A 60948-nucleotide genomic window follows, 5' to 3' on the forward strand; every position below is an offset into this window, starting at 1 on the left:
TGTAACTTTACATTTTGCCTCATGCTCTTCTTCAAGATATTTAGGATGTTGCCACTAGACAAATTTTGACCACAGACTCAAATCAAACCAGCATGTTTCCCCAGGTCTTCACAGCTTTTAACACCTGTAAGGTTCATTTAGCATGGTTTCTTTCCATTTTGACACAGCTCTCTAGGAATTACATTTAAGCATGCTCTTTAGCAAGATGATGTTAAAATTATAAAGTTTCAGAAGGGTAAGTCCACCACATTCTCTAGGGAACTGTCTGTCACTTAAACAGTGCATCTTTTTTTAGACTAATTTTTCCTATTGCATTGTGTTATCACAAAGAAGGCTGAAAACTCCCCCTACCAGAGCATCTTGTATTCATATACAGTTATCTGTATATATTACAACAACTTTCAGAACCGACAGAGAGAGATAGAATACATCAAATGTATTCAACTTCATTTCCCAGTAAGGATCATTTTATGCCCTTCTCTGAAGTTCTGTGAATGTTGCCATGTTTGTCTTGGAGTAGAAAGCCCAAAGCTGGACATGGGAATGTAGCAACCTCACCAGTGTTGTATGCAGAGGCAAGACTATGTCTGTATGTTTACCTGCTATTCCCCTTTTCAGAGTCCCAGCGTTCACAGCAGAAACTTTTTGTACATCACTTTAGTAAAAACCAGTATCAAGATAGTTACTTTAATAATTCCTGCTCCAATTTATTTCTTTTCAGGAGTTTCTTGGAAAGTTTGTTTAGATATGCCAGTATTCTCTACTCCTATGCATACTACATTATATTCATTTGTAGAAAACATTCCAACTGTGACAATTCAGATAACTCAGACTACTCTGTAACAATGCAATAGTATAATCACAATATTATTTGCTAGTAAATAATTAAAATAACATTCCAGAACAGGACCAAAATGCTGAATAATCTGAAAACACATTCCTGAGGCACCTTGTCAGAAACAGATAGCATGCTTTCCTCCCAAACGCAATATTTTTAGATCTGCCACGAAGCCAGATTTTTATTCATCTAATATATAACCTCTTACAGCCAAGTTTCATTGGTTCTCCCCCCACCCCACCCCCCACTAACATGCTAGAGTGATAAGACAAATGCCTTTGACAAATTCAAGTACACTATATTCATTCTGCTCTCTTTATCAGCCAGATTTGTGGTCTTGTCAAGTGATGACAGTTTTGTTTGACAGGGCACATTTCCATAAAACCATCTTGACTGACAATAATATGCTCTTCGTCTCTAACCTTTTGTTGATGGCTTCCAAACTGTTCCACTTTGCTGCCAAGACTTATGCAAAAGTAGCTCTTCTCTTGGGTGTTGGATAGTCCCTTACAACACTTTTAAGTATTAGTATTATGATGGCACTCCTGCGCTGTTACAGAGCTTCCCCGTTCTCCAGCACTCTTTGATATTGAATTAATTGCTCGGAGATTTCAATTGCTATATTATTTTTTTATCAAGATTTTAGAACTGCTGGTCATAAAAATACTTACTTCTAGCTGGTGCCCCCCTCATTCCCCTTTGTCTAGAATGAATAAATTTATACTATCCATAACATCATAGGCGGGTTAAAAAACAGAGCAGAAATAGCTGCTGAACATTTCTATCTGTTCTACATCACTATTTATAATTTTACTTTCAGTTTAGCAACAGATAACTCAATCGACCCAATTTACATTACTCAACTGAAGAGGTTTTGTTCCTAATATACCTTAAAAATGCCACCTTACTATTTTTAGTCCTAATACTTTTTGGCATTTACTTTTCCTCCCCATGGCCTGCTTTAACATAGGGACAGAGTATAAATTAAGTTAGACAAAAAGGTATCTATGTCAGCTTTATCCTGAAAGCACAGAGAAAAAATGATACAATAAGATTGTCTAAGCAACAATGCACATGGAAGAAATCATGCTTCACTGAAAAAAAACCCAAATTAAACTGCAAGCAAAATGTAGAGAACTGCTACTTCAACATTTTTCACTTGACTCATGCTTTGTTGGGTTTTACTTTTTATTATTTTTATAAGATACAGGCAAATACATAAACCTAGAAGTTTCTCAATTATTTTACAATGTAAAAATAGAACAGTTGCCGGTGCAAAACAGCCAAAAGAAACCACTTCTGAAAGAATCAGAAAATACTTCATCTTAGATACCAACATCCCTGACACAGACACTCCATTTCCTCATTTTGAAGTGGCATACAGGGACTTAAGAGACAGAAAACTCTGCAGCCCTAACCCTTTCCAACACAAACTGTAATCAAAGGCAGATTCTGAGCTGTAGTTCATTAAAAAGGACATCGGTGACCAGCAGAGCTGGACAGACACAGGTGTTCTGACCCTGTCTCTTGATTAGAACCTTGCCTAAGGGTTGGTGAATTTCTGCTACAGCTTTTTATGCAGCAAAAGTTTGTTCCACTCCGTTTCTCTGAGGAGTGGGAGGAGATGGAGGAGAGGCATCCATACCTCTCCCAATATGTTCGGTGCTGTTGTGCTTAGCTGTGCATATGCCAGGGACATGAAGCATATGGCCCGGGGGCTGGCAGTGCCCCGTTTAGCAGATGTCTTCAATACATTCTGCCATGAAAAGTCTTCTTGGGGGCTGGTTAACTGCCTTTTATCAGACAATTCTTTGTCTCTGGTTGATAGAGAGCTCTTCACCTTAAATGAAATCCCACTAAGTACCTTAACTGAAATCCCACTAAGTACCTTTATAGAACTTTCACAGCTTTTCTCGTCCAGGAACTAGAAAATAAAACTTTACAGCTGTCTCAAATTAAGACTGCAACTAGCAGATAGATTGACTGCAAACTGACTACTAAGTGCCACAAGAAGTCATGAATCTTCCTAAAGTAATTGTGCTGCTTTGGTTTTTTTTGGACCAAGAAGTCAGAGACAGGAAACACAGGCAATCTTCAACAGCAAGCGCTCTTCCCTGTGTGGCATTACTCCAAGCAGCCAGGGATGAACACACCAAATAACACATTTGTGCAGGGCTGGCATGCCAACAGGTAAAGAGGAAGGCCCACACAGCTTACAGAAAAGCAAGAGAGCAAGTAACTATCTGGAAATGCACTGTAAATTAATCTTGCATCTTGGCATTGTAAAGACTCATCGAGTTATTCAAATAGTGAACACTTAATTCTCTAGGCTGTTTACAAACGCCTTTACCTGAACTGTTTTCTGGCCAGTTAATTCCCACATCGTATTTGTGCATTTGACAATTTTTTCCGCATAGGGCTTCCAGTATTTGGGCACATCCATAGAGATGATGGACAAAATAATCCTGCTAGAAAGCATTCCTTTTTGCCCTTGCAGAGGACAGATCAAACAGTAGAGTAATGGCTGGATGGGATAAGAAAATGCCGTTGCACATTGCATAGTGCCCTACACCAAACCACATGTCAAAAACTGGAAAGCCAAAGCATCAAAAGTGATTAGCCTTTAGTCGGTGACCTTAAAGGCAGAAAAACACACAAAAATGACATTATTTCTGTTTATTATTTATTTCTTGTTACACAGGCTGGACACTTTCACCAACTATCATGATCCAGTTTGTTTCAGATCTTAAGCTCCGCATCTGTATCACCCTAAAACTTTTACAACCTCACTTACAAATTAGAAGGGAAAGCCCAGAACACTTTTTGATCCCTCGTGAAAATACTTTAACAGAACAAGACCCAAGAGAACCCAGAAGAACTGCTCTTCAAACACCTCAAATTTGGAAACTAGTATTTCACTATGAGCATTTTCTTCCCCCTCAGCCAGCTGTAGAGCATTCCCATTCCCAAGCTGGTGATATAAACATGACAGGTTTCTCCCAGGTAGTGTTTCTGATAATCATGCAAACACTTCACAAAAGCGATCTCATTTATTGATTTCCTTCTCAATGTGGTTGAACACCCTGACTGAAAAGGAAATTAAATTACCTCAACAAAGTCCAGTCTTCAGCGAGCAGGGTCTGCTCCCCTTGCCTTAAAAGAAGAATGGGAAGGCTTTTTTAATTATCTCACCAAAATAAACAGAATCTTTTCGATCAAATTAAAGAAAATCTGGATTGTTTCCTCCCACCCCTTGTGCCAGGTTCAGCATTACTTCCTTGTGTATGAATTACAGAATAATCCACGTATCCTCCTAGAGAAATCAACTGCTTAATTTCTCAAACTTTCTCTACAGTGTTACCATTCAGATGCAACACAAAATATAAAAGTATAATAAGCAAATATGAAAATATTAAAATTAATAGGACTACTTTTATTGCTGCTTAATCCTTAGAAATATTTTCCATTGGCCCTGAACCACCAAAGTGCTTACAAACACATTTTCCCCCAACTATATGCCAAAGTCCCACTGAAATAAATCACACTTTACATTTTGCATTCAAGTCAATACATAGACAGGACTAGTACATGTAATGGACACACTGACCTACTTCAAATTACCCTTAGCCCTATTCTGGCCAAACCACTCAGATATCTGCTGCTGAATAGACTGAGTAGATTACTTGAATAACTGATTACATATTTGTAATCACCTATTCAAATTTAGGAGCGTAACCATCCATCTAGTCATTGCTATCTACATAAATCCTTACTCCCCTCCAGACCACGATCGCTGTGGGTCTGCTGGGTCTATGATCACAACCTTTGTACAGCCCTTGTCTTCTGGCTGTTCAACTGTTCATCTTCACCAAACCACGAAAACCCCATGGTTTGACAATGGTAGTGCAGAGTGACCGCTTCAGGAGACCTTAACAATATCACACTTATATTTTCAGAAATTAGAAGCTACTTTAAACATTTCCACATACAGTCTCAAGATTAGCCTCTGAATTTTCCTTATCAGACAAAAAACAAAAACAAAATAAACTCCTGCCATGACTGGAATTACTAAAGAAAAAAAAAAAGAGGAGAGAAAAGTAATTTTCTTGATGCAACTCTTCAAAGAAAGGCTGCAACTGACATTTTTCAATTCTACTAAAAAAAACGTATGACCACTGCAGTGTGTGGGTACCTCAAATCAAACTAAGAGAAGGAAAGGGAAAGACAAAGAATGTCAAGTACTGCCCATCCATATATTTTTCAAGGAGAGAAAGATGCATGCTGGTGGTAAACTTAATAGCATGTGAATGGAAGTGAGATGGTGGCACAGTGCCAGGCTGTTTTGTTTTATTTGAGAAAGCACTGAACACTGATATATGAGATCACTTACTAGAGGAGCAGGGAGAACAATTCACAGTAAACAATTTAGTCTCCAAATGTAGCTCGTTCACTATTCAAACTGTCCGCAAATACCATGCCATTTTTATAGATGTTTGCTGTTTGTAATTATCCAGACAAGTATTTCCTTCTAGTCCACATCAGTTCAAGTGCTGGCTTAAGTATTCACAGTTCACAGCGACAGCACTGTAACTGCTCAGGCAAGTCCGCTGGCAGTGTTTCTACTGCTTCTGCTCAGCTGCCTAAGCCTAACTCCTTTATGCAGAACTACAGACTTCGGGAAGTTCTGTCTTGGCATCTACAGGCCCGGGAGTATTTCTCCCTGAACCTTAGCATAAACCACCCTGCTTTTCCTGTACGCTTCACAACTGATGTGAAGAACATGTCGCCACAGGATTTTACTGTAAGGTTAGTTAACAATATTTTACTCATTTCTTCAGCCTTCCTTTAAAGCACACGGGGAGAAAAGGAATTTTGTAGACACTCTGAGAGACAAGACAGGTGGAATCAGTCCTTTCTGTCATATCTGATTCATCCCTTTCCCCCACCTTTTGAAATTCAATTTCTTGTTTGCTGAGATAGCATCTCATAAAAGCTTACCCAGAATCCACATAAAACATTTCTTCTCAAAATCTGAGATTTATCTTTTCAGAAGGCAGGTGTAAGTGCAAAAGAACCATACAGCTACTCTTCTAAGTGCAATTTGATTTAAGACCTCATACAGCTCCCAGAATTATGGCATGGTGACATCACGTATCAGGAAGGTAATTCGATGTTCATTCATTGTAGTTCACATGCATACTCTGTTTATTCATGTTAAGCTGCAGCTGTGAAAGTACTTATGTTTCAAAAAATAAAACCATTGGGGGTTATGCCCTGGGATTGTAGGAAACTGATGGAAAAGAAATGGAGAAAAGATATTATTTTTCTGTTCCCAGTCATGTGAGGTCAGGTCCATTGATTCTTAACGAAGCCAGCGAGTCATGAAAGAGCTTAGCATTTTCCTCTGCAACCTCAAAGACTCTACGGAATCAACACCATTGCCTTTTCCAGAAGCAGACTGCTAAATTTCTGGAAGCAATGTAGACTTGTTTGTTTCCCAAAGGCACACTAGCCTAAGTAGGGAGAGGAGAATCATGTGAAACAACAGAAAACTGAGAGAAACTGAAAATAAATTTGCTAAGACTTGTTCCAAGCCTGCAGATCAAACTAGAACCTAGAATTTTTCACTGCAGTGAGTTTCACTGCTGAAAAGAGTGGGCAGTTATGTGTTTTTGAAGTGATGAACAAAATAATTCATGTTTGCTTTAACGCTTGTATTTGTGCTAAAGCACCAGGTGCACTTGGAGCTCAGCAAAGACCAGCTTAATCTGTCAGGAAGCAGCAGACCCTTACCCACATTAGGCTCCATGCTGCCGCGCTAGAATAACCACTGTACTGCAGCTGGCTTGTTCGGGAGCTCTATCCTAGGCAGCAGACATACTTTGGCCTTCATTAATTCAAATAAGTGAGTTCATACTACTGCTGTTGGTATGGCTTAAGGCACTTTTCTGTCTGATTGAGAAGTAAAAGCAGAAGCACTGCATAGGTGATACAAAGGGATTTGGACATTCTTTTCAATAAGATGAATGTTGCAATTCTGCAGAATATTGTAGAACCTACAAAGAGATTCTTGGAAACTGCTCCATCTGACAATTTTGTGCGTGTAATTTTCTCATCTGACAGATGAAAAAAAGAAACCACTTTCTGCATCCTATTTTGTGGGAAAATGGGGATGATTTCTTATTTTGGCAGGGAGGAGGGGGGACCAGAATCCCGTATTATAGTTGCAGGAAAAACGCAGAAAGGGAGAGGACATCTGTTTGTACAATTACGTTTTGCAACCATGCCACAAAGCACTCACACATACCAACATACTGACAATTAATGTGTCCTCCTAAACTTTCAGTTCATGTTAAAAGATTCTATTTTGTACTACTACGTTTTATATTATACTTATGTATGATATGATATGATATATGATGGAAAAACTGCTAATAGGGAGTGACTCAAACAACCACACAAAGCAGATTCTGTTTAGCCATATTTCTAGATCACAGCTACCTGAATCCAGAAGTAACACTGAGTCATGATTCTAGTAAGCATCCTTAAATTCAGACCCAGTACAGGCCACAGCACATATATAAGCCACTAGAGGGCTAGATGCAGATATGCAAAACCAGTAACATGCAAGCCATACTTGTGACTTGATACAAAAAATCATGCAAATCACAGAGTGCACTAGGAGTTTTTTTCCCCTAGAATGAGTCCCAATAGAAATACATCCCTTTTCCATTGATATTGTGATAATAGAATTCTGCATGTAGTAAAAACTAGCGTTAGATACGATGTTCCTTAATAAAAGCGGGTATTATCTGCAAATTAGCATGCTTCATAATGCCATACTTCTCTGCTTTCTGTAAGACACATAAAACTAAAGATACAAAGTAGAAAAGAAGGTCTAAGCATTGTTCAAATCCTAGATGCTGAAACAGGAAAGAAGGTTTGCTGTAATTTGGCACTGGAGAACAGACAAGATAAAAGGACCATAGAGCAGTAGAACATTAAAAGAAGACATCTGGAAGACTTCAAGAAGGATTGTGCTATCTCAGAATTAGAAGTTTATCAGTTATCAGACACAATGGATCACCTGAACACGGGTGGGGCTTGGAAATCAGAGAACACTGTACTCTGTACTTGCTTCTGATCTAATAAAGATTTTATGGACTTCTTGTCATAAAATCTGACCCAGTAAAGCATTCACCACACTTTTATGTACAAGTGATGCCATGCATTTCTACAGGACTGTTCACCTGCCATAAGAGTTCATAGAGTTCAAAGTTTGCTTCAGAAGATCAAAATAAAACTCCCTGCGTTAATCCAGTGTTAATGATACCAGCTATCTGAATAAGGAGGCTATAAATTTCCATTAAATGTTCAGTCCTCCTCTACTCTGCAATCAGCTAGAAAGATGTTTTTCATATTAACATTTTTAGAGAAGAAAATTATTGTTGGTAATGTATACAGAGTTAAGGAAAACAACAAAACTGTTGTTGCAGATAATTAAAAATACAGTTACACTGACCTAAGACTTCTTTTGCATAGGCCTCTAAACCAAGTTATACCAAATGACTGTTATCTTGAGCTGGATTCAAACCAGTGAGCTCTCATTAAAAGGTACTATATCCCATTACTGAACTTCCAGGCACATGCTTTCATTGACACAATGCTAATCACCACAGTGCTTTCTAACTTGATGCTTTTTGTGCTGGAAAACGTCTTGTCAATTTCATCTCAAATAAGATTTTTAGCAGCCCTAACAGAAATTAATCTGTTACTTGTAATTCACATAAACAAGCTTCTATTTTGCAAAGTCAGATGTCTGTTGTTTTGGTTTTTCTTGGCCAAAAGTACAAATAAACACATCAGCATGAGGGGAAAAAAACTGACAAGATCAGCTACTTTTCTATATCTATAAGGACATTTTGAATGCATGAGAGGATTTATAATAATTATATTTCCATGAGATCATTCAAAGATCACAAGTTTCTTTCAAATGTATTCATCTTAAACTAATTAATATTTCTACTTTACAGATGGTGAGACTGACATAACCAGTAATTTCAAATTACATGTCCTATAGTCAGACGACTATATTCACATTGGGAACGGAAGGTACTCAGGATCCTTGAATGTCAAGACAGTTTTTTAGGAACCTATCCATTGGCTTGGTTAAGAATTACAGGAGCCCACTTCTGGAAATTGTGGCCCATATGACTTGAGTATCATAGGAACCCGTGTGGCCAAATACCTTATTCTACCCACCACCACTGCTAATCTTGGACTAAATATCTGTTGTGGTTTTATGTATCTATATTTATACACCCACAAGAGAAGAATGGAACAAACAAGTAATTTTGCCATTTCTCTGAACTATATCAACTAGGCAGGAATACTAGGTTTATGACACCCTGATTGTGTACCCCTTAACACAACGCTTCTGCTACGCATGCAGCTCTGCCCTTGCTTTAAACTACTTGTAAGTAGTAATGGCATTCTACTCATCTGGAAGGCTTTAGGAAGAAATGGGTATTTTTTCAGTAGCTTGACCAGTCTCTGATTATGAAGCTAACAGCTTCTTGGTCTGCAAGTCAGACTGAAAGGGAAGCTAGAGGCTTCTGATTGAAAGAGGTTACCCATGAACCCCTAATACCAGGCCTTGGAACACAGCTGTTAGGCATACAGGTTAGCTAGTCAGACCATCAAACAAAAGCCACACTCGATTCAAGCATGAAGTCAAGGTTCAGCTAATTAACTTCATACAAACTTAAAAACAAAACCTGGAGCCAAACTGTTTCTCCACAAACTTCAGGGAAATTTGAGTGTAAAGCAGGGAATCAACAGATAATACTATTTTTCAGTCACAAACTCTCAGCATGGTAGAGAAAACAAACTCAAGTGGCTCTAGTCCATTAGATCCAGAAAACCGTAGGACATGTTTGTAAAGCAGCAGTTGCAGCCATTTAATTAGACAGCCCTAAATATTTAGGGCTGTTTCCAATCCCATCTCGCTTTTTTTAAAATGTATTATTGTAATACTCATGCCCAAAGAAACTCTTAATTTTTGAAGTGCTCCTCCTCCTGAGACATTTAATATAAAGAGAAGGTATCAACCGGTATCTCTAACTTATTACTCCACAAAACCCCCTAGAAAATACACATAAATAACAGTGCTATCTTGAGATTAGACTTTATTTATTGCCTTTAAAGACACAGTATCTTCTGCTAACCTTCTCTTTCTCTTTAGAGAATGAGTAAAAAATAACATAAAATATCCACATGATGCACATTATATAGAAAGCCTCTATAAAACTGTAACATTTTGTTGCCTTACTCTCACCCTGTTTGTACCATTTTACTATGCAGAAATGTTGCATTCTAAGTAATAAAGAATTACATAGTTACACATGCTAATCAATTGCGTATGTTCCATTGCTCATCCATCCATTTACTGGTGCAAGAAACACAGAAACAATCCTTCCCCATGGCAGGGGCAACTGATCACCTAAATTAAGTAGGGATTTCTTTCCCTCCTCAATCCTTCCTCTAAAATACCTGTCAGCAAAATCTCAGTAATCCAAAATTCCACTCCAAGTATGACACGCAAGCTGAAATGGACACTGCTGCCACAGGTGTAGAATCAGTTCTTTGCAGCATCTGAACTGAACACATGCTAGAGGTGTATGGAAAAAAACAGCCAAAAAGTGTTTATGCAGTTCACTTAACGTGAAGCTCCATACCGTTTTCCATGTGCAAAAGAACAACACATGCAGGCCTTTCAGTGCAGATAGCTTCTTTTACAGAAAAAAAACCCAGCAAATTTTCTTCAGCAGGTACAGTATATGTTACGTCCTGATCCAGCTCTGCCCTCACAATAAGCAAAAAAACCCAATAAGCAAAATAAACAACCAGGAACAAAGAAATAAAATTTGAGGTAAAAACTAACACTAATAATTGTGAAACTGAAATTGGATGAACTATTAACACCAAGCTTCAGCTACGTCTTCAGCAATCCTGAAAGACCCGTTTGAAATTAGACAACAAGCCTTAGCAACAGTTAGTCTGGAATATGTTATATAAAGATCACACGTGCATCTGTTTTTCAGTCCCAAGTCAGAAAAGCACGCTTTTTTCAAAATAAAATTGTTTTGAGATACTAGTTGCTCAGAATTCAAAAGTGAAAACAAAGTTACCAAAGGAAGTCGGTCCCATCTGTATTAAAAAAAAAAAAAAAGGCAACGTAAAGAAAAAGTGTGGAACCTCAAAAGCATAAACCGTTCCTCATGTCCTTGGTACAAGTACTTACCAGTCCCAGAGGCGAGATAAAGCCACTTCCAACAGGTTTTGGGATTGAAATGTCTCTCTGCACGACGCCTGCCATCCCCACGCAGCCGCCAGCTTTTGTTCCAACCTGACCAGGCAGATCCGCCCCACGGCACTGACTGCAGGCACTTTTGCCCTGCATTTGCTTTCTTCGTGGTGTTCACCTATAGAGATTTACGTTGCATTATTGTTATTAAAACACCAGACTATAGCTCGGCGGGTGAGCTCTGGGTCAGTCAGGGGGTGCGCGGCCAGTGCCGCCTCACAGCCAAGGAGCACGGGCCTGAGGAGATGGCGGCCGTGCCACAGGCGGCCCAGGTTCCCGCACGGCAGCACCGCAGCCCCCAGCAGCGGTGCCGCGCAAGGCGACACCCTAAGTGCGACGGACGGCGGCATCCCCTCAAAGAACGCTTCAATGTTCAGAATTTTAGGCGAGGTTAACTGCAGGACCTTTCCTCTCAGCCCAGCAGTCTCCTGGTGCCATTAACCGTGCGTGAAAGCCGCGTCACGACCCCCGTACTACGACAGACACCGCGACGCCACGCGACAGACGGCGGGAAGCTGCGGACCACTCGGCGCCACGCGGCAGCCGCCCGCCGCCCCGCGCGCCCAGCCCGCGGCTCACGCCGGCGCCGCGGCGCCATCTGGTGGCTGGCGGCCGCCTCCCGCCGCTCCCGGCACGGCCCGCGCCCTCAGGCCTCCCGGGCGGGCCGGGGCCGGGGGGTCGGAGCAGGGGCCGGCGCCTGGCAGGGTCGAGGGGCTGGCGCCGAACGTGAGGGAAAGCCCCCGCAGCTCTGATTTGCGGTGCCCGGCTTTCACAGCTTTCATCAGCTCGCTGGTGTCAGAGATCGGCTATTTTAAGTCGGTACCTGCCAGGAGGCTGAAGCGAGAACTCTGGGGAGGCCCCTCCCATGATCCAGGACAAACCCAATTTACACCCCGAGCGACTTTCTTGAAATTGTTAAGATTTTACCTCAGTTTTACACAACAGGCACTGCTGAGGAAGATGCCCAGTTACTAATCCTGAAGTGACACGTATGGCGAGCAGAAGCGGTGAAGACAGCTTTCTGCTGAAGTGAAAATTGTTCTTAAACCTAAACAGCAGCACTCCTCCTGCACAACAAATGGACGGTTGGATCTCTAACCCAGTCAGTTTATAGCTGAGCGTGCCGGAGTTTGTAAGGGGAGCGCTGAGCTCCACCGACACTGTTTCTGTGCCTTAGGAGAGAGAAACCCAGCCCACAACAGTGCAGCTGTCCCCAGGGAACGGCACCGGCTCAGGAAAGACGGATACACCGAACATTTAAACTTCACAATCACATCAGAGAGAACAAAAAATAAATCTGAAGTGCAGTTTGTACTCCTTCGCGCTGTGAGAATCAGTGTCCATGGCATGAGCTGATAGATGCTCGGCCCGCTGCATCTGTACGCAAGCTCAGACTCCTGCAGCAGGAGATGAATAACCTGTCTTCAGTCATCTCTGACCGACAATGCCTTCACCTGAGCACCGTAACTCTACAGCTATTTGTAACACCCGTGTATCCTTTAACAAAGCTCAAATTTTTACAAGGTGGCACACAGCAACAAGCAAAATGAATTCAAATTTATTTCCCCGCTGTCTCTTACAGACATAGCATCTAACTGGTTTTGAAAAACAAAAACATGAGCCACTTAGGAGCCAAAAGCTCTGTAACCATATGAGAATGATCTCAATAAAGGCCATGCTTACGAAGCCAAACACAGTGTTATAACAGTACCCTTATACGTCTTCCAGACCTCAGTTGGCTTTAATTTGTCTCCTTAGAACATGCCGAATACTCAAATGGAGCCTGATTCACTGGCACAATTCTCTGTCTTGCTCAAAAGTAACTGGGTTGTTACAGGAAATACAGCCCATCAAAATGGACTAGAAGCATGTACACATTGCTGTTGTCACTCATGTGCTTGGTAGGAGATACAGTTGTGATTCTCCACTAGGCAAAAGCATCTACATATTGCTTACCTCATTCAGGCACCAATGGAAGTCCATTAAATGAAAAAAAAAAAAAAAAGAATGTTTCCCTACTTTATTCCAGAGATACTGAATTTCTCTGCTGAGGCATGAATTTGTAAATTCTCCAGATTATGTGGGGTGGCAGACAGGGCATTTAGCCTTAATGAGCTAACACATAGCTTAGAATTATCTGCTCTGTGCCTAATAAGACTTTTTTTACACCAAAACACAGGAAGACCTACATTATAGAGTATATTACATTAAGAAAAAAAATCCTTGCAGAATGCAGGGGAAATCAAGAGCACAGGAGATCCTTCTAAACTTAATCAGGCAATTGGCACTTGCAAGAACTGTTACTGATAAATGAGGAAAATTGATTCCACTTCCTCCAATTAAATATGCTTTGCCAGTTAAGGTCAGATATACCTTCTATGAGAATATGCAGGGTATCATTACTCCCCAGTATTAGCAATGTGGCAATTTCTGTTGCCTTCACTAGCATAAAAATATAAATAGTATCAGAAACATGAGCCAGAGAATTTGGCTCAAACTTTCATTTACCTTTTTCACCAGAAGTTCAGATTCAGGATTCCAGCTCATTCCTAAATATCAGAATCTGATGAGATTAATTATGTATCATAAATCTCCAGTTGCTGGACACCTCTGACATTAGCATCCTGAATTTATTTTAATTTTCTTCAAGTTTCTAACCACAGCAGCAAAAGCCTGAAAACATTATGAATCGTTCCACAGGGCCAAAAAGCAAGTAGAGGTGATACCACAACTACGTTTTTAAAGTGTCATTACTTTCAAGCTATAGTCATGCATTTTTTTTGCAGCTTGTCTCACCAAAAACCAGTTCGAGTTCCATACAGAATCTGACACACACTCTGAGAAAAAAAAAAAAAACAAAACAACAAAACAACAAACAACCAAACCAGCAAAAACAAAGAAAAAAAAACCCAACAAACAAACCCAAACCCCAACTCTTAAGCCTGTCTATACTCTAATGAATCCAAACCCAAAAGCATACATATCCAGCTTTGTTTCTGCTTGGCATCCATGTTATGAAAACATTACCTGCTGCAATAATCTGAAATAGAAGCTTTGCACCTATCGCATGACCCACAGCACAGATTAGTAGCCACTACTTTATTCCACTACTGAGTTACTCTTCCAGCTTTTCAGCTTCTGTTGTTCAGGAGGTAGTTACAATGCTGATCCCAGCAACCATTTGCAGAGTGACTGAAGTGCTCCATGGGCACACCATCATCACCCTCAAGAAATTTGAGAGTCATAATTCAAAGTCATTAAGGCCATTATTTGCTGAGAAATACGGTTATTAGAGCTCTGACGATAAACAAACAGGGATTACTGAAGACCTTCATCCTCTTTTTTTTATGTTTATTATTATCATATTAGGTTTATGGTACTTAAATTATCTTTCAGACAGTTTATACCCTACCCGTGACTACTTTCAGTCCCCCCATCCCCCAGGCCCAAACTGAACCTTCTGTTTCACCATGACATTTTGTGGGTTAAACCCTTGCTTTTAAGGACAGCATAGAAATAGTGGTGTGTGAAAATACCCCAAAATACTGACACATTTTAGTGGCAAAATCATCCATATAGCCAACAACAAACTTATTTTTTACTTAAAACACACTCACAGTATCCAAGGAAACTGTATGATAGGATGGAATAAATACATAAAATAATTATCAGAGCCCAAATTTCTTTCATTTAATATGCCTATTTCCCTGTTTCTACTGCTACGATTAATTGCCATATTATCCTGAAGGCTTGCGAGTTGGATAATTCTACTCAATCAACTACAGAAAGTTCACTTTGTAGCCAGCTGAAATTATGGCAAGCCTCTTGTCCCTTGTCTTTTTATAACAGGCTTTAACTGCGTCTTTGCTGCATGTTCTCAGTTGAACTCGCTAATGTGTTTTCAGCCTCTGATGTACTGCTACCTCTTGGATCCCTTGAAAAAAAAACTAATAACAATTAAAAAAATTTAAGCTAAGGATAGAAACCATGAGCAGGCTTTACTTCCCAATTCGGCATCTTGGATCCCACACGTCACTGTTTATGTTGACCTATTTGTCCAACTTTACGTGCACATGGCTCTACAGCATTAGAATTTTGACCTGTCAAGGAGAATCATCTGGAACAGACTAACACACCAAGAATATATGAATACACCAAGAACCACATTGTGCAAGCTCAGCTGTTTGCGGAGGTCAATAACTTGTCTTCAGCACTGGCTTGCACAAAATGCCTAAGGAACAAAGTTACCAGTAAGAGAGCTTCTCTTCACCATTTTGAGCTTTCTATGACCAGAGAAGTGTGTACTATCCATGGTGAAGAGCAGATCCAGGTCATCAAGTCTAATCACCAACAATAGACTTGCTCTTTACAACCTTCCTCATACTTTTGTCACAAGAACTTATGGGGAAAAAAAAAAATTTCCACTAACCGTCATTCCACACTGGGTAAAAAAAAAACCTCTCTCCTGCTCATTATTCCTTTGGGTACCTGCTGAACCTCCTGTGTTAGACATGGTGAGTAAACATTCTCTACATATCTTCCCCATACTACTTCTAATTTCATAAACCTTTAAAAATGTTTTTCAGCTGCCTCTTTCCCAAGACAAAAAGTTCCAGTCCATGTAGTTTCCTCTATATCCTTTTTAAGATATGGTGAACAGAACTATGTAAAGATTTACACATGCATTCCCTTTTATATTCTATTCTTTTCCTAGGAAATTGGAATATTCAATCTGCCTTATTTTTGCTGAACGCAAAATTGACATATTGAGAGAACTATCAAAGAAAATTCAAAGATTGTTGTAGGGCTACAGCCAAGCCATGCGACACAGGAGTTTGTGGCACGCTTGCTGACACCAAGCAGTGGAAAGCTGAAGCTTCTGTAAATCCTCCCTACCTTCCCTCCACACCCCCACACTCCCCCTGGGCAGTCTCTCCTATAAGAATTTTACAGCTATCTGCCCCCACATTATTCCAGCTCTTGCAATCATTCCCCAACCACATTCTTCTCCCAAATACTTTTATTATTGCTGTCAATGCCCTTGCTGTTTCCTTTATTCATTTTCCTGTTCAATTACTGATTTCTCTTTTGTCCTTGAGCCTTCTACTTCCCTCCCATGAGACTTTTTTAGTTAAGAACTATGTAAAGTTGTCTCTTGAGCCTATGAGCATCATGCAGTGAAAATGAAGCTACTCAGCCCTTTATTAGACTATATGAATCCATGGACGTCAAATTCAGTATAAACTCAATCATATTTCACTCTCACTCTGCATGTGAGACCCTCTCACTTTGCAGCTTACACTTGTAACTACAGGTAAAACATGGACAGAAGCAGCTAAACCATTAGAGAAAACAGCATTTTCACCAAAGCAAGTATGTTTAAAATGAAATAGGTTGTATACTCTTCCATTAACCTCTCACTAGATATCTGATCACCAAACTATTTCCCCCCGAGGACAACAGGCCAGCCTTCCTTCAAGTCTCGGATGTTTCATCAGAGAAATGCCTTTTTAATGGCTTTTAGTATACTGAACATTTGATTTTCACAGCCAGAACAAAGGTAAAAAAGCACAACACTCTGCTTGATTTTACTCCCCTGCTCCCTACCATGTGTTTACCACCAGAAACATGTCTGAACACAGTAAAGAGGCCTGTTCGTTAGTACATCGGGGCCTGACATGAGAGGGAAAGGCAAAGAAACTGATGGCAGAAGAGACTTTGTGCGAATCGATGTGACGATATCAGTTGGTGGCAAGGTAAGACTGGTGCAGGCTTTGCTGAAAGCTATAAAATACAACTGCACACCTGCCACTAACCAATGACTTTCTTCTTGCCTTCTTCAAAGTCCAGTGGCCCATTCTGCCCAATGGCCACACAACTAGTCACACCACCTCACTCGTGGCAGCTACAGAACCCAGACATGACAACAGGCTAATCCTGCACTGGGGAAGTCCTCAAAACCCTTCTGAATATCCCTTGGAAAAATCTGTGCTGCTATTCCATCCCTGAGGGGCAGAGCCCAACCTCAGAGCAAGCTGGTTCTCAGCCTCCTACTAGTCCCAGTTTTTACACCCTGCGTTATTTCTCTGATGATGGGCTTCAAACAATCCTGGGTGGGCTGACATCTGTCCCACATATTGACCTCTTACTCTATCAAGTCTTAGGTTCTTTTAGGTGCAAGTTATATCTACATACGAGTTTCTAAACATATACAGCTGCTAAGTTTTTACCATTTCCTGTCCCCAAATCACCTCAGAAAACAGTGACTCCCCCAAGCATGTTCATTATTTGCAAGTGTTTGTTGAATCATTTTCCTAAATAAATTACACCCTGCATGAGTGGTAAGATTGTTTATTTATGATTAATAGTTTAAACCTTGTGATTGTTTTCTGTTCTTCCAGTTGAATGACTCAAATTTTCTAAGCAAAGTACCATGAATAGTAAAGATACTTACGAGCTAAGTCTGAAAAAGCAGCGTAAATTACAGTTGCCACGATGTAAACACAAATTAGATACCCAAGAGTTCACAGAAAGCTAAGGGACAGCCAAAATGGCAAAACACCATGTTCTCAGAGATGTACTCGCCTTCGTCTGGCTTTGCACTCCTCCCAGAATTACAGTTCTGGGGATGTTTCCCAGTTAATACCCAACCCTGTTCCCCTAATGAACATCCTGCATACATCTTTGCCCGCCCACCTGATCATGGACCAGAGCTCTTGCTTTGGTCCTGGGGCTGCAGTCAGCACAGAATGTTTCAAGAACCAGGGCTCACAAGCTGGAAAGTCAAACATCGCATCCAGGTTACTTACCCCTGAACTCTCCATGCTGTACTAGTTATCTTGTTCTATTTTACCTTGAAGGCTTTCAGTCCCTTTGAGCTTTTCTTACTTTAAAGTAATTCAAGTTATTCTAGAAATTGCCATTAATATAACTGACACCACTACATCCATAAGTGCAAGTGCCACATATATGAAATTTTTAGGCTGCAGAAAGCATTAGTTTTAATTTCCTTCCACATCTGCACTGCAACTCAGGAAATCATGTCCAAGACATTCTAATATACCTAAATTCACATGCATGTGCAGCAGTACAGAAAGGGAACAGACTAGCTCTTGTGATTTCCAATTATAGACCCTTAAATCTTAGATTATGATTTTTCTATAACAAAACTATTTTCCTCTTTTTGCCCAGCTTCTGAAATTCAGGGGTTAGAACAGAATTCTACTGATTTTATGCAGCATTACTTCAATAATTAAAATGTTTTTAAAAATTATAAATACTATTTTTTCACTATACTTGTACACAGATCAGCCTGACATCACTACAGTTTACCTCTAGATAAGCTGTAACACACTGCAAATTCATTGTGTTTGCTACTCATTTTCATCTAAAGACAGGACCTTGAGCACACCGCCTGCCGGATAACATTATTTTTAGTGCAAGCACACCAACTGCCCTTGCTGAAATGTTTCAACACTAGGCAGAGAGCTGAAGCTCTTAGCACAATTCAGACCTAAGAAATCTATACAAGCAAGTAACTCACGCCCCTGGGAATGTAACATTACAACTCTGGTAAGCTTGTAATACTCAGGTTTCATTAAATCCTGTAGGAAATCTCACTGAAGATAACTGGAGTTTTTCCCTTGAGAAAATGAGCAGTAAAAAAAAGCAAGTGATAGCAGTAACTCAATGGCAGAGGTAAAACCAGAACCAATACAAAAAGCAGCACGATTCCACCACCTTAAACAAACAAGGGTATTAGTCCCTATGCCACAGTAAGACTATGTGGAGTGTAAGAGCATCTATCTAGTTAAGGACTATTCAGTGTAATAGAAATAACAAGGAACAAGGAAAGTGATAAAGCAATAAAGCAAACAGACACACAAATGCTAATGAGCAGGTTATAAGGCAGACAAAGACCAGAACTCTAACTCTTCAGTCAGATTGAGGGGCTGTTAAAAGGAACTACTCAGGCATAATCTGGGTAGGGGGAGATGAAGATTTTTGTGAGCGTGATGGGATAGTTGAAGGAGTTTGTGGGAGTGTACCAAAACCATGGAATATTAGAAAGAACTTGTGGCGTTATGTAAAAACGATGGGATCTTTATGTGACAAAGGCAAGGAAAGTAAGGGATAAGGATGGATAGCACAGGAACAAACATGGGACATTTGTCTGAGACCTAAGCCTGATCAACAGAGTGTATCTGATCTTATTAAATCCTATTATTGACTTTGCCTTTGTAATCTCACTCTATCCTATGCAAGTGCCGCAATGTCCAATTGCCAGCAGCTGGAGAACGGACGACGGGTCACCAGGCCTGTGGATATGGCTGCCAGCAACAGAGAGACCAGAACACAACAGAGATGTGGGTGCCAGCAGCTGGGGCAGGGATCATGCACCACTGGGAGTGGGGTGTGTGCTGCTGGTGTCCAAGTGCCAGCAACTGGGGCAGGGACTGTGGCTCACAGGGCCCATAAGTCAGCAGTTAAAGAAAACAGGCTGTTTATATTTCCCTAGGGAATTGAATTGTGTGCACACAGACACATACTTTGCTAGCCTTAAACCTTAAGCTGCACTAGCCAGGAAAGACTCCAGGATTGAGTCAGTAACCAGGTAGCACAAGGTCCATGCATGGACATGAGATCACCACCTGGTGAGCTAATATTTGAGGGATGCATGAGAGCAGTGCATGTGTGTGCATCTGTTTCACTACCGAACATCAAGTCAAACTACCTGGTAAGCAGGGGAGGCACTGCATACTGGGTAAAGGGCAAGGGCCTCGGCAGGGATATTGGAGCCCACACTGGTACTGGAAAGATCTGTGTATTTGGGAAGCTAGAGAGCAAGAGCTGATGTTTGCACTAATGAGCTTCAACCCCTACCAGCTAGAGAGGAGAAACAGGACTGGGCTATCTGCATTTGCTTTAGGTCACTGCTGGTAGTTCATGATGTTGGCTAATTAACCTCTACAATTTGTAACTGGTCTTGACTGGCTGACAGGTCTTAAAGCTACATCCTTCTGGTTCCTCCTGACTAAATTTCTCATGAAAGCCATGCCAACAACTTATTTTCTAACATAAAACAGAAGAATATTCTTTCCTCTCTCCCTCGTTCCCTGTGATTGGGCACCTAATTGTCACCGATCAGGTGATATTAAGCTTGGTAATTTTCACCTGTGCTCCCTCAGGTTACTTAATTAACATTTCTGCTAAGTCTCTTACTTTGCATGTGGGCCTTGCTAGAATTATAACCCTCCTTCAGCCACAAACACTGGAGATTTAGGAATATTAATCACCTTCTAATTGTTTTCTCAGAAATAAGTGTCCAGAAACACATACTAAAACAAAGTAAAAAAAATTATTAGAAAGCTATGAAAAGTAGCCTGTCTAAAACTGTATATTTTGCACTCATAAAATAAAAGTACATGTCCTTTCTGTCAAAAAAAATATCTGTCAGAAAGCCAGTGTTATTTTGGGACAGAAGTCTTCCCCCAGAAGTGGTTGAAGCCTGTCCCTTTTTTTTTTTTTAAAAGCAAGCCAAAAAAATTTTGAGAATATTCTGCAAGGATGATTCTTGGGAAATTGCTCCTCAGAATGTACCAAGCTTCATACCTCTCTGGTTCTGCAGTTTTACATTAAAAAAAAAAGTCAGGCAAGAACATTTCCACAATCAAAGTAAAAAGCAGTCCTGCTCTAAAGCAGAAAGTTACATGATCAAACTATTGAGACAGAAGACAAGCAAGAGTATGAGAAATACTCAGAAAATTATGCATATCGCTGAACTACTCAAAACTTACACATTTCCATTCTCCTACCTTGGGAATGACTAATGATGCCATACAAGTATTTAAACAAGTCCAATTCAAAAACCTCTTGAAAATTCAGGTAACACTTTCAGTAACTAAATCTAAGTGTACCTAAAACACAAAGAATGCAGTCTGAGTCCTTACTATTTGTCTGCTCACTTGGACTGGTGCATCAAAGGCCACTACATTCTGGCATAGAGGAGGAACACAGCAAAGCCACCTTGGCCTCTGTCTAAAGCTTCATAGGAGAAAATGCGAAACTGATTAAGGAAAGCAATAGGAATTTTATGGCCACTGCACACTAACAGAAAGGCAGCAATAAATTTATCGCACTCTTAAGAAGTACAGTGTACATCAAATTAACTGCAACAAACTCAGTCTGCAATATTATCTAGGGTTTTTTTATTTGGAAGGTGATTAATTAAATTCACAAAGGCTGGCGGTACGGCTCTGGCTTAGCCCGGCTCTGTACTGCCGAACCTGTGGCGAGGAGACACCGTCCCAGTCCCCACCCCGAGCAGAGGGCCTGGGGCCACCGCCCGCCAGCCCGGGCCTCCCCTCCCCGGCTCCCCGCGGCACGCAACAGCCGCGTTTCGGGGGATGACGCCCCCACCACCCCTCACTACTGCCCCCCACTTCCAACCGCTACAAGCGGCCACCGATAGGCCGCCCGCCCCTCGGTGGCAGCGGCACGGGCCCCACCGCAGGGAACCGGCACCCCGCTCCACAGCCGGCCTCAACGCTTCCGACAGGAAGGCTGGCGCTGCAGCCAGGCCCCAGCGCCCAGCTCGGGGCCGAGCGCAGAGCTCCGACCAGCCCCGGCCCCTCACGGCCCGGCCTGCGGGCGGAACGGCACTGAACGGAACGGCCACTACCGGCACGGCCCAAGGGCTTGTGGGTGATGTAGGCCCTGCCCCGCCCCGGCTCCCAGCGAGGCCTGTGCGCCGGCGCTTCCCGCAAGGCACTGTGGGTGCTGTAGGAACGGCCCCATCAGCCAATAGGAGGCGTCGTTTCGGAAGGGCGTGTCCGCGTCGCCGGCTGTTCGCTGAAGGCCATTGGCCAACACGAGGGCGTGACGGATGCGCCATACCCCCCTCGGCGGGCCAATCGGAGCGGGCCATGTAGAACTAGTCGTTCTCTGGGGGGCTGCGTGCGCCGCCGCCAGCAGTCGGTCGTTGGCTGGCAGCGCGGCCCAGCGGATTGGTGGCGGCGGCGCGGGGGGCGGGGCGAGGCAGCCGGAGTCGGGGCCCCTCGGCGGCGGTGGCGGCGGCCCCTGAGGAGCCCGGCGGGATGGGGCGGCGGGCGCGCCTGGGGCTGGTGCTGTGCCTGGCGGCGCTCTGGGCCGGAGGGCTGACGGCGGCCGGTTAGTACCGGGGCTGCCCCTCCCCCGCGCCTCGCTGGGCCTGGGCTCTGCGGCGGCCTCGCCCCCTCCCCCCCTTCTGTGGCCTGCTGCGGGGGAGGGGGTGCGGGCCGCTGCCGCCGGGGGTCCGCACCGGGGCGCGGAGGCGGCGGCGGGGGAGGGCAGCCTGTGGCCTTGCTGGGGCTTCGGGGGGCTGGGAGCAGCGCCGGGCCGGCGGCGGGAGGGGGCAGCTGGGCGCCTGTCAGCTGCGTGGCGGCGGGGCCGGGGGCGGCGGGGCCGTTGCTCTCCCTGCCCGCCGGCCCTGCCGCACCGGGGGCTGCTCGGTAGGCCCGGTGGGGGCCAACGCATTTTTCCATCTGGCTCCTGCCTCCGAGCAGCTGGTTGGAGCCTGCTCGGTAACGCTTGCTCTGCTCAGAACCCCGGTGAGGTATTTCCCCCTCCCTATTACGCGTCTTCTTGCCGGGGAGCCGGTGGCGCTGATGTTAGCGTTGCTAGGACGGTTTTCTCACACAAATATACATAGAGCATTTCTAGGGATTGCATTATGGCCCTACTAAATAGTTTTTTCTCTTTTTTTTTCGGTTTTTTTTCCCCCCTGCTTCTTCTTAAGCAGCTTGGGGCTAGTGTGCTTCTCATGTGTTGTCATCTACTTCCTTTCCAGGGGTTTCTACCTCCCACACGCTTCTTCGCACCGCGGGTGGGAGGGGGGGATGTGCACTGCATTTATTTATATAGTGTTTCTAAAGCCAGCGAGCGCTCCTTTAATAGTCAGCAGCCCTCTCCAGTGCTACTGGGGATGTGCTTTTAGGCTGGCAGTGATATTTCAGGAAGGTAACTTTACATTTTCTCTAGAGGTGAGTTCTGTGGTTTGAGGTTCATTTTCATGTACGCAGTAGGAAGTTGAAATTTCAAGATGTTACTGGAGTTCAGATGAGATACCAGGCACAGTTATATGCACTTTGTAGGTGGTGGTATAAGCCAGCAGGGCACTTCCCAAGGTGTAGAGAAGATAGAAGTTTTGCGGATCCAGAGAGATGTACCCAGACTTTGAATAGTATGTTCTCGCTGACAGTGTATGTAGAGCAAAAAGCTAAGGTGTGATGAGACTGTTCATGTCAGATGAACTATCTGTTGTTCATGTGGAAGTTGGGTGACAACATTAAGAGCTGTTCCAGCACACATCTATGGCTGTGCTAGCGTGCAGCTCTGACGCCCTGACTGCTTGTCCACTGTCACGGTTGTGTTTGTGACTGTGAAGTTCTGATAGCCTAATTCAGCCTTTGAAAACTGTATGTTTAGAGTCAGTTGAACTGATACACATAGTAGACCCAAGAAAGCACATGGTGCAGTACATGAAGGATTAGGAGCTGTTGGCAAACTTTATATTGCTACTGTGAGGTAAAACTCTTCGTTAATACCCAGAACTAATTAGGAGAGGGTATTTGGAGACCAGGTTTTGGCAGCAGATTATAATAAGAAGACCTACCTTGCTCCAATTTTTGTCAAGAATCACTCTGAAATAAAATAAGCTGTCATCACTTCATTGATGTTTTGATTTCCTACAGTAGCAGTAGGACTCATTAGAGTCTGGTGCAAGCCTAGAGACTGCATGTAAAATGCTTCCTTGAATATTTGTTCATTCCTAATGTCTGATCTGGAAACAGTCATCTGGAATGTGAGTACATTGAAGGGAGGGGTTTTAAGAAGGATGAGTAAAAATGGTGCAAGCATTACATTTCATGACTTCAGAAGATGTTTTTAATGCGGATATATATTTTTTTTAGTAATGAGTCTTTTAACTATAGCTTTAAACCCTAACTCTGTAGTCATAAACTTTGCTTGAATCAATTTATTGAAAAGTTGAGGTGAATGCAAGAAAACACAGGCCTAAAGAAATGGTTGCTATTTTTTTAAAGGTATAATATTAATACAGATTATTAAGAAGTTGAACACTGGGGGCTGGGGAAGGAATATTATGGAGTCCATGGGTATTTGGCTAAAGCAGCTAAGAAATGGTAACTCTGTGTGTGTGCCAGCCAAAGCTGCCTGTTTCTGCTTATCACAGCAGCAGTGGCCCTCTGCTTCTTTTGATCATTCATTAAGAACACTGGAAAATATCTTCTGCTTTTTTTTTTTTTTTTTTTTTTTTTGACTGCCAGTGTTATTTGATTCCTGCGATTTTTTTATTCCCTACTTTGCAGACTAAAAGGTAGAAATTCGGTCATTCTGCCCGAAGAGAGGAAGTGATTCTTCCTCTATCCTGCACCTTCTGTGGCAAACTTCAGTGACAGGCACAGATTTCCATACTGTCTCATCAACTGGTAGGACCAGTGAGCACAGTGATATACTTACAGGAAACTTACGTCCCTGTTCTCTCAAAAGTGAGCTTAATTGCTTTCCCTGACCCTTCTGATTTTATTTACCTAACTGAAAAACATTCCCCAAACTTGTTGCCTGATAGGGATTCTCAATTCCTACAGAGGAACTGTGGGAGAGTAAGTTTTGTAAATAGTTAGCAATTGCAAGGAGACTGGAAAAATGATTTGTATTCGGGGCAAGGGCTGACCTATATCTTAGACTTGTAGTTGTGCTAAAATGAGTGTGCTGCACAGATCATAGCTGGGAGCGATTTGCTTGCTGCCAAGGATACTTTGAAACTAGTCTTGCTGTATAGGTGCAACTTTGTGGATTTTGTGTAACTCACTGCAGGTTTTAGAGGTTCATGTAAATAGGAATAGAATCTGTGCTATGGAGTCTGGTTTTGTGCCAAATTTAACAGTTGAAAACTTGATGAGAAGCAATCTGAGATGATTTTTTTTTTTCTTAAGATTTCCTTTTTTCCTGCAAGAACAGGATAAACAGGGTTTGCATTCTCTTTCAAAGTCTAAGCAGTCACTTGTGCAAAAAGAATATTGAAAGGAATAACTAAAGGTACCACGGAAAATCTCAGATGCTTGCTTTAAAGCAGTCATTGGCAAACCTCTTCAGTTCATGCATCCCCTCAGTAAAAAAAAAAAAAATTGAGCATGCATCTTCAATGTTTAACTTGTAAAAAATATACATTCTGTACCACTGTACTAACATGTTACGTACATCATAAAATGTGTACAAAAACAGAAATGAAAAAAAGAATGAGATAAAGATGAAATAAACCCTGTATTAAGAAGAGTTTTACTTATTAACGGTACAAAAAGTATTTTTTTCCTGCACCCCCAGTGGGTTTGCCAGCATGCCCCCTGGGATGTACGCACCGCACTTCAGAGATCACCGCTCTGGAGCGTGCAAACTCTTACTAGTTGCTTTGCTGTGATAGTGTTTGAAGCTTGAAGGGCTTGGCAAAAACTGGAAGGAAACTGACTACTGTGATCAGATAGGTCATTCATCAGAGCTTTGGGAGATTGCCAACTGCTTGCACATACTGAATTTTTGGCTATTTCCCGAAGGTGAGTGACCGTTCTAACTTTGAAACTAATAGTATTTCTTGTCTGGTAGTAACAGTATTTAGCTTTATAGGCTGTCAGTTGATTTGTTCTAATACAGAAAAACTTCGGAAGTGTTTGCTGACATTGTTCTCGCTGAATCACACCACATAGCTCTTCCAATTTCTGCCCCTCTCTCCAGAGTGCTCTCTTGAAAATGGGAATTCTTACAAAATGGTAGGTTCTTTATCCAGCATACGGTAGGATCTTTTTGTCTAGCATAGGCTGTCAGCGTACTTTTGCTATATTTAAATAGACTGATTGAAAAATGGTCTTTCTAATTGAGGAAAAATGAATGTGTTTTGAAGCAGATTTTAATTATATATGAACTGGTGGATGGTTGAAACAAGTATTTAGCTCTGTGAAGTGCTGTAGAGTCTTAGCTGGGCACGAGAGCACCCAGCAGTGTCTGCAGCTCAGCACTGTTTGTAAGTGAAGCATTCTGTACAGCAGTGCCTGTTTCAGCCACAAGTATTTTTGCCTGCTTCTTCCTTTTAATATATCATTGCATCTTCCTAATTTGTTTAACAAATGGTGGGATTAATTTCCAGTTGTCAGTTTCAGAAGAGGTTTACAGAATTAGGCAGCCTTGGTAACAGACCCAAATTGGAAAAAAAAAAAGTCAGTAACTTTTTTTAATTTAACAGTGGAAAAACAAACTAAACTATCAGCTTTAATCTCTCAAGCAGGTGCACAAACATAACATCTGTGACTTTGTTCAGTAGTTGAGCCTTGACTAATAAGTCATTCTTGGGTCATACTGTGACCTTCCATCGGTCTTTCATTAACACTTTCAGAATAGTTTTATTAACTGTTTCTTAGAGGTAGACACACTTCTGCAAGTAGCGGGGGCATATTAGTCAGCAGTTCTCTGAAATAACAAGGCTGTAAATGATCCCTCCTCTGATCACGTTATCAGTCATCACTGCAACCTCAGCTGACTAATTTAGAAGGAAGTCCCACAACTGAGAACATTTAAGCTAGTATTTTGTTGTTGCATTAGTCCTATTTTGGAACCACTGTTTTGAAAGCTATTCTTCAAGTACAACTTCTTAGTAACAAAGCTGGTTCCTTCAGAGAGAATTTACATGATGCAATAGAAATGAAATAGATTTATTTACTTACAAGGAAGAAAAGCAAACGCTTTAATCAGCTCTACCTTACCTTGCTGGGACATCTCTTGACTTTCAATTTAGTAAACCTTTTGCATATGAAGTTACAATAAAATTGTTCTTTCATAAGTGTGCATAGATAGTATACCCTATTTACATTTGACCTTGTGTGGTCTTTTATTGTGAAGTCAACTTTTCACAAATTGAAATCAGTTACTCGGGCCTTTACCAAAAAGCTAGAATGGTCTGGTGCTGTCAGGCATATAGGCTGGTTTTGAGCAGACACCCTAGCTGGTATAGCTGTTAAAAATAACTTTGTTTGTTACTACAGTAACAGGTACTCTGTAAGTGCTTTGTACATATTCATAGCAGCATATAAGCTGCTGGGTAGGTTAACCCTGTCTTGGTTTTCCCTCACCCCAGAAGCATGTCTGAATCTGCTCTGGAGTTTGAAGTTGTAGGGGTGGCATTCGGTTTTAGATCAAAATTATTTACGATAGTAGAATGTAATTTGTGGGAAATAGGGTACATTCACATTTGTCTCATAGTTTCAAAATAGAAATGACTAGCAAGTATCCTAAATACATATGTACTTTTACTGTATTTAAAAGCCAACTGTTACATGGTGATCTGAAGTGTTGAAGTTCAGTGGTAGAACTTCTTACGACAGGAGAATTAGCCTTATCTGTTAGATTTCTCAAGCTGATAAGCACGGTAGTCTCTACCAAAAATGCAGCTAGCCTTGTTTTTTCCTTATGCCTCTTTCAGTGTTTTTTTCCAAATTGGTGCTTGTTCTTATGCTCTCTTGTTTGCTGCTTGCAGAGTCTTTTTCATCTGGAGTGTTCTTTGCTGTTGCCACTAGTTTTTTCTGAAGGGCGCTACATGCTTTCATTTTTGGACCTGCAGGGTACAGCTGCTTACCCGTGTCAACTGTTCCAGATCCTCTTTAAGCCTGTTTCTGCTGGCAGTCACATTTTTTGAGCTTTACATCCTCTTCAGTATCTCAACAGACTATCATCTATTTGTCTCACCCGCACTGTCAAACTTCTTGTCACCTTAGTTTTGCAGCTTCACTTATAAGTCTTAGCATTTTTTAATGATTTTTTTTAAAAAAATATTATGCTGTTACAGCTTAGAAGTTGAGCCTCATCCTTTTACTTGTTCTAATCAAAGGTTATACTTCAAATAACAACATGAAATCGCTTTCTGGAATCTGGCTTCCAAGATTAGCCCTTTCATTGCAAATAGCCGCAGTTGCTCTGTTATAATAATAGTCTTCAAAACATGAACTAATAAAGTGTCGTATTTGTAGTTTGACACTTCAGAGATTATTTATCTCTGGTCAGACACTTCTACTTGAGTGGGGGTGAAAATTATGCCAGTTTTGTTTGTGGCCAAACACTTACTGAAAGTCAGTGGAGTTCTGTAAAGTTTTGGAGAGCTCTGTTGGCGTTCAGTAGTTGTGCAGGTAGCCTTTAATAGCTAACCACAACACACTGAATGGTGTATCTCATGTACAGGGCGCTCACTTCTAGCACTTCAGGTACCTTTTCTAGTCACAGTGCAGGTCTCCAGCCTGCCAACACCTTACCACTGCAATAGGGCATTACACACCACAGAGTGTCAGAAGGGGTGGGGAGATTTCTAAAACGTAGGAGTTAGTGGCAGCTTTGCTTAGTCATCTGTTTACGTTTTGAGCTTTTATTTCCGTTTAAGTGAATTGTGTACTGGAGAGGCGGAGGCCTGTAGCATCTTCTTACAAATGGGGCTCGGAGTGTTTGCCTAAATGAGGTGGTATCAGATACTGATGACTGAGAACAGTCACATTTTGGCTGCGATAATTTTAGAGGCTTTCAGCTGAGGTGACAGTACAAACCAAGTTGTTTGAAGCACAGTGAGCAGCTCATTTAAGTTACAGGAACAAAGAAAATAAGAGACACAATTCTGCAAAACAATGGTAAAACTGTAATGAATAAGCTTTTTTACTATCTTCTCCCTCCTTTTCACTTCTATTTCTTTAGCTTTCTGCCTAATAGCCTTTGTTCTTTACCATTTCTTCTCTTTCCAGTCTTTCTAATCAAATATAGCCCATTTGGATAAGAAAGGTGGCAGTTAAACAAGGCTTGAAGCTCTTGAACAGTATCTTAAAGACAAACCAGTTTCTCATGGTTCCAAAGAGACCTTTATATCAAGGTTTCAATATGCTGTTCAGGCAGAATGAATTGGCAATCTATAAAGAACATTTAATTGTGAGTGGAGTGGTGTTAATGTCATTTTCTGATTGCTACTGAAGCTGTTTATATTAAAGCTGATGTGGTGATGAAAAACCTTAGTTTCCGTAGGCCCTTTTCACTTGAGCAGTGTAGTTGGACTGGAACGCTTTCAGACTGTGTAGTAATCTAGAGGATTGATTTAGCTTTTAAAAAAAAAAAATCCACACTTTTTTCCACTATTGGGCTCACAGTTGTGTTGGCATAATTTAAGGAAGAGGAAGATCATCTCTGAAACGTTTGATTCTTCCTGTCAGGAAGGTCTTTCTGAAATGCATTAGTCAACTTAGTACACTGGAATATTTCAGAACCATGGTACAATATTGTAGCTGAACTTATTTTTAGTTTTGGGAAAATTACTCATGGAGAAGCTTTTTACTGACTTAAAATATCTCTTCTAGATGAAGAGGGAAATCAAGATGAATCACTGGAGTCAAAGGTAAGGAAATAAGTTTTTAGTCATTCTGGTTTTCTTGTGGAGTGAGAACAAAGGTCTGAAATTCAGAACTATGATTTGATTCCTGTTTTAAACTGTTCTGTAGCTCTTGCTGTCTCATTGATTTCTTCTGTACATCAGAAGAATTAATGTTGTATCTTTGAAGTACAGTTTTAAAGAACTGAAAGGGATAGAGTCAGTGAGAGCTGGTAGAGGTAGCTCAGCTTACTTTTGATGCTACTGTTGAAACTGTGTGGTAAGTCATTATGTCTTTAAAAGTAACATGGGGTTTGGCAGCTGCTGCTGTTCAGTTTCTAATCTTCTAAATTATGTGGCTGCTTTCCTTCAGACTTTATCTGCAGAGGACCAGGTAAAGGACCATTCCACAGGAACTCGAGTGGTAGCAGGTCAGATCTTCCTTGAATCAGGGAAATCTGACTCTCAGTCAGAGAATGAAGAGAACTTTCACGGTCAAGAGGAGGAAAAAGGGAATTCGCTGGAAGAGTTGAACTCTCTAGAAATGTCAAATCTATTAAATAAGGATTTGGAAGAAGCAGAAATACAGAGTCCAGGTAACTGCTCACAGACTTTTGAATAAGTGGCAAGAAAGATGCGTCTGAGTAGCTTTGGCACGTGGATGAACACAAATAGTAATTTTGAACATATGAAATAACTAGTGTCTTAACCCTTCTCAAATGGAATGGTAGTTGCTGCCTTTTCCATTAGAAAGTAACATCAAAACGTTTGCAAATATATTGTGATTGCAATCTGAGTGGGGTTTTTTAGATCATTTGCAAGGGTTTTCCATAATTCTCGTGGTTTCCATCTTGTTGGAAAGCTTTAACTGTCGAGTGGAGAAAGCCCTGAGTTGTTAAAAAAGGGCTCAAGTGCACATACCATGCTGTGTGTATGTGTACCAACCGTAGAAGAAGAAATTGCCTCAGTCTTCTAGCCTACTGGCTGTTTGCCTGGAGAGTCAGTTGGCAGAGAAGGAACAAACTGTGATGCAAAGACAGGCTTCCTAGGACAGCATTGGGAGCCTTAGAGCAACTAAATTGCGCATAAACTTCAGAAAGTTTTTAAACGTAGGTAAACTTTATGTCCTTGTGCCTAAATTCCCAGGAAGTTCTAGTATTTCCTTTTTACTACTATTAATAAAAATATAAATTTAGTATGATTTTTTTTTTTGACTGCAGTTAGTAGTAGATGATAACTAGATGGCACAGTTGAGTACCCTAGCCTGTGCAGCAAAGACTTTTCCTTTTCACTTGTCCATAAAAAGTAAATCTTCAACTTTACTGAAAAAATATAGTTACTTGGGTAATATTCGTATTTGTCTATCTTCTAAACTCAGATTTGAATGTGAAAAAAAAAAGCAGATGTTACGAAATGAGCTCTGTTATATACTAACTTTCAGGGTTTTCTAATAAGCCTTCCTTATTAATGCAGAACTAGTATACAGTTTGTAAAAACTGAGTAATGGGATTAACTATTGCTGTTGATAGGTGTGGTGTTGTACAGGAAAAGGGTATACAAAATCCATTAAACAGCTTGCTGCCACAAAACAGTGAGCTAAGCACCGTATTTAGTCAGTGCAGTCTATTTCAAAAGTAAACTTTAGGATACTTTTAAACTCGCATCAAAAAGGTGTAACCAGATGGCTTGCTGCTTGGCAGCTAAGGTTTTGTGCTGCACCTGTCAAAGTACTGCAAGTGACTTTCAAAAACCATAAATTTTAAGTCTGGTGCAGTTTTTGGAACCTCTTATGAAGCAAATAAGTGATGTAAATGGAATGATTGCTGTTTTTTTTCTAAAAAGCAATTCTGAAGGAAAAGTACTAAGGACAGCTTTACTGGCAAACTCTTTAAGCAGGACAGGAATCTACTTCTGGTACAGATGTTATAGCACTTGAATGAGCTACTGATGACAGGACTGCATTAAGGAGATTAAAGCTTTTCTAAACACAGTTTGGCTCCTGTGTATGGTCATGAGATTGCATGGAAAAAATAATATTCTTCAGGTTTCCACATGTGTTTTGCAGGATATTGAGCAGAAAAAAAAAATTAATCTTAAGTTACTAAAATTAGTACTACTAAGGATTTTTACCGTCTAAGAAAGAAGTTGTCCTGGTCTCTTCTGATTAGTCAGGAGGTCTTATGTGGTAAAATGGGTTGTTTTAGTTATTTATCTTTTGTGTTGTATGTTTTTGTAACAATAAAGTTCCATACTAACAGTTTTTGCTGAAAACTGCCCGTGAGTTTATACAGAGTTGGAAATACCTGCTGTGTTTGTTTTCCTGTTTGGAGGGGTCTTACAGGAATGTAACCAGTTCTTATAAGCAGTTTGTATATGGGTGTCCTGCAGGGTAAAGTATGAGATGAGATATAAGTAAATAAGAATGAAATACAATAATAAAATACTATATACTTTGTTTAGACATACTAAAACCGGTAAATTGCTACTTGCGTGCTCAGTTTGACAAAAAGCCGTTTATCCTTAGAGTAAAATATTTGCCTCAGTTTGTATTTATTACTCTTTAGGTACATGATAAAATAACTGGTGAGCATTTTATCCTGTGATCATATTGCTGTGTTGCTTCAGGGGTTAGTATTTGTTTCTGTCTGGTGTGTGTGGCGGGGAGACAGCATTGTAGGTGAATTTAGAATTTTAAAAAGGCAAGAGGGAGGACTGGGGCAGAGTAATTTCCTAGCTTTAGCGTACAGCTAACTGTCGTGCAGAGCAGCGTGTAAATGGTTTGTGTCCAATTGCTTTCAATACAGGAGACGAGTACTAAACAATACAATTAAAACTTGAACTTCTCAAGTGGTGTTAAACTCCTGGACCTGGAGTTTGTTCAAATGACAGCGATAAGAGGTCTCGTCAGTTGTAGTTGTATGTACCTTAGCGTGAGCTTGTACGTTACTCTGATTAACAGGCATCTGAAGGGATTCTGGGCTAATTGCATCTGGGCACATTATTTTTTAATTCAGTTTCTGAAAATAACATTTTTCCTTGTGTGTTACGGGATAATTAACTTGGAGTGGTGTGGTGGAACATCTGCCAAGAAATCAAATTATGAAGAGCAATTTGAACAGGCTAACTAATCCTGGAGACTTCATTATGCTTCAAAAAATCAACATGAAATTTTTTTAATTAGTATGATCTCCAGCCTTACAATTATAGACCCTAGAAAAAAGAACTAACTTTATCTATAACCACAAGAATTACGAACTTAACTTGAAAAAACACTGTATAATTGACATTCTCAATTGCATGACTATGCTAATGTCTTCAAACGAAGCGGAAAACAACGGGTGGATTTAGCTTAGTGGCAGAGAAAAACCTTTATAAAAGGGTATTTGAAATAAATTCATTTTCAAAAAGCAATGATAATTCTTAGTCTTCATAGAAGATTGATTTTATTTAAAAATGTTGCAATATTGGAATCAGTAAATTTTGATGTTCTGGTGCATGAGAAATGATAAATCGTGCTGTTCAAAATAACTTTGAATGTACCAAATATATTGGCAAAGTGAAATAAAGTTTTCAATATAAGTATTTGCAACAATAGAATATGACTGGAGTCGTAATGATTTCATTAAGTCTTTCCTTATAGTTGTATGTTCTAAGTGTACTCCCTGCTGATATTCAAGTACTTTGTGTCGCATTTGGTGATGTGAGCAGTTCTGTCATGACTGTGTCTAACCCTGGGGCTAAAATGAATATATGCACCGTTATGCACTTCAAGGATAGTTTTTGCATGAGGAAGGGTGTGCAGGGAAGAGCAAGTGAAAGGAAGGGTTGTTTATTTTGGTAGGCAATAAAAATATAACTGAGATTTGCTGCCTCCAATCTAAACAAAAATGTTTTCTTTGCTTAGAACAAAGGAAATTTAGAAACCACATACTTTCTGTTTCGTTTCCTAATTAAAAATAAGAACAGTATTTTTTCAGGTGCTATTTAGAAAAATAATTGCTTTCCAGGCTTTTGTAAATCTGAAATTTTACTGAAAACTTTTATTAAATGCAGTTCATAGGAATTAAAGCCAACATAAGAGTGCTTTCCTGTATGTAGTAGATGATTTTAATTTGTGGAATAAAGGAAAGCAGCCTGATTGCCGGAAATGTATTTTCAGTTTTGACAGCTATTGGAGGCACAGCAGATGGTGAACCTTGCCACTTCCCCTTTCTATTTATGGAGAAGGAGTATGCAGAGTGCACTGCGGATGGGAGGGAAGATGGCAGGCTTTGGTGTGCAACAACCTATGATTACAAGAAAGACCAAAAGTGGGGCTTCTGTGAAAGTAAGTACCTTGATCTCTAGTTCTGGTCCAAGGAATGCTTTCTTAAGCTAGTGTTTTCAGTCCTCTTAATGCCCTGCTATACATTAATGGCCACTTTGTACTATGATACACAAGTAATTATAAAGGCAAAGTTCTAATGACCTAGAAGATTACAATGCTAATGCCAATTCCCAAAGCTATTTGGGAAGTCTTGCAGTGGAGGCATCTGTAAAACTCTTAGTTTCTGAGGCTGTATGAATGTAGGGGGTTGACAGTGTTTCCCCTTATACTTGCTGATTTGTTGCACAAAGGCCATCCTTCTCTAGGAAACATCCTCCCGAAAGAACGTTTCTTCCTTGCACAGCTTGCTTTGGAGCAATGAAAATTACATTTTAACAGCAAACTTGTACATGATAAACGTCACGTGGGAAGAAACTGTCTACCAAGATATCCAACACCTCCTTTAGACAGCTTTTTGTAATCACTTGGTTTGTTTACTGGTTCCAGAAACATATTTCTGGCTGTAATTTCCCTTTAGAACCAATAGGAATTTTGAGAGAATAGCCTTGATCTGTGTAATTGGAGCTCTTAATGTACTCTTTTCTTTTTCTTAGCTGAAGAGCAGTCTAATAAGAGAAGGCAGATGCAAGAAGCTGAAGATGTTTATCAGACCGGAATGAAAATCCTTAATGAAAGCAATAAAAAGGCTCAGAAGAAAGAGTAAGTCTACCTCCTCCACCCCCACAAGAGAATGATGACATGGCTGGTCACTCTGGCTTAATTGAAAAACAACTTAAATGAGTTGCCCTGACACTTTGCACTTCATTGGACTTAGAATCAAACTATGCAGTGATAGCACTGAACATAAATAGTAATTTCAGGGTGTTTAGAAAAACAAATTTATGCCTGCTTTCCTCTGAATTCACGAAAATTTGTGTAAGATTGATTTCTGAAGAGTGGTGATCAAAACGTTGAGTTAATGCAAGATGGCACTGCAGTTCTCTAGCCACAATTTATATGTGGCAACTGCCCAGAAGAAAACTGAGAACATGATACCACTTATTTGTCCTTTTTCAAATGTTTATTACGGTCTGGTTCTCCTTCTGCTTCAAAGATTAAGTGGGCAAAATCAGCATTTCTTGTCCTGCTCTGGTTTTGTTCCTGCTTTCTAATGTTTTCAGTCATCATAAAGATAGTATTAAACTTGATCTCAACAAATTGTTAAAAGACTAATAATTAACGTTGTATGAGAGAAAAGGGTAATGCTTTTAGGTGGAACCAAAAAAGAGAATTAAATGAGTGTTCTGTTCATTCTGGTCTGTTTTCTACTCTGTATATATCCAACTACTGATGAAATAGTTGTCAGCTTACCACTGTAATTAAGAGTAGCTATGTAGTTTAGAACTCCCTGGTACTCACACTGACATTCTCATCAGTAAGTGGTGACTTCAGGCTGCTGATTATTATGTGAGCGCTATTACCATGTTAAACTTGTTCACGGAGATAAGGGAGTGTATTTCTACTTTATGTATCAGGGAAACTGAAGTTGTCCATCACACCTTGGTGAAGGCAAAGGGAAACAATATCTGTTAGACTCTGCTTAGTATTCTTTTATATAAAATAATGTAGGAATTGTAAAACAATAATAGATCTTGGTTCTCTTGAACACCTTACACTTTTCTTAGAAGACAAAATTATATGAGAAACCAGGTGTGCCTCAGGCTGTCCTAAAGAAAGAAAGCAAATCTGAGAATAGAAGGGAGAAGTAAATAAGAATCTTGGAATGGTATCAAAGGTCCATGAGAAAACGAGCTGAAGCATGCTTGACAGTACCGTGCTTGTGTCAATGTTTAAGGACAGTTTTTTAATTGCTGTGAACCTATTTTGGAGGACTACTGTAAGTTCTGAGGCTGAAGTAGAAGGAGGAGTTTCCAGAGAACTTTCTCATTGTTACAATGCTTTTCCTCATTTTTCATCACAAAATTGATCATGTATATAGTTGTCTTGGACCCAGCATTGGGGTTTGGAATGATTTTGTGCTCAACAAATCAAAGAGACTCCATAGTCTTTTTTTTCAGGCTTCTTTTTTCGGTCATGATCTGTGAAGCTATCAAACTAGCGGTCCTACTAGATATCTAGTACGGGGCTTAAAATTGTTGCTATAAAACCGTAATCATTTGTCCTTAAACTTTTCATCTATCTTACAGGGGAGGAAATGCACATTGCTTTGGGTATGGAGCAGAGTGAACATTAAAATGCAGTTTGTTAGCTAAATCATATGGGTTGTTGCATAGATTGATGATTTGGAGTAGAACAAATTACAGTAGTTAGATGTATTTGTGGGAAATAGAAGCAAAAACAGGGGAGCAAAACACACACACACCCCAGATCTTCAGGCTTATGAATGGAATCTGCATCTTTGCCTCAAGGTGACTTAGAAATTGTTTTCTTTTAAGAGCATATCAATATCTTCTGAAAGCGGCTGACATGAATCATACCAAGGCAATGGAGAAAGTGTCTTATGCTTTGTTGTTTGGGGATTACTTGAAGCAGAACATCCAGTCATCGAAAGAACTATTTGAAAAACTAACAGAAGAAGGTTCTCCTAAAGGACAAATGGTATGTATGTCCGTAGATTCTACGGAAGTTTTGATAGGTTTATAAATGGCTGCATAGATTGTGCTTACTCTAAGGTGGTTATATAAATTGTTCTTGTGTCCGGAATAGAATGAGAACAGTAAGTGCTATCTGTTGCCTGGTCAAAAAAAAAAAAAAAAAAAAAAAAAAAAGGGGGCAGAGTACTGCTCTTTTAAATGGTTTGAAAACTTGGTGTAAAATGTTTGGTTCAGGCTCTGGTTCAAGAAATAAATTTTATTACTTCTGGCCTAAGCATTTCCTAATCCTGGCTACTGATTGCCTTTACCTTTTTGAATTTCACCAGTGCCTTGCTTTTGTTCAAAGATTGTCCCCCAAATGCTTCTGCTTCTGCATGCTGCTGGCATTACTGAGGGTGCAGTAACAAATGTCACCTGCACCCCAAGGTAAACACACGGAAGACACATGGAAACAAGTCTTCTCTGTGAGTGTAAAAAAAACCTGGCATTAAACCACCAGCAATATGGTATGGTGGTGGTCTTTTCATTTAAGTTCTTTTCTGTTGTATGACTGACTAGGTTGGATGTGTAAGTCAGAAAACAGGTAGATACAGGTGACTCCAGACAGCAAACAGCTGAACTCTGTGTCTTTTCTTGTGGTTTGTTTGGGATATTGCAGCTTTTCATCTGCAGTTTTATCTTTGAGATGGGTAGATACACACAAGGTTTATGATTTCCTAGATTAAAACTCCTTAGGAATCTTGAAAGCTGATTAGTGGAACGGGACTCACTTTGTCCATTTGCCTTTGAAAATTATAGAATTGTTCAAACATAAATGATCATGTGTAATATCATAAAATGTGGGTGTGAATAATTTTAATGCCTCAATATTTGCATGTACTTACTGTTTATTTGGAAGTGTCAGCTTCTTTAGGAATTAGCCAGTTTCATTTAGTTCTTAGGCTACCAAATCTCATGCTGTTGCCTGTTTAATGTTGGAGTGCTGATTTATCATAGAAGGCAGGAAGGTGTTTTCTCTAGAAACTTTGTATCTTGGTGAAGACCTTGACTTCTATTGGTCTAGAATTCCATACTGCCTGCATGAGGTGGTTTTTTCAGGGGGTGTGTGAACACCATGAAATCTGACAGCTTTATATATACGCTGTTACCTTCTGTGCTACTAGTTTCTCCTCTGAACCACGCAGCTGTAACAGGTGTTACAGATAGAGCAATAATTATGTAAATTTTAAGATCAAAAATAACTTTTGGAGAAGGAAAAAAAACAAAAAACAAAAAAAACCGCAACCAAACCAAAACAACCCACACCTCAGCCAAACAGTTCTGTGCATTCTAACTGCTTATATTTATAGTCATAAATGCAACTAACCCGTGGCAGGGCAGATGCAAAACAGTAAATTCATAGGATGTGTTAGACAGTAAATCAAGCAGTAAGACCAATCCAAAGAAGGTCATGGTTCATCTGTGTTTGCCCTGGTGTACAAGTCAGATAGGACATGTGAATAACCTGACAGATGTTGCTGATCTTCACTTGAGGGTCTTTAAACTGGGATATTTTTACTGTTCAGGGCCTTTGGATCTATTTTTTTCATTCAGGGAAGCAGTAGTTTCTTTTTGGCGTTCGATCCACTAGAGTGAATTCTGGTGAGATGTGTTTATTGTTAGTGTCCTAGGCAACTGAATAATTTAGAAAATCCATACGTTAAAAGGGGCAGGGAAGGGCCTAGATGTAGGAGGTACCAAAGTGAAGGTAGAGCTTGGTATATTATTTGCAACTTTGAACTGTTGTTCGACTTCTTTATGTATTCCAAGAAAACTGATTCTGGATTTGTCAAAGGGTGTGCTAACAAACTTCATTTTATTTCTAGGCTCTTGGATTTCTATATGCATCTGGTCTAGGAGTCAATTCTAGTCAAGCTAAGGTAACTCATAAATCTTCAGTGTGTGCTCTTGTATTTTATCTTGGAGGCAGATGTTAGATAACCAATGATTATTTTTTTTTAAAGGCCCTGGTGTATTACACTTTTGGAGCTTTAGGAGGAAATCTGATTGCCCATATGATCTTGGTAAGTAATGTAGTTAATAAACTTTATACATGCAAGAACTTTTTTATACTCTTAAATTTTTTATGTGAGATTTGCATACACTGGCCAAATATTAGAACATCATGCATGCATTGGGTGGGCAGTAGGACTCCTATTACTTCTTGTTAACCTAAGGAAAAGTCTGCTTGTTTTAAGCTGTATACTACTATGAATTTAGATGGACCATATTTACATCTCTAAAAGCAGAAGTGTCAGACTTTTAATTTTTATAGGCTAATGAGAACTGTGAAATCCAGAGATCTTTACAGAAGATGCTGTTTTAATCAGTATTGTGAGATTTAAGACAAAGTGCAACGTGTGTAAGTAAAAGGCTTTAGGTTTTCACCCATTCGTATCATTCTGCTTATTTGCTTTTTCCTCAGTAATATCTGAAGTATACTGGCTACGCTTAACCTTTAATGGTATCAGTCTGTCGCTTTTAATGTGGACACGATGGACTTGTGGCCTTTGTTTTGCCTATGGTGTCGGTCAAATCTTGCTCAAGTAACATAAAAAAAGTTTGTAAACTGGGAAGCAGTGTGTTGTCAAATAACTAATAGTCCCATATGTGTTTATTTTCCTTTCTAGGGTTACCGGTACTGGGCTGGGATAGGAGTCCTTCAGAGTTGTGAATCTGCTCTCACTCACTACCGACTTGTAGCTAATCACGGTAAAAACTTTTTACTGAGCTAATGTTCTTGACTTTCTATATATTTCTGTATTGTTCACCTAGAAGTTACTAGAAGTACTATCAACACTAACAGTATAAAACCAGAGAATTCCTGCTGTTATCTGGCCCTGAATCATGATACCCTGTTTTCATCGCTATTGACATGTCTTTAATTCTTGGAGAGTGTCGAAATAATTAATTCGCTCTGAGTAACAGTCTGAAGCTCTGTAAAGATCTGTTTTTACTAAGTTGCAGTGTAATATTTGTATGGAACAGAACTCTCTGAAAATTTATCTTATCTGTTTTCCAGTTGCTAGTGACATTTCTTTGACTGGTGGCACAGTGGTTCAGCGAATTCGCTTAGCAGATGAAGTAGAAAATCCAGGAATGGCAAGTGGGATGCTAGAGGAAGACTTGATTCAGTATTACCAGTTTTTAGCAGAGAAAGGAGATGTACAAGCACAGGTAAGATTAAGTTCACCTACTGGCATGCAGAGGTTTTCAGGAATTACAGGAACAGCTTTATGAAATAGGGAAAGATGCTGGAGTATTAGTTTCCTCTTCCTCCTAAAGCAACCTGGTTGTTGTTTCCTGGTAAGTTTTTATGAGAAGGGGCTTATATTTTAGAGTGTTTAAGATAGAACTTTGACAGTAAATTCAAATTTTGTGGAAAATAAAACTTAACAATTTTAGTATCTTAGGGAAGAGGATCTTGACTTTCACTAGAAACCAGCCACACTAGCTTAAGATAGCTCTCTTTAGGTGTTGTGGAGGAAGCCTTGATCAAAAGAACTGGTCGTGACAGGGGACCTGAATTTCTTGCTGCTTCTGCTCTTACATGACTTTTGCATGCTGCAGGCTTGACCTCTTCTACGCAGTGCAGGAGGGGAGGATGCCGGTACAGGCAAATTGTCACAGTTCAGCTTGGTTATATGTGAATTAAGAATTAGGCAGGCAGAATTTGAATGAACAGTTACTTTGTATCTAGGACAGTCACATCACTCTTATCTAGGGTAAAATTTCTGCTTAAGCTAATGTGGAAAAATAGGACTGTACTGTAGTTACTGAAGCAAATCTGTGTCTTCTGACTTTGTGGTGTCTTTAACTCTAATAGGGTCTGTCTTTCTGCGTGTAATTAGCTCACTGGTATCTGTACTACTAGAAAAAACTGTCCCTAGAGAACAGTGACTTATTTGTCATGGAAAACTTGTTTTTAGGTTGGCCTTGGACAGTTACACTTGCATGGAGGAAGAGGAGTAGAGCAAAATCATCAGGTACCCTTTTTATATCTCTCTGATGCGTCTTACACTTGGCAGAAAAGGAGGAAGTATAGCTGAGACCACAGTGAAGCAAAAGTGTTTAAGTACCACTGCAAGGTATTTAATGACTTCAGTAAATTCAGTAAAAAAACCAAATAAATAAAAGACTTCAGTCTTGTTCAGTAAAACTTAATTCATTCAATAAAACTTAATCTTTATGTGACTAGTACATGGAGCTGGCTTTCTTACACAATTAGTTTAAGACTAATCATCTCAGAAATGAGGAACTCAAAAACAAAGACCAGGTTTTCATCAAGTAGTACTTGAAAGTGGCTGAGCTTTTGTGCATGTAGTAGAGTCTTCATGACACATTGTGTATGCATTAGTAGTGATAGTCCAGTTTCTGTGGCTTGCAAGGATATTTTGCTTCTGTAGACACAAAACAGTGCAACTTTCAACACTAAGGATATTAAGTGTGCACAGAAAATAGAACTTCTGCTGATATAAGCCAACCCAGCTACTGCTTATAGAAGTTAACATAGCTAACCTTTTCTTAAAATATGTATTGAAAAAATGGACAGCTGAGGATGTGCATCCTGAGGATTATTTCAGACTCTGCTACCAACCAGAAATTTTTTAATGGTCGTGACTTTTAAAATACCTTAAAGTGACAGCTCTAGAGGGGTTCAGAGATGATATCAAGTAGTCAGAACGAGTATAGCCAAGCTCTGTGTAAAACTGGAATAGGTACTGGCAGATCTCCCCTCTTCTAAGCAAGGTTTGGAGGTACAACAAAGAAGTAGGATTCACCTGTGTGGCTTGTGCATAGTAGCAGTTGTCATATTTTTTTTCCTGTTTTCTGGAATCCACTGTTGAGAGGGACTGCTGCTCAATATTCCTATTCTAAGTGGGAAACCCTGTTACATATATTGAATTAGGTGGGATTGATAACTCCTATTCCCAGAAGAACCTGGTAACTTGGCAAACAACGTACTTACCTCTGTTCCATTTGCAAGAAAAGGTACTCAAATCATAGTCATGGTGGCTAAAACACTTTGTATTTTTTCCTACAGCGAGCATTTGAGTATTTCAATCAAGCAGCTAATGCTGGCAATTCACATGCCATGGCTTTTCTAGGAAAGGTAAGATATGAAGAGTCTTAAAAGTAAGAAAATTGACTGCCTTTCAAAGAAAAATAACAAATACTTCCCACTTTCTGGTATCAGGCAGTCTAAAACTTGAATGCTGGAATCTAAGTACTTCTGGTTTGCTACTGTTTTAAATTGTCCTGCAAGATTTGAGTGTCATAGTCTATTATGTCTAGTCTAAATTGCTCCTTCACTTTAGGAACTTTTGTTTCTTCCAGATAGTGCTTGAACTAGATTTTTTTAATTTATTTTTTTTTAAAAGTGGTTGAATGCCTAAATGTTCTTATTCTGTGGTGGAGTTCAAAACTTGGAGTAGGCCATTATGCTTTTCCATACAGTGTGTGAGGAAAGCTAGGCTTCTCAGAAGTTTTGCCTAGTGGGAAATACTAAGTTCAGGAAGGAAAGGGGAAAGCCATCTATATTCTTATTCTGTGTAGAACACTGAGGTGTCTTGAGTCAGAGTTGCCAGCAGGTCTGCATCTGCTCTGAACCAAAGCCTGAGTCTATCTGCAAGGCAGGCTACTGTATAGCAGTTTTCTCAGATTTAAGTCCTTTTTTCTAATCTAAAACATGATTGACAAGCCGCTATTAGCAATGCTAATGTGTTACTGCTTAGAAGGTCACTTGCCTGAGATCTGGGTTGCAGGCTACCTTCACCCTGTGAGGAGCTAAATCCTGATTATTCAACTTGAGTACCCTTTAAGGTTAGGCTGCAATAAGCAGCAGCTCTAGCTCATCTTTTTCAGGCTGCCCCTGCAGTAGAGGATGCAAAATTTGTCCGTAGAGCATGAAAAAATAGCATAAAGCACTGGTCAAGGCATCTGACAGGAGAAATTGCTGGTTCCTGCTGTCTCTGCTTGAGTATTTAGTATCTAATAAATACTGAAATGAGCAGGGCTTAGCAGCCAATTTTTGCTTTATTTTCAAGTATTGTAACTGCTAATACAGTTGGACTTTCACTGGTCTTAGAAGATTTTTGCCTGATTATGTCATCTTTACTCCACACTGGTAGAACCTAAAAATGAAAGGTATTGTCTTGAAAACTTTTTAATTTTATGGGCAGATCATTCTCCATTAGGAAGTTAAACACTCTGAATCTGAATTTTACAGTGTAGACATGTCTTCTGCTCCTGGGCAAGTTCTTTAATGGTTGTTTAGTAGAGCGGTAGTCAGACTCATCTGAAGTACAATAGACTCCCTCTCATAGGCAAAGTGAAAATGCTCCATGGTCTTCATCCTAAACTCCTTCAGCTGTTCTTCAATAATGCCTTTCTCTTTCAGATGTACTCGGAAGGAAGTGATGTTGTACCTCAGAGCAATGAAACAGCTCTTCAGTATTTCAAGAAAGCTGCTGATATGGTATGATTATCTGTAAGCTAGAAATACAGCAGATGCACTAAACAGTTGATTAGTCCAGAAATGCTGGAAGTGCTTCTTTTTGTCTGCTTCCGTGTGCATACACCTACTCCCAACTTCTGTCCCAGATTAGCCCATAATTAAACATTCATTGTCTAAGATGTCAGAAACTGCCTGCAGTTCTGATCGCGGCGCTTCGTGAAGTTGTGTTCAGCACAAGGAGTCTCTCATAAATGCTGGCATCAGTATGAAATACTGTCCACCTGAGTAGCCTGCATTCTGTTAAGTGTTAATTTTCATTAATCTGAAGTTGCCTTGTCACAGGAAGTTGCAATGCACTGATACAACGTTATTTTGGTTCTGTTTGGTGCTCAGGGAATAGGTAATGTTTTTGGTTTTATACCTCTCATCTCACTGGAGTGTTTGGTTTTGAGCTGTTAATCCCTTGTGTCTGTCTTTGACCTATCCCTTATGGTGGTGTATGTACAGTTAAAGCATGAGTATCCTCCAGGAATGATGTTTAGCATGTGGAACATAGTAGATGAAATTTTGCAGGGACTGTTCTAAGATCACTGTCTTCATGGTTCTTGCATTCCACAACTAGACTGCTGTTCTTCATCTCTGTCCTAGAGTAAGGGTCTCTCAGCTTGCTAATTTCCTGCATTAACTGGAGGTTTCTGATGTGCCCGATTGCCTGTCCTGGTTCGCAGGGACAGCGGTCAGTAATGCAGCCTACAGAACAGCCACCGATATGCCTTAAGACAGATTCTTGGAGTTCCTGTAGTTGTTTTTGAAGCTTCTGTAGCATCCAGAAAATCATAAACTTGGAAAAAGTACGGATGAATAAGCTGTTAATGCCCCACCTTTCTGTGGGCTGTGGGGGGTTCTATGTCTTGTACAACATTTTGAGAGTGCACAGTAGACTTTCATAACCAGTACTGAAAGTGCTTCTTTTTCCTGTTAACCACCTGTGTAGTTACTGAATAAAAATTACCAAAGATGCTGTTTTCTCCCTAAATAACTTATTTACTTGGAGCAAAGTTACAAAGCAAATCTATCTGAAACATTGTTATTTATTTTTAGTGATGTTAGAGACATACCAGATTTGAAAGACGTAGCTGCAGGTTTTGCCATTCTTTGCAGAATTGTTTTTCTGTGTTTTCAGGGTAATCCAGTTGGACAGAGTGGATTAGGAATGGCTTACCTCTACGGAAGAGGTGTTCCAGTGGTAAGCTTTTGACGGTTGTTTTTCTAATCATAGGTGATTGTGTAATTTCTTGTTGTCGGAAGACTTTCTCTGGAGGGAAGTACTGAATTGTGAATATTTCTGTTAAACTGAAAACTCCATGAGGAAATCTGTAATACATATAATAATAATAATAAAAAAATCATTATGGAATTAGCAGCTATTAGCTATTATAGCAGTGTGAATTTTTAGCAGCAGTTTTGAACTTGGCTTTAGTTTTCTTGTGAACTAAAACCAGTCCTAACTGTCCCCGTTTTCTGTCTCTTGTGACAGTGGAGGAACACTTTGAAATTTTTAATTAGTTCATTTGCCTTGTTGCTTTTCCCACAAGAAGGTTTCTTGTCAAATGTTTTGTATTTAGCTATGCAAACAGATATTCAGAAGTTAATTAGCCCAAAGCTGATGAAATAAGTTAAACAATTGTTCTAGAAATAAAGAGGGCATCCGTTCTGTTAAGCGTAACTATTTATAGCAATGCTTATGTGGATGCCAGCTTTGAGACAGCTACAGATTTAAGACATGCTAATATCAGTGCAGACTGTTTGGTTGGGGGTTTTTGTTTCCACGTTTTGACCAGGTGAATATTTTAGCACTATATATCTTGCTGTAATTTTTCTGTAATTTAGATCTGTCCTTACACTTACACATATGTGTGCACACATATTTTCTTTTGTTACTGAAATTGGGGTGTATTGCAAGGCTTTAACGACTGGACCAAATCTTTCTGCAGAATTATGAGCTAGCACTGAAGTATTTCCAGAAGGCTGCAGAACAGGGATGGGTTGATGGACAACTTCAACTGGGTTCCATGTATTACAGTAAGTGGTATGAAAATGATTTGCTGGGTCTAAGCATCTGCCCTTCCGGTAACTGTTCGCTAGGTGGCGGTAGAAGTGCATATATACTGCACGTGGGGTGGCCTTACAGCATTGAATTTCTATTTCGTTCTGCTTTTCCTAACACTTTCACAACGTTTTTCGTTAATAATTTTAAAGAGAAAGTACACAATGCATTTTCTACAACTCTGCTTTTCAAAAGGAATGAATAGCAATGACTTGCTCTTTCTTTTAGATGGCATTGGAGTCAAGAGAGACTATAAACAAGCTTTGAAATATTTTAATTTGGCCTCCCAGGGTGGCCACATTCTGGCATTTTATAATCTGGCTCAGATGCATGCTACTGGCACTGGAGTGATGCGATCCTGTCATACTGCTGTTGAGGTAAGGTCATCTGTTTATAAAGATCACATGATACTGACTTGCAAAAGGTTGGCTATAACCACATCAGCTTATATAGGAAATTTGTCCTAGCTAAAATCCACTGGTGACTGCAGAGCAAGGCTATCAAAAGGAAAAGTGGTTATTATCAAACTCTTTGTATCTCATGAGAAAAATATTTTTATGTTGATAAGGAAGGTTTGTATTTGCTTTATCAACAGAAGAAAAACAAAAGAATGTAATAGCAAACATTGGTATTTTATAAGTACTGAATTCTTCATTTAGATATGAGTTTGAGTGTAACAGAAAAGCTGATATTAAGAATAAGTCTGAAAAAGCATCTGAATCGTGGCATGTATTTGCTTCGTAACCTGTATCTTAAAGTAACCCTGTCTTAAGTAGTGAGTTGGTCTGTCAGGTTTTTCCTCTGATATGTAAACATTTTGAACAAGGTTTACCTCTTGCAAAACTGAAATTTCCAAAGTTCTTGACTAGTGTTCTCCTCCTTTGTTTTTTTTTCCTATGCAGTTGTTTAAGAACGTATGTGAACGAGGGCGTTGGTCTGAAAGACTGATGACTGCCTACAACAGCTATAAAGATGGTGATTCAAATTCTGCTGTGGTTCAGTATCTTCTTCTGGCAGAACAAGGCTACGAAGTTGCACAAAGCAATGCTGCTTTCATACTTGATCAGAGTAAGGACCTGAATTTGTACTGAAAGTATTTTGGGATTTTTTGGAGTTGGCCTCCATTTAGTAGAACGCTAGAGTGCTTGAAGATACAATTACATAGCTCTTGTTCAGTCAGAATTTCAGTGAGACTCTTGTCCTCTTTCCTGCTCTTCACACTGGAAAGCAGTCAGTTTTAATTTTCACTTAACTTTCTGGCCTAAAAGTTAGAATACACTTAAATTCTGACTTATGGGGTAGGGAGAGAATGCTTTAGAAACTTGTACAGTGTGAAAATTCTCTTCCCTGGACTTCTGAAACACAGCCTTAACATTTTATTTTTAAATCTGTGAAGTAGGAATTACATTAGTTTTACCTTTAGCCTTTACTATGCATATAAGCTTCAGTTTCCTTTGCTCTTTATTTTGTAGCATCTTTTCTCAGAGCACTGTTTTCTTCCAAACTTTTTTTTTTTAACTTTACTCATACTACTCTTGAAGCAGGGATGAAGAGCTGGGTAGTTGGTTCTGTTATATTTGAAAAAACTTGTCCCAGGTCTCTGATTGCAACTAGATGGCTAGAGCTTGGATATTTTTTTTTTTTTAAGAGTTTGAGGTCACAGGGAAACAATGGAAATACAAGTGACAAATCTTTCTAGAAACTACAAAACCCAGTGTATTAAACTTTCTGGATCTCAAATCCAGAAATCTAGGTGTCTCATTACCAGCTTTAGGGCTTTGTATATAAAAATCAGCTATTGGTGGCTAATAGGCTTGTCTTAATTGCTTATCTTAATTTCCAGTTAATGTTTTTTGAAGGTGTCTTAGTGGTTCATCTTGAGAAGAGCTTACAACAATGGCAGTCTTGGCTGGGAGTGCATTCTTGCAAAGAAATAGTGTCTTTCCCTGGGTTAAAATTCTGATTGTCATTACTCAGATGTGTCTGCATCTCGACTGGAGATTAATTTAAAATTACTTCATACAGTTTATACAGAAAATCTGTATGTCAACTCTGAGATAGTATAGCTGAAACCATACTTTAAACTAGAAGTGAAGAAGTTACAAATCCTTTGAGCTGTCTGAACTCTGATACTTCAGCAACCCTCGGTTTATGGACAAGTAAAGTAACTTCTGTTCTGAAGTAGCTGTAGCACTGCTGTGTCAAATATGCATGCTCTGGCTGATTAAGGAGTTTAAGCCTTCATTTTACTTCACTAGTCTTGTTTTTTAAACGTTCAAACTAAAATAGCTTATACTTTAGCCTTGTATTTGAGTGCAGCTTTGTCAGATCCCAAACTGTGTGCTCTTAAGACTGGCATCTTCTGGCATTCCTCAAGTATGCCCCAGAATCTCCTACAGCAGGAATAGGAGAGGTGCTTGGTAAGCAGTATTTCAGGGTGAAATGGTACAGTGTGTTCCTAGCTCTTATGTGGGCGGATATGTGGAAAAACCAAATAAATTAATTGGTTTTTAAAAGTTTCAGCTGAGTTGAATCTTGTTTGTGCTATAGCACAGATTACTTCAAGTTTTTAATTCCTTTCAGCAGTCTGAGTATGAGCGTGGGGGTTTTTTGTGGTCTTGTGTGTGTGTGCCATGCTCCTATTTAACTGAATTACTTTCTTCTCTAGAAGAAGCTAGCATAGTAGGAGAAAATGAAACCTATCCTCGGGCTTTGCTTCACTGGAATAGAGCAGCCTCTCAAGGTATGTTCCATACCTCACAATTCTGATTACAGTTTATTTTTAGTAGAGCCATTAACATTTAATTTCATGGGTTTTATGAAACAGGGAAGGAAGGAAGGAAAGCTTACCTCCTTCTGTTCAACATTAGTTATATTCCACATAGGGTAGTTGTTCTTTGTTCCACTGTTAGCTATAATGTCATTGCAATAGGCTTGCAGTTCTGAGCTGTTCTGAGATCCTGAAGATTAAAGGGACTAAAACAATGTATGGTGTGTTTCTTTTATCATTCCATATGGAATTATAGAGCAGTGTTAAACAGCATAAGGAATGTTTACACTGACTTTTCTAAAAATAAATCCATTTGGAAAAATAGGTACAAAGTATTCTCTAGGATTTTAGTACTTGTCATCATTTATAAGAAATGCAGTTTCCTATTCAAAGCAAGCAAAGCTCAGTGATGAAGAGTGATATCTTCGTGTCCAGCCAACCCAAGTTTAAACTCTGGTGCTTGTGATCTATCCTAAAATAAGTAAAACTAAACTTAATAATTAAATATCTCAGTGTGAGGTCTCTAACTTTCGTATGGGTGCATCTACATCAATGTCTCGACGCTAGCTTTTTGCTTAAGAGCAAGTGTATCATGCAGTGGATCCCAAGGGTTTTGTCTGAAAATCTTCAGACCTACTTGGCTTTTAGTAGGAAGTTAGAAATCGAGAGGATGGAATGGCTAAGTATTCAATTACCAAATGATGATGAAAAATTTTATTTTTCAGGTTTGCAGTGTCTCTGTTTTAAAGACAAAGCTGAAGCCTTTAATGGCTATATAGTAAATGAAAAGTTTTCCTGTAATAAGTGGCTATGAACAACATGACACAGGTTTTCAACTTATCCCACTAAATAGCAATAAAAATGTTGGTAGCATTACTGGGAAAAGGACTTCCCTGAAAACAGAAATTGGTTGCATTTTGGTTAGCTAAACCAAATTTAAAAAACCAAAAAACAAAAAAAAGAAAAAACCCACAACAAAACCACCAAACAAAACAAAAACCCAAATAAATTATAAAGAGTTTATGTGAGAGGAAAAAAGGGAAACAGTTCATGCAAACTGTGGAAAGTAATACTAAAGCCCATATCAGGCTTTCTTTGCCTAGCTATTTTTTTGTTGTTGTTTCTTGGTTTATAGGATATACAGTTGCAAGAATTAAACTTGGAGATTACCATTTTTATGGATTTGGTACTGATGTTGATTACGAAACTGCATTTATTCACTATCGACTGGCATCAGAGCAACAGCACAGTGCCCAAGCAATGTTTAATCTGGGCTACATGCATGAGAAGGGATTGGGAATCAAGCAGGTGAGTAAGCTGTAGGCTAATAGTCTGCTCCATTGCAGTGCATTTACTAATACTAGATTAAGTCCATAACCACTACTGGGCTTTAGGCACTATATAACCACTTTGTAGGAGTTAGCATGTCTCCCAATACATTCTCCAGTAGCAGATGGATATGTATATCCATTTCACGCTTACCTACGTGAAGAAATAAGGCACAGACGGGGAAAAAAGCTATTTGCCCACAGTTGTGAAGATAGGCAAAAAGAGTGCCATATGCTCGAGTAATGCTTTCAAGACTTCGAAGTGTAATGAAGTTAATGTACATCAGCTCCAGGTTCAGAGTGTTTTGGCACAAGATTGTTCTCGTCCTCTGAAACGCTGATAATTCGTTTTCTGTATCGTGACCTTTTGCAAACAAGTTCTGAGCATCTTCAAGTAACAAGCCATAAGCACCAACAACAATACAATTTTTAGCTATGGATCTTCAAATCGGGCTAGGCCACAATTCCCTTTACAAACTATGTTGCCTAAAAGAAGGCAGTATATCTGGTCCTCCAAGGAAGCCCATGGCATATTGCTGTCAGTAATTGACTAAAACAGGGAATCCAGAGCACCATGTTCTTGTATGTGTCAAAAGAATGTAGTTAGTATTTGCATACTAATTTTGAGCAGCCTACCTTACCTTAATGTATCATTAATTCATGCAATTAATGTATGATTTTAGTAATATCTTCTGGGTGACCTGAAACTGTAAGAAATGGTTTAATTTTTCTTATTTTCAGTCAGCTTCAACATTGAGTTTTGGCTAGGTATGCACCTTTTAATTGTGTTGGTTCAGTAAAAGACCAATTTTTGCTTCTTTTCCCCTAAATTCTTGGCAAAAGGTCAGAGCAGTGAAGGGCAAGTCTTAGCTCAGTATTGGTACTTGGGCAGCGGCAAGCGATCAACATTTGAAAACTGCATGCTCACCTAGCTGTAGAAGTGAAAATACAGTACGCAAACAGAATTATTTCTGAAGTTTATCTTCAGATTTTATTGTAGGACTGTTTTCTCTTTTTAACTGAGTCCTCAAAACTAGTTAACTTTTGAAAGTGAGCCTGCAGCTAAAAGTAACAGTGCTAAAGTTGGGATGTTTTCTTTAAAAAAAAAAAAAAAATCCTTTCAGGCATGGACTTATACTTTTGCTTCTGCCTTGAAATCAACCCAATTCAGAGCAAGTAATAAAAACATGAAAAATGTTATTCCATCATGTTTACTGTAACTGCTAAGAATTTGAGAAAAGTGAGTCCTAGTGCTATCGTTTGCACAGAGTATTCTCCAATCCGAAGCAGGGATGGCTACACATAGGTAGCTGAAATGAGTACACAGGGGCTCACAATGGGTGTATGCAGCCATGCTTTATGCAGGTGAATAATACTTCCCTCTCCTATAGCTCCACTATGGAAGAAAGAGTTGAACTTGACCAAAACCCTTGTATTGAAATGACAGTATACAATACCTTCTAGAAAAAGCTCTAGATTTTATGGTTAATTTTTCAATTTCTTCAAAATTAAGCTTTGTATTTTCTTAACTTTAGGATATTCATCTTGCAAAACGATTCTATGACATGGCAGCTGAAGCAAGCCCAGATGCTCAGGTTCCAGTCTTCCTAGCACTTTGCAAGCTTGGAGTGATTTATTCTTTGCAGTATGTACGAGATATCAATGTAAGTCTTCCAGAATTAAAAGGAAGAACAACAAATGGCTAGTTTTCAAAGAAACATGAGTTGTAATCTTACTGAAGCAGAAGTCTTACTTGAACCTTCTGAAAACAGGATAGTTGTGTTTGTATTGTTGCATATTAAGGGAATTACTGAAGCTGTGATTCCTATTATTTGTGCAATTGTGTGAAACTGAAATATGCACAGCCCGTGCTCTTCTGTGCTGTTCTTCCCTTGAAAAGAATTTCCCTAACCTGTTTGACTGTTCTTATCCATGACCATCTGCTAGCAATGTTAAGGAGATGATTACAATGACATAATCAGTGTTCAAGAAAATAAATACTTTTTTGTAGCCCTAATTCTGATGCTATTTTATATTCAGCTGTAACAATCCCACTTGAGTTGTACTTTAATTTCTGTCGGGGAAAAAATTATTATTTGTATTAGATGGTTCAGCCATTGTGCAGAGCTTCTACTGAGTGAAAAAAAGTATTTGTCTAGAACTTAGGTAAATTCTTTCTATATAGTATCTGAAATATTTGTCAGTATTCTGACATCTTCCGGCCTTTTGGTTTACTTAATAAATTCAAATGATACAGAAGTTATTACCACTTACAGCACTGGCAAGTTCAAGCAATCCAGGTAAGTCTGACAGAATTTAATAGTCTTGAGACAGGGGACTTTCAGGAGCAGACAGTTGAAATACTCTAAATCAATTGAGCAAACATCCATGTAGCACTCACAGAAGCTAGTATGCAGAACACAGATATTCCAAGTTTTAAATCTGCTGATGCAAACTTAAGTTGGCAATGACTCTGTAGTGCCATCAGATACAGTAATGAAGCATAAACTGTGTGTTGGCTAATGCTAATGTGAATGGAAGTCTGATAAAAAGGCAGTTCAGTCAAAAACTAACAGCAAGTCACTTTACCTTCCCCGTACCATACCTGCACAAACCTCAGCATTGTGCCACATAAGCATCCCGGGGCTTAATGTTCTGTCATTCATGGTAGTCTCCTGCTGGCTTGAGCAGTTCACTACCTCTGTGTCTGTAGTACTTGCTCAACTTTAAGACAACTGGTATGGTTACATACCTACCTCCTTCTGATTTAAACTCTGTACTTCAATGCTCTGTGAAAGCCATAAAGCTATGTATCGTGAACCTTGATCTCTAAAACAGAAAATAGGATAGCTCATACTGTATTGCATGGCTCTTAGTCTTAATGGCATTTAGTTGTTAAGAATGTCACTGATGTGGTACTGTTTTTTCAGAGAGGAAGAGAGCTACTGAAGTTTTAAAACTGGTACTTGTACATGAAAAAATGTTACAAGACAAATTTAAAATCAAAGTAACTTCCCATTCTTGCTCTTTGACATGATGATGTAAACTTCTTGTTTCTTAGATAAGGGAGGTATTCTCACATATTGATATGGACCAGCTGCTGGGGCCTGAATGGGACCTTTACCTTATGACCATCATCGCCTTGCTTCTGGGAACAATTATAGCTTACAGACAAAGGCAGCATCAGGCAATTCCCAGACCAGCAGGACTGCGGCCAGCTGTGCCTCAACAAGAACCACCACCAGAGCATCAACCACCGCAATAGCAACAAGAGCCTCAGTGAAAGAACTGGATTTTTCCAAAAGGAACAATTTTCATTGTGATTTAGGACTTTGGATCAACTGTCCTTCCCCCAAAAGAGGCGCAAAGAAGTTAAAAAAAAAAAAGTCTGAAAGCTGCTTAGAATGATGCCTTTTTTCAGGGATAAGAAAATTCTTTTGAAACTGATTTGAATGTTATTTCAGTGCCAATGGAATAACACTATGGCTTTTTTTCATGGAAACACAAGAGTGCTACTACAAAAATGTTGCCTGCTGTATCTAGTTCCTCTTTATTCAGTCCTTTTCATCTGCTAGAGAGAGCAGAAGGCTAGCTTTGGAAGGTTTTTGCCTGCTTGATAGCAGTTGCCCTATATAAAAGTAATAATAATTTCATGGCCAATTTAAGTCCAAGAAGCTGAACTATATTCAAACTCTAAAAAGACTAGAGCTGTATGAACTTATATTCTGGTCCACATCCCAAGTATTTCTACAATCCTTATTTTGTTATTTCTTAGTATTTCTTACAGTTTGGGTCTTTTATGCTGTCTTGGATGGTTTAACATGGATTATTTATAAACTCTGTAAAACTAAGCCAGCAAACATGCCACTCTCCATTTGTGCTTTTTTTGTTTCAAGTATTTTCCTCCATTCCCCTTAGACTAGACAGTTCTCAGCAGACAGTATGTAGCCCAGGAGGCAGGTTGGGACATATTGGGTCTGTAAAGCTCATCAGTTGAAAACTAGCTACACGGTGCCTAGTTCTCGCATCCTTCTAAAACTTTTTTGGAGCCTCTGTACTTTGCAATACTTCATGACTTAAAACCAAATTGGTAGTGTTCCTAAATTATTTAAACTTGCTCTTACAAAGAGGCTGAGTCTAGATTGCAGAAAGCACCAGTATTATTATGGCCACTGAAAAAAGGACAGAGCCAGAAAGGTGAGTGAATTAGCTTACCTTTTTCTTTGTTTCTTTTTAGAGGTGAAAGTTCTGTATTTAATTTTCAGCAGTCCTGTAGGTGATGTGCACTGCAAGAGGGCAACGTGTGTGGCATCTCATGCATGCATCTGTTTAATGCATTGACCAAACAAAGGGCCCCAAAGATGCATACTCTCTACAAAAAGGCCTGGGCTTATGCCAGTGATGCTCCTCCAAAGTCTGGCTGACTGATAACAATCCTACGTTCAATCACAGCAGTGCTCTGGCTGTCACTAACCTTTCTTGTACCTGGCATACATGAGAAAGTCAAAGTAACGTCTCTGGCTGCGCTATCCTAAGGATCCCTTGTAACAAGAAAATCCAAAGAGAAAGAAGACTAATCGTTTACGGCTTCTTGATACCACCAGGTCAGTGCAAAGGCCTTTTAGTGAATGTAAAGAATACGACCTGTGGACTGATGTTTTTAGACTGCAAGAGGAATATTCACTTAGTAACGATTTTCATTGAACTATAATTTCAGGGGTTGGGAGTGGGAAGCAGTGGGGGAGTAGTTTAGAAGCAAGAAATGCAGAAGTTTCTGTTCTTATTTACCAGTGGCGGTTAAATATTTGTTTCTGTATTAGCATTAAACCCTCTGAATATACTGTCATAAAGCTGAACGAAATACAAATGAAGAGGCTTTAGCTGCTTTCTGACAAAAGCTGTTGTGTTTAAAGGATTAAGGGCTTCCTTCCCTGCAAATATTTTTCCAGTGGATTGGCAGCAACATATCAATATGCTTTATTTAGAATGGAGATTTTTGGTATGGTTTTATACTTAGTACATTTGTAAGGAGAGTGCTGCAAATAGATCTGTTGTTTGGGAAAGAAGCAATCCACTCTTTTGTAAACTGAAGTGTCATGGATGACTGGTATTGAAATAGAGGTAGAACTTCTCAATACTTCAGAATGCTTATGCTGGTTATGTGAAGACAAATCTTTCATTTTAGTGTGGAGGGTTGCAGCATGTGATAGAGGAATGTCTTGTTCAGACTTCATCATCATTAGCAGATGGAACAGTATTGAACTTCAATGTAGTGTCTAAAATGTACAGCACTCCCAGCTGCATTTCTAAGATATCTGTGACTTCTGAACACTCCCTCTGAAGTATTTTTGCCTCTGTCACTTAATAGCTTTTATTAGCTTGGCATGAATAAATTAAAGATTATATGGAAAACGTTTTCCAGTTAAATACCATCGGTTCATTGGTATTGGTCTCTTAGGATGTTTAACAAATTTTTTACTGCATTATTAAAATATTTTGGTTGTTTGATCTACTAGAACTAAATTCTGTTTGCATGAGAACCTCTCATCATTGCTGCTATGTGACAGCCTTACAGCTGACTTTCACTGAACCTGATGCATTTTTACATCCAAGAAATCAGCAGAAGAAAACGATTGAAGATCAGCAAGTTATTTCACTTTAAAGAACTGCTTTTATGAAGAAGCAATAAGGAAGTCTATCCTGCTTTTTTCCTTTCCACCAAATTACTACCACTAACTTTTTCAGATGACATTCATTTGAGTGAAGTGGTAGTAGTAAAAAGGTATTTACCATAAGTAATGGCGAGTTAACTCAGGGATTAAAGAAATGAGTACATTTTCTAAATCAGTTGTCTACAACATGATTTAAGTTTTTGTGACAATCCCTTGCTACCCTGTTCTGAAACTTGCATTTCGAAGGGAGTATATTTAACTCTTACTAGCAATACGTTTCTCGTGCACTCAGTTTGTCAAGCAGCTCTTTTCCTGAAGGAGCTGGGTTGCTCAGTTTACTGCAGTGAAGTACTATTCCCATTTGGTAGCACACGGGTTGTCTTACAGTGTACATGCAGGAGCATTTTAGAAGGGAAACCTGATTTGAGAGAAGCCTTTCTGGGTATGTTCAGTATGCTTTGAATGGAAAAACATGTATTCTTTGTCTACAGTAACATAGGCCAGAGCCTGCCTGTTTGACCTTCCTGGACACATGCTTTTTTCTCCCTGCACAGAGAATGGAACTGCAGAGCAGTAACTGTTGGTTTTAGGAGTTCTAAATGTAGGAAAACTGTGGAAAGTCAGGGGGGGAAACACTGTTCTGCACCTCAAATTATTAATCACACGCACTGGCTGTTCTTGCTGGTTGAAAGAAATGCTGAATGTTGAGAAAACAGGATTCAAGTTCATCACTCTGAAACTTGTCCCAGAACTGTCTGTTGAAATAATTTTCCTGGCTTTGTATTGTCCACTATGGGACAGCGTAGTAGAAAAGGCCTTTGATACAAACATCCCAATGAGACACTTGCAAGACAGTTTTACTCATTTTTTTTAGGCATCTTCCATAAGTCCACTACTTTTATTCAAATAAAAAATAAAAACTATCAACTGTTACCCTTTTCAGAGAAGAATATTAAAAGATGGGTTGTGAAAGGACTTTTAAGACTATGCATTATCTAGTTTCCACCGATTATATGCTAGTTTTGGCCTATAAAAGGGGATCACACTCACCTTTGCAAGTTGCTTCCTTTTTATATAGGCAACAATGAACTGAAATTCTATTTTTGTTTCAGAGAATATTAAACTAAAAAGATTTAGTTTGATTTGAACTACTGCAAATGCATATGGCAAATAGGGACTATTGGGGGAACCCTTTGTTTTTATCAGCTGCAGTTCTTTAAAGGGTCTTGTAGGAGTTTTGTAAATTTATTTTGTATTTAAAATCAGTATAAAGGCTGGTCAAATGTAATATAATTGTGTAAACAAATTCTGTTAATAGAAAGATGTACAGATTCATTTTGTACTGTATCTTTAATCTTGTGAAATAAAGATACCACCTGTGTGGTTACCCTCTGTTCACAGTGGTTATGATACAAGAGGATGTCAGTTGTCAGTCATATGCACTGATACATGCCGCTGCTAAATGCATCCCTTTCTATACTCACACTTCTTTCACTTCTATTCCTCTTCGAAAAGTAAATCTCTTAATTTGAGTGGCATAGAAAGGGGAATGGAAAATTATGTGGTTTATCTTCAGTTGTGCCAGAAATTTGCCCTCTGTGTGCGTGTGTTGTGTATGTGTGTGACCCCTTCTTCAGCATCTACAGCATCTGTACCGTGTGTGGCAGATGCAGAACTACTGTGTGATTCAAGAACAGTGGCCGGTAGCTTTAGGATTACTATTGCACTTGCAATACTAATGCAAAGATAATACAGTGACTAGAAACGTACTGGGGGAGAGACTACTCCAAACTGCCAATTTTGCTTGCTTCTCAGGCCTTTTCCAACCCACTCATCCCTTCAGGCTCCACCTGTTGGGAGCGAGTCCTCTCTCATAAATGTATTATGTTGCCTTGCTTTCCAACGTGTTTATTGATTTGGAAGAAAACAGGGACAAGGAGAGTGAGGGAGCAATGGTAATGGCTATGGAAGGCACCAATAAGGGAACTGTCTCGGTTATCAGCCCATGTTATGTAGTTTTCTGAAGTATTTGGAGGCTTCCCACGTTTTCTGCTGCTGCCAATAGCACCTGTTGCAGGTAGGAACTGCAGGTACTAAACCCAGCTTCAGTCTGACTAATGTAGCTTAAGTGTAGTGAGGGCATCCCTCACCTTCCAAAAGAGCTGCTGGCTTGATATTTGATGTGCTCAAGTGAGGTGGGGTCAGAAGTGCCAAAAACCTTGTTTTACTTGTAGCCTGTGGTCAATAGGGAGTTGTTTGCTACGGTTGGAACGGAGTACCAGGTTTATGAATGATTGGGGGGGTTGCGGTGGGAAGGTGTGGTTTGGGTTTAGTTTGTGGGTGGGTTTTTTGTATTGGGATTTTTTTTGTTGTGGTTGGTTGGTTGGCTTATTAAAAAGAAGAAGCCACTGAATAATGTTCATTGATAACTCATATATTTCTTTTGGTTTTGTGGCTTGGTTGTTGGATTGTCTGTTTTTATTGGGGGTTTTTATGTTGTTTTATTCTGCTAAGTCTAAATCACTTCATTTAAAATTAAAATATTAAAATTATAGTTTGCAAACCTGCAGCACCTGCTTCATTAGAATGTGTTATTTGGTATAACGCCAAAAAATTCTTCCTCATCTCTAAATGACCATGAGCTTAATAGCATTTCTGAAATCTGACTTCAATTCCTGTTTTTATAAAGAATAATTGAGGAAAAATCACTGTATTCTGCAACAAAAAATTCAGAAGACTTGTAAATTACTTTCTTCCAAAGCTATGTTGAAGGGGGGTGCTGTACCATCTATCCATGTGATGAATACTTTAATGTATAGTCTTAATTTTTGTTTTCAGAGAGAAAAAAAGTGGAGATGGAGCACCATTGTAGTTGCCTTTCATGTAGCAAGAGGTAAATGTGATTTAAGCTCCACAGCACAGTAACTGAAATCTGTAGCGAGTCACAGACAGAATGTTTTTACCCTGAAAGGTATCAGTGCTGCTGCTGCTTGTTTTGGTAAGCTTTGCTGAGTGCAGCAGCATTCAGGCAGACCTCCACTTAAGGGATAAGTTGCTCGCACTTTTTATTTCTTTGCTACCCAGCTTTTTGGGCTTTCTACATAACACAAGTTGCAATTCCAGATTTTTGAAAATATTTTGGCATAATATTACTTTTTGTCTCGCAAGACACTTAAACTATATTTCTCCAGTTCTGTTGTGAGGCATTTTCCCCGTTTCCTCCTCTTTTTTTTTCCCCCATGCTTGTTTTTCTTCATACCGATCCCTCCTCCTAAACATAGGCATAAACTGTACTGTAAAATCAGATGTTCCATTTTCCATCTGTTATTTATGAATATAGCTCCATTTCTGTACACGATTCAATACTTAAAATCTTTCTCTTTTTATTACTTCTAATTAATGGCTTCTGCTGCAAAAAAACTTATACCTGCGATGTGTGTTTGCAGCCACAAGGTGGCACCAGACGCTAAATGGTGACTCGGACTTGCTAAAAAGTATTTTAGATCTCAAAGATTAGGAAAGAAGTAACTTCCACACTTCTAGTCATTGTCACATCGTGGGAAGATGTGTGTGTGTGTATCTAGAGATGTATGTATGCGTGTGTGTGTGTATATATATAGACACACATATACATTGAGAGAGAAAAGAGTGGTTGCAGGAGCTTCAGAAACTTACTTATCAAAATGAAATAATTCAGTACTCTCATTTCTCATGTATTTGCAGAGCAGAATTCCAAAATCAAAAATCACTGTAGCTTCTGGAAAGACCTGGTAAAGAATTACCTTCCCTGGACTGTTAAAGCTTTTTTAGTATGTATATCCACCAACCTTCCGTCACACTAGTCTGCCTTGCAACACACTTTGCGCTATTATGCACAGATAAAACGTGGATTGGTTGGGCATAGCTTCCAGGACTGGCTACTTCTGCAAAGTTCAATCCAGATTTTCTTAAAGTACAAATTCTTTCCAACTAAAGCAAGTGAAAATGTTTAGCAACATGTGACAAAGATGTCTTATAAAATCACTTCTTCACTGAGACCATTTGATGGAATATTTGAGCTATCCAAATAACTTGAAATCTGTATTTTACAATATTTTACAGTATTTTTTTATGTCCAGTAGGTTCTGGACTTTGCTATATACTGAAATTCCATTAATGGCATTTTAAGTGCTTCTAAATAAAACTTTATTTGGAAAGTTTCCCCAGGTCTATTCAACAACAAGTTTAAAGGAAAAGCTTGCTGCATTACTAGTATTAAAAATGGATTGGGGGAGGGGGGCAGATCAAATACATTTCGTAGACCCTAAAGTCATTATTCTAGCTAATGTTAAAACTAACAAATAAATCATGTGGCATGTCCCATTCTGAGGCTTATAACTTTGGATAATAAAACGATACTTCTTGGAGAATCATCCACCTTTGAATTCAAAGGCTAAAGGCTTGAAAATCTACATGTTTGGTGAGTTTTCCAGTAGCTGATTATGTTCATTACTGGTGCTGTGAGATCGAGAGGACTTGAGTTAATTCTTTCCAGGTTCCATTTAGTTTCATCTCTGGTTTTCATCACGTTGATTATAGGACTGCATAGTCCATTAGGAGGAACACCCACACCAAAGTACGTATACATTTTATTGTGGAATCCAGAGTGTAGTGTTAAATGTAAGGGGGTAACTAAAGGATTTCATGTCTCTTACAAATAAGTTTAAATCTGACTTGATTGTTGAAACCTGGGAAACATTGCACAGAAGGGAGGTGACTGCAGTAAGAGAATTCAGACCCAGTGAGATAAATGTGGTGATCTCACTGCATGCAGCTGTGTTGGCTTTTTCTGCCCCTTTGCTAAACAAACAGTCTTACTCTGTTTCCTACTAGGAGTCTGATCTTTTACTCTGTGGAAGAAAGAGGGTGCAGGTAGGTAGGAACCTTTCAAAATAGAGCAGGAAGAAGGGTTGCTTCATGTACTACCTGCTTTCATTTATTACCTCTCAACTAACAAACACTTTAGCGAGTGCAATTTATTAACTTCGTTTGCTTACTCTGGTATCTTGCATATTCAGTGAAAAGCCCCACAGAGACAGAAAAACTGTTTATATGATTTTGCACATATAAAATTTCTTTCTGTTACTGTTTTGGGGCCTAATTATTACTTTTGAGTTTACAAGCCCCCAAAGGTTAGCTCCTCACTATGTTTGTCAGTTTGGTTCCAAAATATAGATTGATAGGAAATACTTTTAAATGTTTCTGGTGATGCCAGTTCAGCACCATAGAATACAGCTCTCATATTTAGAGCAGTTTGCAAATAACCCTTTGGCTGAGAACTGAAGAATCTATGGTAAATACAGAAAATGAACAGAGAAGTAAACTAAAAAAAAATATTTTTTAAAAAAATCCTCTTTTTTAACATTTCACATTAGTGTCTCGTTAGTCTTCTCTTTGATACTGTGAAAGATGCTAGAACAAAAGATAGACTGTAAATTTCAAATACTATTCCTTATGTAAGCATGACAAAATACTCATTTCCACTGTCTCCTCAGAATTTCTACATGCCAAATCTTGCAGCTACAGAAAAGGAAGTTTTCAAATTACGTAAATGAACATGTTTGATAGGTCTTTAACTCTGCATATGCTTCTCACATTAAGCATTTGATGCTTTCAGATTCCTCCACTAGCCATAACACTCCTAGCACTGCTGTTCTACAAACTCTTCACTTACTCGAATTGCTGGCAGAATGTGCTCTGCAGCTACTGATTGCATTGGTTTGCTGTTACATGGCAAAACAAAGGTACCCAGACACCTGAGCAATTTCTTTCCTTGGGGAAAATGCCCAGTCTATGAACGGGAAATGAAGGTGATGACCTACCATGCTAGAAACAGTGTCTTTGTCCCAGAGCTATTGGTTTCAAACTAGTCTTGCCATAAGCGAGACACACAGTTCTCTCCTGACGCGTGATGTTTCAGGCTCGGCTGTGTCAGCTGAAGCCAAGTCTGTTTGTGTGCATCCACATGTCTA

At 39.5% G+C, this 60948-nt stretch overlaps 1 protein-coding gene across 2 annotated transcripts; it reads left to right on the forward strand.

Annotated features, from left to right (window-relative positions):
- The first annotated feature begins 22217 nt into the window (after positions 1 to 22217).
- Positions 22218 to 56324, forward strand: SEL1L (SEL1L adaptor subunit of ERAD E3 ubiquitin ligase). Of its 2 annotated transcripts, none has more exons than XM_056345933.1 (21): positions 22218 to 22373; positions 29633 to 29670; positions 30017 to 30239; positions 33803 to 33970; positions 34564 to 34669; positions 36406 to 36568; positions 38430 to 38483; positions 38568 to 38627; positions 39234 to 39315; positions 39626 to 39780; positions 40533 to 40589; positions 41648 to 41716; positions 43004 to 43081; positions 44244 to 44306; positions 45055 to 45142; positions 45396 to 45544; positions 46070 to 46235; positions 47836 to 47910; positions 49073 to 49245; positions 50801 to 50929; positions 52327 to 56324. In XM_056345933.1, exons 1-21 carry the CDS (start codon positions 22301 to 22303, stop codon positions 52528 to 52530), a joined length of 2373 nt encoding a protein of 790 aa, XP_056201908.1. In that variant the 5' UTR covers positions 22218 to 22300; the 3' UTR covers positions 52531 to 56324. The 2 variants fall into 2 exon arrangements, with proteins under 2 accessions (XP_056201908.1, XP_056201909.1); XM_056345934.1 differs by having other exon boundaries at positions 47839 to 47910.
- Positions 56325 to 60948: the final 4624 nt, after the last annotated feature.

Source organism: Falco biarmicus, chromosome 7, assembly GCF_023638135.1.
Source record: "Falco biarmicus isolate bFalBia1 chromosome 7, bFalBia1.pri, whole genome shotgun sequence".
NCBI lineage: Eukaryota > Metazoa > Chordata > Aves > Falconiformes > Falconidae > Falco > Falco biarmicus.

Bases quoted from the DNA above. Each gene is read 5' to 3' on its own strand.
- SEL1L (XM_056345933.1), top strand. From the start codon at position 22,301: ATGGGGCGGCGGGCGCGCCTGGGGCTGGTGCTGTGCCTGGCGGCGCTC. The intron at 38,484-38,567 runs GTAACTCATAAA...TTTTTTTTAAAG, and splicing joins TCAATTCTAGTCAAGCTAAG to GCCCTGGTGTATTACACTTT. The intron at 45,143-45,395 runs GTAAGTGGTATG...TCTTTCTTTTAG, and splicing joins ACTGGGTTCCATGTATTACA to ATGGCATTGGAGTCAAGAGA.